General features: G+C 37.5%; 1 protein-coding gene across 2 annotated transcripts; it reads right to left on the minus strand.

Annotated features, from left to right (window-relative positions):
- Positions 1-4,287: 4,287 nt before the first annotated feature.
- anapc1 (anaphase promoting complex subunit 1) lies at positions 4,288-57,257 on the minus strand. 2 transcript variants are annotated; one of them, XM_053502014.1, is made up of 48 exons: positions 57,084-57,257; positions 55,500-55,741; positions 55,071-55,232; positions 52,703-52,745; positions 52,496-52,596; positions 51,862-51,944; positions 51,654-51,727; positions 51,200-51,345; positions 50,813-51,036; positions 50,291-50,500; positions 47,028-47,123; positions 46,803-46,893; positions 45,847-45,912; positions 43,848-43,985; positions 43,168-43,305; positions 40,510-40,570; positions 38,218-38,405; positions 38,013-38,087; positions 37,548-37,813; positions 36,753-36,844; positions 36,427-36,575; positions 35,343-35,421; positions 35,042-35,078; positions 34,812-34,885; positions 34,376-34,554; positions 30,891-31,117; positions 29,451-29,569; positions 28,538-28,809; positions 22,920-23,154; positions 21,390-21,481; positions 20,689-20,823; positions 20,479-20,561; positions 20,224-20,302; positions 19,414-19,488; positions 16,374-16,444; positions 16,071-16,161; positions 15,911-15,970; positions 14,644-14,837; positions 13,437-13,523; positions 13,086-13,203; positions 12,668-12,745; positions 12,267-12,334; positions 12,036-12,174; positions 8,755-8,841; positions 8,299-8,388; positions 6,611-6,815; positions 4,847-4,981; positions 4,288-4,674 (listed from the first exon to the last, which is right to left on the minus strand). In XM_053502014.1, exons 2-48 carry the CDS (start codon positions 55,713-55,715, stop codon positions 4,523-4,525), a joined length of 5,880 nt encoding a protein of 1,959 aa, XP_053357989.1. In that variant the 5' UTR covers positions 55,716-55,741; positions 57,084-57,257; the 3' UTR covers positions 4,288-4,522. The 2 variants fall into 2 exon arrangements, with proteins under 2 accessions (XP_053357989.1, XP_053357988.1); XM_053502013.1 differs by having other exon boundaries at positions 8,299-8,394.
- Between the last annotated feature and the right edge of the window lie 5,527 nt (positions 57,258-62,784).

Below are 62,784 nucleotides of genomic sequence, written 5' to 3' on the forward strand. Positions count from 1 at the left end.
AAGGCCCTCTGTACAGTGTCGTCAAAATTAGAAATCATCAAAAAAATGCATACACGTCTTTCTTGAGTATAATCATTATTACACCAAGTATGTAACATTATGGAGAAAAATAACTATTATAGTGCTTGATAATCCTTTTTCTCTTTCAGTATGATCGATATGTGGCATTTACACTTATTTCTTATCTGTCAGGTTGAGGTGGCGCTGGAAATTACGATCCAATTTACACATTTATGAATGTAGCGCACGCGCCGCTCGATTCTAACCACATGAATGGAGCCGAGAGGAAGTCCCGTAACTCTAATGTATGTTCAATGAAGAGCAAAAAAACAAAATTTCATGACAATATAGACAAATTGCAATAGGGGCCCAATAGGGTCTACTAAATACTGAGATATATTTTCACATGACGGTGCGCTTCGCCCTGGCGCTGATGCGGTGAAGTGAAACCCGCGCTCGAGCACGTCTGTGCCATGAGGCGCTTCTTTTCTACCCGGATACAGAGGCGCGCGTGCTTTCGAAACACACCCACCGAACACGCCCCCCTCATCGGTCGGCTTGGTGACGCAGAGAAATGAAAAGACTACGTGACTCAACACAGTAACCACGCAGCGGATCCCCGTTTATTGCAAACGCACGGCCTAGACATTGATTTGAACAGCGGCTAGAGCAATAAAGGACATTGCGATTTGACCAACAAATAAAATTTGAAGAAACTGTTTGGTGAAAATAATAAACTAGCACAATTTGAAATAAAATCAGCACGCATACGTTCATGGATAGTTTGGCATCATTTGCATTTCCTCTCTAGTTGTATCTTTTGAAATAGAAGGAAGAGGAAGTTAGAGACACTCTCCTGCTTTACCGCACAGTTCCTCTTATCATCGCCCAATGAGAATAAAGTGACCTAGCTCGGCATTTCTGTTCATTATGATCCGTTTTTTCAAATTTTGCATTATTTTTTGCGAATTTTAACTGCAGTGTTTATGTTGTTAATCATAATGGTAAGGTGTGTCTGTGTGTTTATAATTTAATTAAGCAGACTTGCTCAGAGCCTGAGAACTTAGGCACATGTGTAGACACAAACCTGTCTGCAAGATGTACCCTGTAAATTATATAACAGGACTTACTTAATTTAAGAAAATTAGCTTAAATAAAATACACTTTGATTCTGATAATTATTATTTAAAAATTGCATAAGACATTTATGTTTTATTTTTATCCACAGACAGGACAGTATGAGTTTAGTGTACAAATACTTGGTAACTTACCGATTATTCTAGTGTAGTACTGAGCCCTCGGACTGTCACCATCTATCTCCGGTTAGAAAGTTTGACTTCTGACTTAAATTTGAGCTTTGCACAAAATTATTTATGCAATAAATAAATTATCTACCATCTACCTCTTGCTCTTTCTTTGAGTTTGAATTAGTTTCTTTCTCCCTCGGCTCGTCGTGGACTTGACTCATTCATGGAGTGGAGCTGCGCTGAGTCTGTCCGGGCGCGCCTGACCACGCCCACTTCTCCAGAGCGTCAGACTCGCCGCAGATTCAAATCTTCCTGCTTGTGTGAATGGAGTTTAGCCCATAAAGCGGTTAACGCCTTGAGAACTCTCAAACACCACGCCATGTCAATACTACCACTTCTAAAGTAAAATATTTATATACTAGAGAAAGATGAAAAGACGCTTGTTGCTGGAGAAAAGGGGGCAAAAACTGAGTCTTTACTAGCGGCCAGCATTTCTCATGTAGCCAAATGAGTGTTTAGAGGAAACACAAAGCAGCTGCACTCTGTTTTGAGCGGTTCTGGTTTTGGCAAAAGGGAAGGAGGAGAACAAATTGCAACTCGGCTGAATATTAAGTCTGATTTTCCATGGGACGTTTGGGATGGTGAGGTGTGAGAAAAAGAATTGATGCCTATGTAGGAGTTTGCCTTGAGAAAGCCTGTTCACACACGCTCAAAGACAGCAGACAACAGGGCGTGAAAACCAAATACATCAACTGAATGTAACTACAGTCATTCAGTTAGTTCAAACGAAAGCTCACTTCCTTCATCTGAAATAAATGACTACTGTTAACTACTGTCTGTGGAATTAAAACAAGCGCAGTCAGGTCCATGAGTGACAATTTCGGGCTTTAGCAGAGACCAAATCAACAATTGGGCACATTCTCAAACAGAATGCTTGCTCAGCAACACCAAAAGGCCCTGAAGGTCACAGAAGACAGCTGATGCGGTATTTCATAAATATAAATTCAGCTGGTTTACCTCGAGATATAAAACACTGGCTTAGCTGGAAACTAATAGGTCATAAATAGACTTCGTCTTAATCTTCAACTAGTACCAGAATGATAGGAAAAGAAGAATATGGAGAAGGAAAAGCAGGGCTTGTTTTCCAAGGCATACCTCATCATCTGTCAAACATGCTGGAGACAGTTTTATGTCATGAGTGTATATGGCTGCCTGTGGAACTGGGTCACTTGTGTTTACTGGTCATAAACATAGCAGACGAGTTCTGAAATGTAAGCTATACTTTCTGCTCAGATTAAATTAAATGTGGCAAAACTGATAGGATAGCAGATCTTGGCTAGATATGCACTGCGAAAGCAACCAAAGGCAAAGAAATGGAATTTTATTGAAGGGCCAGCTTAGTCACATGACCACAACCCAAGTGTGCATGCTTTTTACTCAAGACAAAACTAAAGGAAGGTGACTACAGTAAATGCAAATCATTGGCTGCAATTATTCTGCATTAATGTTTTAAAAATAATCCTGATTAATAATAATATATGATTATTTTGAGCCCTGTAAAAATTGAATTTCTAAATACTGAATGCAATATTTTTTTCTAAAAAAAACCCTTAAGTTTAAACTGAAAGTATAAACTTCAATCATATCTTGATTGCTTCATTTCAAATCTACTGAGATGGTGCACAGAGGTAAAAATATCAAACGGTTTTCACTGTCCAAATACTTATAGACCTGCTAACATGAAAACTTTGGTTCTCAGCTATTTAAAATACCCAAAATAGAACTTGGTGTAAGAAAGTTTACATTTCCAGTTTACTGACCTTATTTACACCCTTTCCTCATTCACATTCCAGACATCCTTTGGCTGCCTCAAACTAATTTCCTCCTTTACAAGACTGATAATTACACTAAGTGGAGCAGTAGTCGTAAGCCGCCCTATTCTGTTCTGCAAAACAGAAATGGGTATGAGGTTGTGTAGATAAAAGTTTTCATCAGAAATGTAAACAAATATATAAGAAATTGATACTCTTTTTTTCTGCATTAAACCAGGCTGTAGTTGTGTCAAAAATATTTTGGTAGTTTGTTTTAGATGATAATAATATGCTGTATACTATCCTTTCTATTCTAGTACTACTGTGAGCTTTAAAATAACAGTAACAGGACATTTTAAGATTTAAACATGCAACAATTCTGATTAGTTGTGCTGAAATCTAAAAACGGCATACTGCTGTACATGCTTTTTATATACAGCATGCCAGTGGTTACAGAGATCTTGCAGCATGACAAGTTGCTGGAGTGGCAAAGCGAATCACCACAGCTTTGCTCAATTTGACTAATTCACAGGAGACACTAATTATCTCTTTATTTACTAATTATCACATTTCACATTTTACATTACACCACATGTCTGCTTTCTGTAAGCTAAGGTAAGTAATAGTAACTTATAATGGTAACCTTGCCTAAATACTGACAAGTTTTGCTTTTAAGACATAAAGATAATTTTTAAATAGACCCCTGAGATTAATGCCCAGTCATTCTCTTAGTATTGCTACACCACTTGCTGTCATACAGGAAACACTGCTCTGACAGTTTCTATGCTTTTATCAGTGAAGTAATGACAATGCAAAGACCCAAACTAAAGTTATTACAGAACAAATAAAAACACAGTTCTTCTTAAAGTTGCATTCTTACACAAGAACATCAAATAATATTAAGCAAGATTGTGTAAACCAGTTTTAAGCATGAACAGAACTTTCACTTCATCCCACAGTAGAGTAAGACTGGAGGCACAACAACCAGTTATCAGCATTCAAAGCACAGTAAGCTAAGCACTATTTTAATCTGAGAAATGTAGCTATGCAAATAATGTGGAATGCAAGTGGGTGTGTTTGGCAATGTGTTTCCAGGCTGGAAAATGTTTTTCATTTACACAGGAATGCTCTTGTTCATTTACTCGGAAATAACACTTATTTTGATAGTGATGCACACAGCATTGCATCATTTTTTTTTTTGCAGACAGAGAAAGCTGACCCATTAAAAATTCTCATCACAAATCATTTATTGACAGGATTATAACAGGCACAAACATAAATGCTAATTATTTACAATGCACAAACTGCAATGCAGCAGTGATAGCATACAAGTTAAACCAGGCCTTACCATTACACCGCAACCATATTTTAAATATCCCAGAAAGGATTTTATGTTACTTGGGTATTGGAGTCTTCCTATGAAGACATTTGGATAGCCCTGCTGTGATTAAGTAAGGGAGCAGGTTAGGTGCATGACCTCTGGGAGTAAAGCGGAAATGGCTGCGGTACATATGGACCACCACTGCGTAAGAGCAAAGGACTGAGATGCAGTAGGCCTCGAATAGGAACCCCTAATTGACTGAATTTCAACAGCAGCTCAGGGAAAGAGGAGCAACCTGAAAAAGAAAACAGTAACAGATTAACATATGCATAAAAAATGATTGAGGGATTAATACAGACTGACATGCCTCAAAAAAGAGATATCAAAAGTCTTGACCATTTATCCAATATGTTATTATACCTTATGCAAACGTTTAAATATGTATATAACGGATAAATAAATTTTACCGTCAAGGTCAGTTGCAGCAATCTTCCTGAAGCTAGGAATGGAGTAATAGACCAAGAAGCAAGCTAGAATGCTGGAGTCTGTATCATCACTGGTCGGAAGCCTGCTAATGTACTCCTGCAGCACATGTCTGTTGTCTGTGTAAAACGATGAAAAGTCACTCAAAAGGACATTTTTCACAATGCTGCTGACACAAAATATGTTTGCTTCCATTCTTACCGGATGTTACTTCTAAGAAAAGGAAGGTTTCTTTAGCACTTCACACAACAAAAACTGTTATTACACACTGCTAAAAAATGGTCTCTGGGGTACTTGCAGATATCTAAGCTTTCAGGTCCTTTTATATGCGGGCAAAAATATTTTCACTAGGAACTTCACAGTTTAGGACATGTAGTTTTTAGGCTGAGAGTTTGAACAGTGCTTTCTGTTGCACTTCATGATGTAAACAAATACACTGAATTTAACAAAGAATATGAAAACAATCTGAAAATTATAAAATACCAAGCATATCATTATTATGATTTGTTTCAATCAGTGGAAAAATCTTTAGTTTGATTCCATAAAATAAAAAAATAAAAAAATAAGTGTGATTTTTTACATGGCAAAAAGGAGGTAGTACTCTAGTTTATGTATTTTAAAATACACAATGGCACTATAAAAGCTCCTGCCTACTAACCACCAAGCAGGTGCAATCAGGTGTCCTTAAAATACTGAAAAGGCCAACTTCCCCTTGAAGAATCAAATAAAGATCCTGAAACTAGGCAAGCACAGATACTATAATGAGTGTATGAGCATGCCGAGTACATGCTTTATAGTGTTATTTTTTTCTAAATCAGTATTTAATTTAAAGCAATCCTGAAATAAGTAACCCAAGTAGCTTTGATTAATCAGAGGCACCATATTATACATGTTATATGTGTTAATTCTGTGCATATTAATTGTGCAACATGTTAATTATGTGTTTAAAATTCTCCATTTTTTTCATGGTAAGCACTTATGTGAGTTTTCATTTATTTGGATTACTAGGTCCTTTAATGTTATCTAGATAATGTAAAATTAAGTACATTAGCTAGCTATAGGACTAAGTATGGTCTTAGTGAAGAAATGCATCTTTAGCTTCATTTCAGAAAAGAAAAAAAGTAAAATACTTTTTATTGTCTTCGTTATCCCCAACCCCCATAGTGGCTGATCACCAAAAATAATATACTGAGCAAGAGCAGTTATTTTCACTCAGCATTGTGTGTGGACATTTTTTTCTTGCTAGCCAGTGGTTGCAGAAGCTTTGGTGCCTGCAGTGTGCGACTCACAATGAGAGTTATGTTTAATATGGTTTATCAGATGCTGTAGTTCCTCTAAGTGATATTTTCACAGAGCTCACAGTTTTTCAATCTACGTTGCCTTGATTACCATTATTATTAGTGAAATGCACCCAGATTAGGGTATAGGGGTAGCTCAGTGTTTAAGGCATAGGACTATGGTTTGAAAGGTCCCAAGTGTAACCCTCAACTGTAAATCACTCTGGATAAGGGAATTTGCCAAATGTAAAATGTAAACGTATTTCGCATTATATATTTTGTGTAATTTCTCCATCAGTGTGACAGAGTACGCTAGGTGCACTCCTCATAATAATGTGTCTTGGATAAATTTTTATAGTATTATATGGTATTTGATTTATTTATTTTTGTTGTGTGTGTGTGTGCGAGTGTCAGACTGATACCAGTATTTTGAAATGCATTCTGAAACCATTCAGTGTGGCATTTTCTTACCTGAAAGCCAGCGATCTAGGGCCTGGTCAGCCGAGCTCTTCATGACTGGCAGAAACTCTGAACTTAGCAGCAGGCCGCGGCTTTGCCTCCGCGTGTCCCGCAGTCTCTGCTGTAGTATTCCGCTCTCACAGAGTTCCAGCACGAGCTTCATTTGCCACAAAGAGAACGTCTCACTCAGCTCACGCTGCTCCAGAGCCTTAACAACCTTAAAGGTCACACAGACACACAAAGACATGGTTTATTTTAGGATCGAAATCAGCGGTTCTCAACCCTGCCAACCAGTGCACCCAAGTTGCATTATCATAAAACACAATATTGGTTGCAGTGATGCATTGTTGCTTTTTTTTTTTTTTTTTTTTTTTTGAGTATTGCAGTGGAGCAATTTTAAAGCAATTAAAACTTTCCTGTTTTTGTTGTGCAATATAATATCTAATAGTACATGCAACTTCAAAGCACTAAAATATAACACAAGCCAGACAATGGATTAGTCTACTCAATAAATTCCATTGTCACTGGCAAAGACTGATAAGAACACAGTGCAACTGAGTGTCAATATATCAACATGGGTCATTAACAAGATAAGTCAGTCCAAAGTTTTATTAGCGTTCTTATGTCAGCTGACAAACAAAACTGAAAATTGTTAGACAAACTCGTAAACAAGAGGCATTCAAGTCAAACTGGGACTTTTGATTTTGCAGAATAATAGAACACATTTATGTTAACTGTTTACTAGTTAACTTCATTTCTCTATGTAATCCCCTACTACACTAATGCGCATTTATCCTAGTGTTTCGCTATCAAGAAACTAAATTTTCTTAGTACGCTTAAGCCATGTTTGGACTAAAACTGATTTAATCCCCCGAAGATGTGGAAATGGCTTAGGTCAAGGGAATTTAAAACACTCCCAGCTGAGACCCTGTAATGTGCTAGGGGTGTTCATGAATGTATGTGTGTACAGTTCCCCCAGACAGATAAGTCTCTTCCACAAGTTGGCGACAATTGATTGTCAAAAATCACGACTGCAGAGGGCTCCAAGCCACTTCGCCCGGGATCATCATCATTCTTTAAAGCGTTTGCACCATTTAAATCTTAAATTCTTTTGTAAATCAAATTTTTCTGTAAATTGATTTTACTACTTTATTTACAAGAAATTTTATCACAATATACCCTTTAACTTTTTTTTACTTAAACGCCTTTTTGTACTTGGATGACCATAAAAAAATTAAATAACTGTTCAAGAATAATGGGATTTGTTAAATAAATTTACCTTTGTCAAAAGTTATTTAAAAAAAATTCTGCAACCATCTGCCTTAAAAACTCAAAGACCAATATGATGAAAAACCCGAAAGGATCAACTGTGGAACATTTATGTGGTGTTTCCACTTGCCAAAACTGGTTACTGCTTCTTTGTACACTTCACTTATTAGACGCCTGTCAGTCTGGAGGCTTTATTCCTCTTTGCTTCTTCAAGCAGAGGGGGGCTAGGTGTTTAGGAAAAAGCAGCGTCACTGGTCGACAGTTGTAATAAACAGTGAATTTGCTTGGGTGTTTGTGCTTCCCAACAGCACAGTGTAAGCAGCATGTCAAAATACTGCAGTGAACAAATTTTAAATAAAATTGTTTAAAGGAAAATGTATGAAGGACAAACCCCCAGTTTAGTAAATACCATTATGTTATGAAAAGTTTACCTGATCAATCGAGATATGGGTGGGCAGCATCTCCGGATTTTCTTGGGTTACACATTCATACAGAATAGCTGAGTATAAGGCCACAGTCTCCTGTTTCTGTGGAACAGAAAGCCAAGTGAAATAACAAATAGTGAAATACACAAGAAAAATAGAAGGAAAACCACATTAAGAAGAAACAAATACTTCCTGAGCTCAGTGTATAAGGATGGGCGGAGCACAACTTGAAAGCATTTACAAAATCTTATAGTTGGTTAAAATAACTAGGCTGAGAATTTTTGTCAGCCAATATTATTGCTTCAAACCACATTGTCACATTGCTGCTTTCTGGAGGAACTAATTCAGTCAATCCTATATAGTGCAAAGTAGGTACAATACAGCAGTGCTTCAAAGCCAGCTGTAATCTTTTTTTTTTTTTTTTTTTTTAAAACAAAAAACATTATTTTTTACTCAACTCACATTCTTCATGTTTTCAGAGGCTTCACAGAAGTACTTAGCAAAGGAAACCAAGGCAGCATCTGATGTAAATGTAGAAATGGCTTCAGGCTGCAGGGAACAGATGAAAAGAGATAGACAGTGTAAAAACAAAGTACAAAGTAAAAAGGCATTGCAAACCAAAACATACACAATCCAACAAAAATGTTAATTTTAAATCTTACTTACTGTTTTAATAACTTTTTCTTTCTACATATCCCACTAATTTCATTTAAGTGTTCCCTCCTAAGATCATGCCTTGTGTGATTCTATGCTGCATTACTATGTAATTCAAATGCGCTACCACTACAAACATTTTCCTAGCATAAACTTTCTGAAATGTTTGCATTAGTCAGGTAACCAAGCCTTTTTTTCTTTTGCAATTCACAAATTAGCTACTTAACCAAAATCAACAATGGACTTTTAGCCAGTTATAATGTATATGTGACAGCTCAGTGGTTAGCACTGTCGCCTTGCACCTCTAAAAGCTATTACCTCCAGTCCTGTATGCATGCTCACTGTGCTTGGTGGCTTTCCTCCGGTTATGCCGCTTTCTCCCCAGCAGCCTCACAGCTTGTAGCCTGTAGGCCTATTAGCATTTCCAAACTGCTCAAGGTGTATGATTGGGTGTATAAGAGTGCGCACTTGTGCCCTGCAATGGGTTAGCACTGGATCTGGCAATGGGTCAGTATGGACTTATATGGCCATAATTAGTTTGAGCTGTTTCATAATGATATTTTGGAGCAAAAACTGTACAATTCCATAGCATACGTGTATGCACATCCTTATCATGATCTGTGGGGAAAAAACTAAATCGCTAGAATGTTGGTTCCGTTTAGAGCTAACACAATTTCTACAGTCAGGATCATACATTCTAGAACAAAGATTTTTTTGGCATTTGTCCTCTGTACACCACCTCAAACCAGATGTGAGTTGAATCAAGACATTCAGCTTCAATTCAAGGGTGTGACAAAGGTGTAGCATTAACCATTCAGGAATTTCAGCCATTTTTATACACACTCCCATTTTGGGGGGTTCGTAAAAAAAAAAAAAAAAGAACAAATGGCTGACTAGCAGTTGCATGGCCAAGTATGGCCGGTTCTCTCGTTACTCTCTGAGTAAGTAGGCAGAGAAAAGGCATAGAGCTGGCTCTGACTGTTACACTTGCATTTGGTAGCTGTTCACGCGAAAACTCAACTAAAGTTCCAAAAAGTGTCTGCAAGTGAAGCAGTGGGCTGAAAAAAATGATAAAATATGCAGCCTTTAGAGAGAATTTGGGAGTGGCCAGTAGTGATGCGCAGGTCGGGAATTTTTCCAACCCGCGGGTCCTGCTTTTATGAAATTATTTGGCCCGCCTCAGCCCGCCCGCACCACTGTATCTATTTCTGCAGCGTTTGTAATCTAGGCTAAACTATTTTTTATTTTAGATTTGTATAGGGAAGGCCTACAGTTAACAGACTATGCTAAATAACCACTGACATTTTTATCACTGATATTTCCCAAATATTTAATATAGGCTATAGGGAATTGCACGCAACATACATGGATTTTTTTTATTTAATTTTGTTTTTAATGACCCGCCCCAACCCGCCCAGCAAATAAAGTGACAATTTATTTGCCCGCCCCAACCCGATCTGCGGGTTACCAGACATCACTAGTGGCCAGCACAACAGTTAAAAAATTCTTAAATAGAAGGAATTAACCGCTAAGTGTAGCAACAGCAAAACCCCCTTTACATTATTTATGGGCCAGCCATGTTTTATATTTATTTTTTATATTATTGCCCACCCAAATGTACTAGTGATGATTTCCGAATTGTAATAACGATATTAATCTGTTCATTAATCTGATTCTGTTAGTCTTGACAGGCATCATTACGCTATGTTCGCTCCGCGCCTTTGCAGAGCAGCAAAGCGTTTTAACAGAATTTGCTAGGATGGAGAGAAAGCTGTCAGGTGGAGCAGAAAGGGCAAATCCATTTAGGGCTTCAAGAGCAGGGAAATTACTATGAATTACTACAAATTGTAAATTACTATAGTTTCTTTCTTTGCAAGTATTAAAAAGCTAGCAAATATTAGATGTAGCGTCCCTACTATCATCACTTAAAATACTATGTACTAAAATACATTAATATTATTTATTGTAAGTTACATGAGTACTTTAGCAGAGCAAAAAAAAAATCACTTTTTTTATATAGGTAGGAAGGGACAAGGGAAACAAAAGCTATAGTGCAAACAAGAACAAAAATGAGTGATAAAAATATGTAGTTTTCAAAAAATCTTTTGTCATAAATGTAGTCATTATTCTTCTAATTTTTTGATTTTATAAAATTATGTCTACCCATTTTTGAGGTTTAAAACTTCTTTTCCACTTTTTTCAAATGAAGGTAGAGACAGTTAACCAAGCACTAGCTCTGGTGCAGTGATCACACATCAGATTCAGAGACACGTAGAATAATAAGAATAATTTGTTTTAACATATTGGATGAAATGTATTGTTTTGCTAATTTGGGTATCCAAGTCATTTAAAGTTAAATAAATAAACAAATACATATTTTTTTAGATTCTGAACAATCTAAATACAACAAGGTCGTTGTTTTGCACAAAGGTGAAGACAGTTCTTGTTTGTAGCACTAAAGCAGAAGCGACAGGTACAAGACAAATACATTTATTTATAGTTAACTATAATCCATAAATATATTTTAAAGGAAAACCAATAAGACTGTCTGTGGTAGAATTCTACATTTATTTTGGTGTATAGGATGGCCTGGGTTGGTGTAGGATCTCCAAGCATGAAATTGTGTCCCAGTCCGGCCCTGGGTGTGCGTGTGTGTGTATGAAAATGTCTGTAATTCCTGATTGGTTAATGCCACACCCCTTGAATTGTCAAATCCCTTGAATTAAAGATCAAAGATGTAGTTGACTTCATTCCTATCTTCAGTGTTTCTTTTTAAATTCAATGTGGGGTATACAGTGGGTAAATGGTGCAAAAAACAAAATTTATGGAGCTGACCGTATTTCATCTAGAAGGCTGGGTTGGACTTTTTTTTTTAAACCATGAAACAAGCACTACAAACAAGCATACATATAATATGTGTTTGCTTTTATGTAATCTCACAGCTCCATGACATAAATCCTCTCAGCTTCAAATAACCCCAATAAAAACTAACGTGGACTTTAGGCTACAATAAATATTTATGTTTCATTCAATTGAGTTTGTGTTCTGTGCCTTGATCTGCAATTTTTTATCAAAACACACAGACAAACCTTGAAGGTGCGCACTTCAGGGTTTCTGTTGTTGACACTAGGAGCCAGCAGACTTTTCCAACCCCGAGGATCATCCTTATAGGGCAGCTGACCAGCACGCAGCTTCACATAAAGAACGCCATCTCTGGAAAGGATGGACCTGAAGCAGAAAACACAGAACACAGTGTCTGCAGTTATATACAAACACTAGAAATCAAGCTTCTTATGATACAGCCCTCTATTTAGACTTACTGCAGATGCTGTGTTCCTTTTGTCAGATCGATGTTCAGTTCCCAATATCTTGGGCCCTTTACTTGAATCTGTGCATACACAGGTGTTGACAGTTTTTTATTTGGGCATAAAAAAATTTACACTGTCACAAAAATATAATTTTTTGGCAAAATACAAGGAGACCACAAGTTTTTTTTTCCCCCTTACGCCTGTGGTTGACTTAAATTAGGGACATAAGTTGCAGTAGTTTTATAACTAACCTGAAGAAACAAATTATTAGAAACAAACAAACTAAAAAACCCTTTACTAATCAACCTATTTAATTAACTAGTTAGCTGTTGGATGATTACCTGACTAGTTAATAATTTTTCTTTGACTATACCATTAGGCATTTGTTTGAATTTAGTCCTTTTGCCTGTTACCTGTTTGAGAAGATGAAGTTCAGGGAGCATTGTGGGAGCCATCAACTCCACGGTTGTCTCGTCATACCACTGTGTTTCCTATTAAAACACACAACCGTATGCTTAAAATCCAGTACATGTCAGAGTTACTCATCTACAAGACAAAGGTGTGTAATCAGACACAGAGGTGGGAGGCATCTAAGTAATTGTAGATCGCAGTGCCTTTCCAATCTTCAGGTAATTGAAAGTCAACCCCCTCCCCCTGTCTAGCCAGTATGACTAAAATGCAAGAATCTTTTACTCTAGACCACTACCATCTTTACTCTTTACAGAAGTAAACTCACTTTAGTGATACAAATTCAACATTTATAAATTATGTCAATATTTATATCTGACTCCAACTACTTAAAACCCTGCACTATATACACATATGTAGTACCCTGTAGGTGACATCAAGCAAGGCATAGCAAGGTTTCAGTGTGTCCACGTCCACAGGAACAAGCAACCGAGGCTCAGCTGCCAGCACACAGAGATGACGCAAGGCCTGAAGATGATACCTGCAAGAAAAACCCCAGCAAACACACTAGTCTGAATGTTTTAAACATTTCCCACAGCAAATAAACAGCAAATAAAGCACAAGTTGGCCCAAGAGGTATCCATGGTCAACCATATTACATCTATTCTGACAACAATAACAATAAAATATTTAATTATGGAAACAATACCAAAATACCTTTAAGGACATGGCAGTTCAGAGAAAATAGGTGCCAATAGAGAGCAGTGTGTTTACCTATTATCTGTGCTATGAGCTGGGAAGTGAGGATAAAGTGCGCACAGGAGAGCAGCAATGGCAGAGTTGGAGGTGCTGAGTGTGTGCCTGTGAACAAAGCCGCATGAAGCATTATTGTTTCACACCCATGAAACAGTCCCGCATTGTTTAATGAGTAATCAGAGTTTTGTTTTAAAAGCAATTTAAACCCTTTGAATGGCTTTCGGTTAAAAATAACAGCTGCACTGATGAATGTGCTTGAGCAGGTCCAGGAGGGAAAAGAGGCCCTTGTGGTGTGTTCATCCCAGTTAGTGATGATATTTTTTCCCCACTTTTCAAACCTTTACATAAGAGCAACATTTACAGACAACAGCTTATACACCTGCATCAGGTCAGTAAGGTGCAATATGGACAGGAGAAAGACAATATTCTGAGATATTTCTGTCCCAATAATGCTTTTGATCAACTTTGTGTTACACAAGAGACATCATGTGGTCAGATATTTCTCACAGTCTTGCAACAGCAAGTGAGATGAAGAAATACACTAACAGTTAGATTTGTATTGCAGGAAGCTGTACGAATCTTGTTCTTGTAATTACCTCTGAGACGTGTGTCCTAAAAACTTAACTGGAAATGTAACAGAGAAATCTGACATATAAACACAATGTGTAACGTAACAGTACATTTGTTCAAATATACACTACCAGTCAAAGAGCAGTGGACACACCTAATTCCATGGTCTTTTCTGATTTTTGTTTCTTTCGACATTTACAAACAATGCTGATTTCATCCAAAATATTCACTAACTAAACTTCATAATGGCTCTAAATCTGAGATGCTGTTTGTTAATTGGTGACTTTTAACTATTCCAGAACAGCTGACTTTCAGGTCTTAAAATAACAACTGAATGTTGTTGCTGCTGTTACATAACTATCTTATGCCATATGTGTTATTTCATAGTTTTGGCCAAAAAAAAAAATACAGTGTTGCTCTAGAATGTAGAAAATAAACCAGAAAATACAATCATTTAAAGTTTTTTTTACATTAAATTAAAAGGTGTGTTCAAACTTATGACAGGTACTTTATCTATATAAAAAAAGGAAAAAAAGTAGAACCTCTAACAATACTTTATTTAGTTAATACCTAATATCATGTGCCTCTTAAAACAGGAAAGATGTATTTGTATCACAACAAAGGGTACAGTATTATAGGTGAGAAAAACACTGACCTGCCTCCTCCAAGAAAAAGCAGGCCCAAGGCCATGTGGTGAGCCATGTGGAATCCATAATTCATCTCACCAAAAGTACGCTTGTGCAGAAAACGGCAGAGTTGAAGCACCTTTAAATTTCCTGAGCCAGCCATGACCATGGAAGTGGCCAGAAGCACCATGCTCAGACATGTCTGTAGGTTATACTGGCCCAACTGTCAAACACATACCACAAAAAAACATATCAAACAACTCAATAAAACATGAAGTGTAGGGCTGGGCGATAAAACGATAACGATATGTATCGCGATAGACATGTGATCGATATCAATAAAAAATGTTCGATAAAACGTTCGATAATTTTTATTCTTTGTCGGAAGAAAACAGAGGTCGAGAAGCTATTTTGGTTGCTGTCATGCGCACTCGTTCCGTGAAGTAGTACGGTGGTCGCGATTCAGGAAGTATAAAAGGAGACAAAATGGCGCTTCACATTGATCAGTCATTGAGTCTGCCCATGCCGTTTCCGACGCTTCGCCGGATCTACACTCCCGTAAACAGCTGCCGTAAAATCAACCTCTCTCCCGCAACAGCGGGTATAACTGTGTAAACTCTTGCTCTCGGCGTGAGAGAGTTCTTACAATGACTCGCGTGGTTATCCTGCCTGTTCGCACCATTTTAGCGTTTGGATTTACCGTCCACACTACAAGGGCTAACTGCTAGTCTTCTGGTCCGCTTCCGGTTGCCGGTGACAGTTGCATTAACAAAGGCACTCGCTCTCTGGTAACCTAGCAACGTAGGGAGTGATACATTAACGTCAATCATGTAACAGTATCACGTTTGGTTGCGCCATGTCGTTGTCTCATGCTGGTCTGCTGGATTCCTCTTTAAAAGCAAAAAATGCACTTATTTTATTACACTTTATTAAGCATTTCTTACATTTTCTTTCATTTTGCACCGTAAATGTTAAGAGATAATTGTTAAGTGTTCATTGTGACTTTAGACTTATGTTTACATTTTAATTATTTGAGTTTTCCATGGTTATTGACATTTCTGTCTTAATAACTGAGGGGACTATGATCAGAGGAAGGTTAAGTTTAAAATAAAAATGTTTAAATGTAATATATTTTTCTCCTGGTCCTTATTTTAAATGGGTCATAAAAATATCAATAATTATCGATATCGACCGATATGAAACACTGATATCATGATACAGTTTTCAGCCATATCGCCCAGCCCTAATGGAGTGTTTAAATTAATTTGAATTCTCTTTTTTTAGGATCCAACTTACAACTGTGGCTGTAGATGGAGAGCTGGTAAGTGACTTCATGAAATTTCGAGCAAATTTGTACTAAGGAGAAAAAACAGATGACAAAGAAATAATAAGATACAAATTGGCATTTAACTACAACCATTTAACTTAAACTCCAAAGTAGTGTTTTTCCACTTACCAGGCAATCAAAGGCATCAGAATTTGCAGATCCAGCAAATCTAAACCCGACAGCCATGCAGGCCCCAGCAATGATATAATCATGAGCTTGTCTAAGTAGAGGAACATCTGACTTTAAAATGGTTGCTTAAATTCATGCATTTAATAATTGTATATTTGTAATTGAGGTTTAAAAGAGAAAATATATTTTATTCCAACTACAAAACGCTAACTGATGGACCACTTTAAATTACTCAAGGGTGCACTACAATCAATCTCTAACAACCTTCATGACCCACAACCTATTGTGATGACATGAACTTACACCAAGGTTTCCATGTTCAGATCTTCAGATACTAATGATTCCTCCTGCAGTCCAATGTTCTCTTGGATAATCTACCAGCAAACACACTCGCCAACATTAGAGTTCATTATAGATAGTACACTTTAAAACAATACAGTAATTAAAAATTATACAGTAGTGTTTATGTAAGGGCATCTTGAAACTCTCTTACATATTTCAAAACACATACTGTATCAAGACCTTTTTCAGTGCACAGGGGTCAATGAAACAATGAAAGGATCTTGATCAAGATTGTACACTAGACAAAAGAGAGTTAATGGTAATGACCTTCTAAAGTCTCATTACGGGAGATCTGCAACTCCAAACATATAATTGCAATTTAAAGTGTAGATGAGCCCCATGCTTTAAACTTAATTTCAAAGTAAATCTAATACATTCTACAGAATAAGTATGTAATGGCACATGTGTTAGTCTGAGATAATCTTTCACGTAATCCAATTTTGAAATTTTATGCCACTTAGTTTTACAATCTTTATATCACCAAAAGTGAAAACAACATAAATGTATTATACACCACAACTACCTCTATGTTTATAATCTAATATACACATGGAAAAACAATTACTGTAAAATTAGAAAAAAATTATCACTTTACAGTTGGAAAAGCTTATCACTTTAATTCTTACCATAATTTACACTCCTGCCTACCCCGAGTCTTCAAGGTGTACAGTCGTGGCCAATAGTTTTGACTAATATTTGACACAAATATTAGTTTTCACAAAGTTTGCTGCTAAACTGCTTTTAAAACTTTTTTTCAGTTGTTTCTGTGATGTACTGAAATATAACTACAAGAACTTCATACGTTTCAGAGGGTTTTTATCAACAATTATATGACATTTATGCAAAGAGTCAGTATTTGCAGTGTTGGCCCTTCTTTTTCAGAACCTCTGCAATTCGACTGGGCATGCTCTCAATCAACTTCTGGGCCAAATCCTGACTGATAGCAATCTATTCTTTCATAATCACTTCTTGGAGTTTGTCAGAATTAGTGGGTTTTTGTTTGTCCACCGGCCTCTTGAGGATTGACCACAAGTTCTCAATGGGATTAAGATCTGGGGAGTTTCCAGGCCATGGACCCAAAATTTCAACGTTTTGGTCCCCAAGCCACTTAGTTATCACTTTTGCCTTATGGGACGGTGCTCCATCATGCTGGAAAATGCATTGTTCTTTACCAAACTGTTGTGTTGGATTATTGGAAGAAGTTGCTGTTGGAGGGTATTTTGGTACCATTCTTTATTCATTGCTGTCTTTTTGGGGAAAATTGTGAATGAGCCCAATCCCTTGGATGAGAAGCAAACCCACACATGAATGGTCTCAGGATGCTTAACTGTTGGCATGATGCAGGACTGATGGTAGGGCTCACCTTTTCTTCTCCAGACAAGCCTTTTTCCAGATGCCCCAAACAATCGGATAGAGGCTTCATCGGAGAATATGACTTTGCCCCAGTCCTCAGCAGTCCATTCACCATACTTGCAGCGGAAGATCAATCTGTCCCTGATGTTTTTTTTTTTTTTTTTGGAAAGAAGTGGCTTCTTTGCTGCCCTTTCAAAAGTCTTCGCCTCACTGTGCAGATGCGCTCACACCTGCCTGCTGCCATTCCTGAGCAAGCTCTGCATTGGTGACGATCCTGGCGCTTGCTGGACTTTCTTGGACGCCCTGAAGCCTTCTTAACAAGAATTAAACCTCTTTCCTTGAAGTTCTTGATGATCCTATAAATTGTTGATTTAGGTGCAATCTTAGTAGCCACAATATCCTTGCCTGTAAAGCCATTTTTATGCAACGCAATGATGGCTGCATGCGTTTCTTTGCAGGTCACCATGGTTAACAATGGAAGAACAATGATTTCAAGCATCACCCTCCTTTTAACATGTCAAGTCTGCCATTCTAACCCAATCAGCCTAACATAATGATCTCCAGCCTTGTGCTTGTCAACATTCTCACCTGAGTTAACAAGACGATTACTGAAATGATCTCAGCAGGTCCTTTAATGACAGCAATGAAATGCAGTGAAAAGGTTTTTTTGGGATTAAGTTAATTTTTTGGGCAAAAAAGGACTATGTAAATCATCTGATCACTCTTCATAACATTCTGGAGTATATGCAAATTGCTATTATAAAAACTTAAGCAGCAACTTTTTCAATTTCCAATATTTATGTAATTCTCAAAACTTTTGGCCACGACTGTATAATGCATGTAATAAATGTGCATCCTATCCTATCAGTGTCTTATGTGCCTTGTCCAAGTGCCTTAGTGATGTGTACAATTTAAAGATTACAGACACTGATTCGGCTATACAAACAGTTTAAATAAAACTGCATTGATGTTAACCACTCAGCATTCAAATTAATATTGGCAACTTTCTGCAATGTTCATAAGCCTGGTTTCTGCTCGTGGCCAGTCTTTGCTTAGAGGGTGGGGTAACAAGGCAAAGGATTTTAAAATGAAATATTTTAAACAACTGTTTATTTTGGAAATTCTTCTCAGAGCAAAAATACAGTTTATATTAATCTTATTTAGGAAGGTTTTTTAGCAGGCCATACAAACCAAGCACAGAATTGTTTTACGCAAAATTTACACAAAAAATCATACATTGTACAAAGGCAACGCGAGGTAGCTAAATTTATTGCTATTACTGTAATTATCCGATTATATAATCAAACAAAACATCTGGGAAAAATTGGTTTAACAGATGCTGAATGTTTACATCACTGCCTTGCAACACACATGAAAGTAACCTGTTAGTTACATAACAGGCTTTGGCTTCCCAGAACTGCAGGAAAATGGCTTAATACAGTTTTGGGTTGCAAAACTTGCATTGCAAAATATTTTAGTGACCCTACAAACCCAACGAAGTAAGAGGAAGTTAAGCTGAGATGATGAAGTTATCAGGGTTTTTTGTATTTTTTCTCCACACAGAGTCATTTTGAAAATGAATGCAATATTGGGGCAGGATGCACGTTTGTACAAATGTATTAAACTGCACTATATTGTACTATTGTACCTGAGGCACGTTGCCAGTCACCCATTCCTCATTAGGCAGTATCTCGTCCCACATGATGAGGCATCTGGCCAGAGTCTGGAGACACAGGATAAGCATTAAGATTATCTTTTGCAGTCATGTTGCCCCTTCAGGTGTAATTCTATACCCAGGGTATTAAACCTGATACGTGTTTGTTTGATTTCAATTGAAACTTTAAAATATAATGAGGAATGGTTTGAAAAAAAAAACTTAAGTTCAGGCTTAAGTTTACACAGACATTTTATATTACCACACATTTCACAGAGTAAATCAGTTAGGGTATTTATTTAACAACAATAAAGTGTCATTTCACTATTGTGACTAAGAAACAAATTAATTTCAGATTTTACTGTATTTAATACTTAGTTTAACTTGTTCAAAGGTTTAGAAACACGCATGGTGCCAGTTATTTACCGCAGTGCACCAGTATAGCAAAACAACCGCAACATGATGCTGCAATCACCATGCTTTAGAGCTATATAGTGCTCACATATACATAGTAACAGGAAAAATGTGCAGTTGTTTTTTACTCATCATTAACCGAGGTATATGTAACCTTTTGGCTTTAACAGTGGCCACATTTAGCTACATTTATAACCAGTGTTTTCTAACCTATCAGTGTACTTACTATGCAACTGCTAAATAATCTTAGAACATGTGAAGCTGTGATCAGATATGGAAATACATCATAAAATGAAGTCAGACAATTGTAATACATAATAGGAAGTGCTCAAAGGTTACAGTGAACTTTAGAATATAATTTATACATCACTTATTCCCTCTTCCTCTCACCCTCAGCAGCAGAAATTCAGGTTTGATGAAGTCCAGCAGGAACATGGTGTCTGGGGCTTTCAACCAATCAGCTATAGACCTGAAAAAGTAAGAGAGAGAGAGGGGGGGAGGGGGGTAGAGGGGTGTAACATCTCAGTTACTGACTGTGCAATGCTGAGTACACACAGAGACCATGGGAGAAATTGGAAGAATTCTTTTAAGAAAATAACAAGCTAGACAATGAGGGTGAAAAAGAGTAAGAGAGAAAAGACTTGCCTATTGTTGGTTTTTAGATAGATCATGGCAAGAGCCAAAGTGGCACCAGGGCAGGTCACATCCACATTGATCGTGTCTCCTTCCTATAATTGATCATTTTACAGAATATCAGATTTCTCAAAGTTAACCTCAAAAGCAAAACGATTTACTTATGTCCTTAATAACATTTAGTAGTTTATATCTCTCTTGCTCCATTTTCTTTGTTAAGACCTTAATCTGGTAGCTTGGGGATTTGTGCTTCTCTCTGTTAATGCCAGTGTGTGTGCGCCGGTGTCCTCCCACCATGTACTGGTAAAGCTGCTCTGGTACATTCAGGTCTGTCATGCCGATCAGGTTACTGCCATGCTATAGAGAGAAAGGCTTAGTCAGCATGGGAAAAAACACAGCTTTCAGTCTCACCAGCAGACTTCATATATGCATAATATATGCATAATGCTTTTTATTTGTAACGCAATGCTCTGAGAACTTAAAAAGGCACTTTTGTTTGAACTTGTATAATTTAATATAAATATTTGAGAACCACAGTTATGGTTTGAGTTGTACAATTACTAAAAAAAAAAAAAGTTCTAAAATCAAAAATAGTTTATACATGGCAAAACTAATAAGATCCAAAGATATACAAGTTCTGGCTCACAGTGGCATTTATATATGGTTTGATGCTTTTGGAATGTAAAAGGGAGTGCCTCCAGTGCAGAAAGAAAAACTATGAAAGCTATTCTTGAAGTGTGAGAGATTTGGCTGTGTTAGCAGCCTAAACGATAACAAGCAGGAAGAATGTTGTCAGACGACCAGGAGAATTGCTAATACACAAGTGTGCTAATAAACTGGCAAGGCAGGTGACTTTCTAAATAAATGCAATTTGCATGAAAGAAAACATTCTCTGCATAATTTGGCAGCAGTTGAGCACTTACCCCAAGACAAACCATGCCAAGTGCCAGGCCTGCTGCCAAAGAGTAAGACTCTCTATCTGTGCAGTATTCCATTTCAGGGCCAGGAGGACGGCCTATGTAAAGACACAGATACATACACATTTATTAAGCATGCTTACATCCATGAGTGTTGAGCTACTGCTATATAAATTTTTTTCCCCTGCGTATTAAACAATTTGTCTAAAACAGTGGTCTTAAAAAAGAAAGGTAACAAACATTTGAAATTGTAATACCATTACTATTAATAACACTGTTGTGCAAAAAAGTGGCAGATAACAGATTTTTTAAACGAAAAAAATAATTATATAAACCAGATCTCCAATATGTCTGCCATTTTCATTATTGATCTATTGCTCCCTAAAGTGAGGCAAATGAGAAAAGAATTTGGGCAGCATCCCTAAATACTAAAAAAAAAATTATAAAATATATGCAAGATAAATACTGTTCAGAATATTATTAATCAAGTCAAATTTAAATTAATGAACTCAAAACATTTCCCACCAACATTGACCATGAAAGTTCTAATATTTATTAAAAAAAAATTTTAGACCAAAAGCCTTGTGCAACATTACAACATTTCTTTCTGTCTAGAGACACATATACTTTTGGCTGAGATCTTTAAGGCGTATTGGCCAGTTCATGGGTGAAAATAGCTCTTAATTCTCCCAGAATCTTCTTTCATAGCTTGAGCCTGATATATCTTGTAATTGTTATCCTGGAATATGCTCATGTCATCAGGAAGGAAGAAAATATATTGATGGCAAGCACTTCCTTTTTTACCCTAATGTACCCATTACTCTGGAAATAGGGTCAATCTGGGCTCTTTAGACCATATGATGTTTTTCCATTGCTCCAAAATCTGTCTACAAAACTAAAGCCTTCAATTAGCCTCACTAACAAGTAGTTTTTCTTATGACCACACAGTTGTTCAGTCCCAATCCGAGTTCTTATTGTAAAAAAACAGAACATTTTATTATTATTATATTAAACAAAGCTGTGATTTCTACTGTCATTTTTTTTTACGGTGCAAAAATCCTGAATAACCAAGATCAGAGGTCTCATTTAAATTCTTAAATGAGACCTCTGATCTTGGTTATTCAGGATTTTTTTCCTGACCACATTTCTTCCATGAAGTTGATGGTTTACCATTGTTCCAGGTTTTGATAATGTGTTGGACAGTTCTTAACCCGATTCCAATAATCTTAGCAATGTCCCTAGTATCGCTTGATGCAGGCCAATACTTTTATCGTTATAAAACTCAGTAATATGTTTTCCACGATCACAGGATATTTTTTCCGGTATGGAAGTTTAATATATGAGAAGCTCACAGCACCAGTTAGGGTTAAAATATTTGCTGCCAGCTGAAGTATTTTAATCACTGCAGTAACTATCCAAACTAACTGAACACCAACATAAAAATATCTATGGACTTTTGCTTTTCAACCAGGGCCAAACTCTGACCACCATCACCAACCCACACATTCACACATACAGATCGCATCTCGTACTGACCTATCTCTGCAAGCAGCACCTCTGCATTGTGCCGGTGTCCAGTACCCTGGTATACAAGGCCGATGCCAACAACTGCAGCCACTTGCACACTGTGCGGCACATCTAGCTCGGTAGAAGTGGGTGGGAGCAGGGCAGGCACATGGATGCTCAGTAGACGAGTAACAGACATGTCCATGGTGCCCAGCTTAGCTGCTGAAACACCCAACAAGAGCCCAATGCTCGTCATCTCATGGCCCTGAGAAATAAAGTAAAAATTATCAACTTCAACAGAAACAATGGTAATTATTTGTTAATTGTGACGTACTGTAAAACATTATTTAAACATTTACAATCATTCTTTAAATACAAAAATTTGTTCTGTACAATTTTTTTGTGCAAATCTGTAGTCACTGTTAAATAAAATAGCAACTGATATACCCCTGCTCATTCACATAATTATCCAATCAGCCAGGCATGTGACAGCAGTGCACTGCGTCAAATCATGCAAATGAAAAACTTCAAAATGTGAATAAATCACAAACAACCTTGCCATGCCAAAAGGGACACAAATTCCCCTCAGTCAGATGTTTGACATGAACATTAACGTAGTCTCTAGGCATGATGGGTGCATCACTTTACCTGCCTTTTTTCATAACCTGATGTACTCTGGAACAGGAAGAATCTAAACTCATCAGCAAATATAACTTTGTTCACAATGCTCCATAGTCAATTCTTTATGCTCCCTAGAAGATTGAAGCCATGATAAGCCTCACTGATAAGTGGTTTTCTTAAAGCTACACTGCTGTTTAGTCCCAGTCCTTTTACCTCTTTGCATTGTGCATGTAAATGCTTTCACTTTCAGTATTATCTATGAAATTTCACTATTAAACATAGCAGGGAGTTCTACTGTAATTTTATTCATGCTATTTGATTTTACTAAGCAGTTAAGTTATCTCCCATCATGCTCATTTAGGATGTCTTTTTGACCTTCTCTTCCTTAAAGATGTTGGTTCACCACTATCCTTACAGGTTTTTAATAATGCATTGGACATTTCATAACCCAATCTTAGTAGTTTAAAAATTTCCTTAGTTGTGTTCTTTGCTTGATACAGGGCAGTAATTTGACCCTTCTGAAACAAAGTAACATCTTTGCCACAACCACAAGGATATGTCTTCTGACATTGTTGATTAAAAAATGAGAAACTACTTAAAGCATCTGTGGGGGGTTAAATAACATCTTGCCAGCTGAAACATATTACCCACTGCAGTAATTATCTAATCAATGGCTCTTACCTATTTGCTTTGTTAAATCTAGATGGTGACATTTTTTGGTCGGGCAAGGAGAGACAAGCTGATGTGTGATTTACGAAACGCAAATTTCAAAGTTTAACAGACGACGACAAAAACAGGCGGTTCTTCTTTCATTCATTCACTTTTCAAATGAATGTGTGTAAGCAGGATGTTTTTCGCTGGCTTCTCGTAATTGAGTACTATGATATTCTAGAAAGCCCAGGTTGCCATTCTCAATGTGGTAAAGGGCCAGTGAAAATACGCAGTGTAAAGATGAAGCCATAGATTGTATATGTGCATTGTAACCACTGAAAGTAGTGATAGAGCCTGGCCTGACTGGAAATGAGAAAGCTATGCAGCGTCATAGTGAAACTGTGCTTTAAGTTCGTCTTTCATGTGAGAAAAACAACAGGATGAGAGCAGAAGTCAGAAAAAGACAATTAGAATGTGTAACTCCAAAACTGGAGTGAATTACACTGAGATTAATGAAAGACAGAATTAAATGTCAAATCATAAAAGCAATACAGCGAGCATAGCATGAAACCAAAAGGGGCCAGCTACTTCCATTTCAAGCTGAACTACTCCTTTTAACAAGGAAGCGTTCCCTCATCTCCTGTTTGGTACACTTTGGCTCATACAGGATACTTTAAATGTCTTTTACAATAGCTGTTAAATCAAAGCGTAAATCTGAAAAGAAAGGACTGAAATTAGTCATTCTACATGACTACAGCATTTTTTTTTTACTATATATTTTGTGTCTATGATTCAAATGGGTTGAACTTATTTATTTGTCTGCAATAAAAGATAATAATAAGAACAATTAGGATTGCTGTCTTGCAGTTATATGTATAACCAATGAAGTTGGAGTTTTTGTACACGTGGATCCAGAGTCAAATTCTTTACTACTTATATGTAGTGATGAATAAAAGATTTTATAAAGTGTATTTTTGGATAATGTGGAAGTTATTGCTTCGGTATATAGACATGACTCTAGTGAAGGAGTGGTCTGTCATACTGCATGCTGAAAATCAACTGGAGCTCAATAAAACAATGAGGTTGTGGTGCACTATGAGAGTGAAACGAGGCCCCTCGTCCTGTCATCCAGTGAGAGGAAGTGAGGAGGGTTGGCTTGTATAGGTACCTTGGGGTTAAAATCAATGACAAACTAAACTAAGGTCACAACACTCAAGTACTCTTCAGGAAGTGACAGAGTACTGCTGATAACGGGAACTGTTGGGACTGTTGATAACGTCTGTGTCTTTACTGGTTATTAGCCCTTGTGTAGTTCCTATTTTACTTTTAGTTCATCCCGTGTGCCAATTTAGACTAAATTCCTGAAATATCTCTTTTATCTGCTTCCTTTGGGCAACAAAGCCGTAAGCATGGTATTAGTTTTCACTGTTATGCTGACGACACACAGTTATATGTCTCGGCAAAACCTGATGAGATAAACCAGCTTACTAAAGTTGAGCAATGTGTGCAGGACATAAGAAATTGGATGCTAATTAACTTCCTTCTGCTTAATCCAGATAAGACGGAAGTTCTAGTCATAGGACCGCATACAGTTAGAAGTAAGATTCTAGATCACTCTGTAACTTTAAATGGCCTTTCCATCAAGTGCAACGGTGTGATTATAGATTCCAGCCTTTCATTTGAAGCTCATGTGGATAATATTACCAGGATAGCATTCTTTCACCTCAGAAATATTGCCAAGATAAGAAATATATTGTCGCTAACTGATGCAGAAAAACTAGTTCACGCTTTTATCACCTCTAGGTTGGATTATTGTAATGCCCTACTGTCTGGTTGTTCAACTAGGTGCATGAACAAGCTTCAGCTAGTCCAGAATGCAGCAGCGAAAGTCCTCACTAGAAACAGAAGATACGAGCACAGTACACCTGTCTTATCTTCACTTCATTGGCTCAGTGCGAAATTTCACATTGATTTTAAAATACTACTTTTGACATATAAAGCATTAAATGGTCTCGCAACGTCAGTATCTGAATGAACTGCTAGTGTATTATGATCCGCCACGCCTACTTCGATCAAAGGATGCAGGCTGCTTATCAGTATCTGGTATTATGAAAACTACAGCTAGGGGCAGAGCTTTTTCTTACAAAGCCCCAAAATTATGGAATAGTCTTCCAAATAGTGTTTAAGACTCAGACACAGTCTCAGTGTTTAAGTCCAGGCTAAAAACCTTTTTAATTAATCAAGCATTTTTATAAATAGATTTGCCTTAGGTAAAGGAGCAGATCTGGCAGACTCATGGACGTAGAGTATTATGGTAAACTGGTATGTTTAGATGCTGTCCTTCCCACTCTCATTGATCAATCAGGTTTGACAGTGAGGTGATTGGTTGCTTTACATCTCAGGGAGCCCTCATGTCTGTTTCCTTCTGGCTCTCCCTTTTAGTTATGCTGTTATAGTTAGTCCTGCCGAAGTCTCTGCTTACACTCTACAGTAAATATACATTTACATTATACATTATATAACTGTGACCGTACCTAACTGTTATCTCTCCTCTTCTTCTCTCTCTCCCGCTCTTTCCCTTCCCTCTCTCCCCCTCTCTCTCCCGAGCTACACACGTGGTTCCTGAGCTGCCAGTGATCCAGACTCCCTCTGCCCCTTCGGACCTGTCTGACCCATTCCGGTGCCCCGCTTCTGGTTGGAGATCTCGTCACATGGATGCCCCGTGTGTCTCTTTGGGATGCGTCTCGTGCCTGGGGATAGTTCTCCAGAAGACGGTTCTGGCCTCAGCTGGTGTTGGCAGATGTTTCTCTGAGGACTTGACCATTCGATAGTTCAGGACTGGAACTCCATACATGTCTACCTGAGTTTTCAATAACTAACTGGACTCCATATTAACATCAAGACACAGTATGAATGCAGATCAATTTCTGCTCTGTGTTTCTCCCAAATGAGGATGGGTTCTCTGTTGAGTCTGGTTCCTCTCAAGGTTTCTTCCTATTACCATCTCAGGGAGTTTTTCCTTGCCACTGTTGCCCTCGGCTTGCTCACCAGGGACTATCTGACCATTTTGATTCATACACATTCAAATTCCATACAAACTTAAATAATTCTTTTGATTGTGTAAAGCTGCTTTGGGACAATGCCAACTGTTAAAAGCGCTATACAAATAAAATTGAAATGAATTTTACGAGATTTGGACAAATGAACGCAGGCTCAGAGTAAACCTAATCTTTGACCAGCGAACTTTGTACTCAAGTCAAAGTAGATGTCTGTAGCAAATTTGAAGAAATACTCATTCCCCTAATATTGTGTTTACAAAGAGACAAATGTGATGTGACAGTGATGTTGGCCTTTGACCACTAATTAGTCAATCTTTGAGTCCAAGTGGACATTCGTGCCAATTCTGAAGAAATTATATATAGGACACTTTCCACAGTTTCCTATGATACAGGGCTAGACAAGTCACTAGTGGAGGCACTCGGGTTAATCGGACTACATATCCAAGCTATTCCATTTTTATTTACTGTTTGCCTGGCAGAACAAAAAAAAATAATGCACTGCTTATAACTGATATTTTGTCCACACCATTTTATCAAGTGTAAAAATACAATGATTCATCTTCATCAATATTATCATTACACAGACTTTGGCTGTATAAAGTCATCCCTCACAGTTATTCAAGAACTGGTTTACTTTATAGTCCATATTAATAGCTCATCACATGTTTGAATTAAATTATATTAGCCTACTTCACCTTTTACTAGGTACTGTAGGTAATGAAAATTTTATGTGTGTTTTTTTTATTTATTTTAATCTGTCAATTTGTTACCTCCATTCAACCTCATCTATCGATAGAAAGGATAACCAAACAACCACCAGGTTATATTTCAGTTGTGGCCCATTCATAGCTATTGACACTAACACAGTATAAAGCAGTAGATTTGCATATGTACCATGCCAGTACAATGGCTGGAGTGCAAATGGTGAGATTCCAAATAATCACTGGTTAGCAGTAGTTACTACAACAGGGCCATCATTGATGGACTGAGTAAAGCTAGAAATTCAGTGCAGTCAGACATTACCCTCTAGTAAAAAATATAACTTTTGCAATGTTTTTTCTGTCAAATAAGCAACAACATAATGTGTTCAAATGCTAGATCATGCATCAGCCATGTCATAATGGGCCACCTAATCATGATCATACAAACCATGATTTGAGCATAACTTTTGACTAACATTGGTTATAATGATCATAGTATCAAAGTCATCAGAATGCTTAAATATTAAAAAATACTGGTTAATACTGGTATTCTAAGAGTAAGACCTGCTTTAGAGACATGTCTCTTAAAATGAAAAGCATAAAAAGGTCTGTATACCTTAGTTAGATAGTCGTGGATGTTAAGCGTGGCAAGTTTGGTGAGGTGACCATTAAGGCCAAGTGCCATAAGAAAGCCAGCATATTCATTGGCTAGCTCTGTGCTCTTGGGCTTGTTGTAGGCGATCCAAGCCGATTCAACACGTGACGCTGGCGCAATCTTCAAGCCAGCTGCTACACCGTTGTGAAAGCTAGGCCAGCTTGCCATGTTGGGTGGCACATCAACATTGCCACTGTTTAGGTCCACGGTGGTGTTCCTGGGTGGAGCTCGCCCTGCCAGAGGACATAAAGGGGTCGATGTTCTTTAACCTTTTACAAAACTCTTTCCAAATGAACAAAGTGATAGTAATTCAAAAATAAACTCCCAACAATAGTATAAACAATTAAGCATGCACATTTTTTCCTCAACTGTAAATAATAAACAATCAGCACAGCCCTAAAGGATGCATCTTTTAATTTAAAAATTCTCCTTTTCTTCATACTTAAAATGGAAAAAAATCAACTGAAAATTGAATTATTTTTTTTTTCCAATACGTAATTCAAGAACTACCTTTTTCGACATACTTTGTTTAACCAGAAAATAAGACCAGATGCCTGGTCTTGGAAAACTGTTTTCTAATTGTGTGGCTCTGTTGAACCACATGACAGAGGAAGAGGTTATTATCTTGAACATCAAAAAGCAGAAAGTATGCCTGCTTTTGCAAAAAGTTTGTGAGAAAGCATGAGAGTGCCCAGAATACATTTAATATAGTTTTTCTTATCCCCTATGGTCAAAGCTACATAGAAAATACTGGAAAATGTGTTTTTTCAGTGCTAGGCATTTAACGGACTACTTCACACATTCTTTCCATATACTAATCATGCATGATGTAAGATTATATGGAGAAAACTTGTTGGTTTGTGCTCAGGCATACCAGTCAGGTTTAGCTTTGGCACAGGCAGGGGCTCAGTTGGTACTGGATGATATGAAAAGAGTGTGAAGAGGCCTCGACCCACAGGGAGAGCCATGGTGCGCTGACACAGCTGGAGAAGCCTGGCAACACAGTGGCAAAGCAAAACAGTGGAATACTTTATAACTGCACATTTGGCAAGTTTAAATGGAAAGTGAAAATTGAAAGAGAGAGAGATAGGTAAAAAGTTGCTTATTTTTATATGCTTACTAGTTAAACAGCACTCGAAGTAATAATTAGGAATATGATTGTGATCGTACATTAATTTTAACTGTGACAGTTACTTTATCTGTTAAGATTCTTACTTGCAGATTAGCAGCATAAACTGCTTTACCAATGAGGCCATGTGAAGATACAGTCTGACATTTCAGTCATATTTTTACTTAGTATTGAACTTTTGCAGATGACATCATGATGTCTGTCCACCATGGTTCTGCCAACTTTTGGATGGTTATTCATAACCCACGGAATAACCCACGTTGAAAAACCATTTGTGGAAGTACTTTTACCAAGAAAATGCACCTGCTAACATTTTGACTTCTTGAGCCACAGTTTCCGAATTGCCTCTGAACTGTGTGTTGTGTTGCGCTTCTAACACGAGGCTGAATACCGAATCCCAAATCGCTCTCCTACCCCTCAACAAGGGACCAAGGTCACTACTCTGTATGTAAAAATAAATTCAACATCCTACATAGTGGACTACATCACCATGTTAGCTTATTTGGGATTCAACCCCAGAACAGTTACATTTAGGCATTTGGCAGACCCCCTTGTCCAGAGCGACATTTTTTTGGTGGCTGTGAGATTTGAACCTGGGATCTTCCAAACTGTAGTCTAATGCCGTAACCAGGGTCTGGTTTTGCAACAGAAGCACTGAATGATCTAATGCTATTGCTTGCAAACACGTCTGGGGTGACCATGTTTATATTAACAAATCAAACTTAATATACCAAATCAATTTAACAAGCATATTAATAGCCTTATTACCTTGATCCATTTTCACATGCTTCTTTACCTTTTAAATAAGGTCCGATAACATGCTACATATAAAAATAACTAGCAGACCAGAAGCAATCAATTGCAAAGTTACTCTTGTATCAGTGTGACAAAGCATTAGTTAATCCTGTAGTTAATATTAATGTTTGTTAAGCTTAAAGATTTTTTGTCTCTGAAATACATCTGGAATGTAATTATCAAAGAAAATACATAGTAGCCTAATGTTAGTTAATTGTACTTCTGCCTTCCATTGTTGTAACTGACATTATGGCAGTCACATGTCTGAAAGAGGTCAATACTAGGGGTGTCTCCTGTTATATCCCTTAACTATTAAAGTTACCTTTTTTTAATTGTATAATGAGATAAAATCATTTCTCATATAAATCATGAAAAGGTGAGTTCTCTTACTTGTTCTCCTTCTCCTCAATATACTCATGATCGCTGACCTCTGGCAAATGGGGGACATTGACCCGTACAGGTCTGGAGCTTTGGAGCAGACGTCGAACCTCCTGAACACGCAGGTCACGGCTCCAGATCAGTCCCGTCACCTCCGGATGAAGATCTGTCATACCATCCTCCTCCTCATCTGCCTCGCTCGTGATTGGGGATTCTAGTGGCTCATTCAGTGCAACCATCTTACACACACACACACACACACACACACACACACGAAAGCGCAAACAAATGACCATCTTTCGCTCTCTCTTCCCCATCTATCTACTTATCTATCTACTTATCTATCTGCCTTTCTGGTTAAATAGATAACCAGATTGGTATTATTATATACTCTACACTGGGTAGAGAACTAGCAATAATGTGTGATTTAAACATTTGTGATTTAAACATTTGTGCTTTAAGCACTTGTTTCTATAGCACATCTGAAGCCCCTTAAAAATGAGTAAGAAAAACAGTTATCCTTTATTACAGAAAAGTAGAAGATATAACTAGAACTGACAGTTTCTAAAATGGCACTCCAGGTTGTGAGGTTTTGTTTACTGCCAAACAATAGAAGCCATCATTAATTCAGCTACTGAAACACTGGTCACGGCACAGATTATTCACAGATGTATTATTGATCTGGTCCAAAGACAATAGTGAAGCATGAACAAAATATTTGTTTCCTTTTATAAAGGATTTGGTTTCTTTACTGTTTATAGCTGCTTACATCATCTGCAACTGAACCACATTTCTTCAGTACTGTTTCTAAAACATATTTAGTTTACCAGATTTAAGATTAACCAGTAATGTCACAATCTGAGAGTCATATCATGTTAGCTAACATTAATTGGGCTAGAGATGAATATAATGAATATGTTTTACATGAAGTACGCGTGTTCATTTTCTCAGTGGCATTACTGCTTATTCCTACAAATTAAATAAATTTTAGAAATAGCAAGTACACGGAAACTGCATGCTCTTCGGCCCTGAAATGAACCACACCCAACAAAAGAGGCAGAATGGGACGTGTGGGAGGAGATGAGTGCAGAAAGCGGGAAAAAAACAGTCAGTAAAAAAGGACAATGAAAATAAAATAAAAAAGGACAGATTAGCTCGGCAGTATGGCCATTTTTGTGCTCTGACAGAGTGGTAAATTGTGTAAGAGAGTAGCTCAGACCAAAACCGGGAATACAACAAACTAATTTTACAGTTCACTTATAAAACTGTATTTACTTATATACTAAAAGTTAAAGAGTTTATATTTCTAATATTTGTCCTAGTGATGTTAGGTCAATATAGCAGTTTATACTTGCTTTCTTTATACTTGCTTTCTTTTTTAACATGACACAAGATAAGATCATGTCTTCATATTTATTTTCATTTAAGGCGAGTACCTGTCCATCATTATTTGCCTTGATGATTGTGCCTCCTGCTGTTAAGTGAGTCTTAAGTACAGCTACTTATTACGCCATTGACTTCCAGTGGATGATGAGCAATTCTCACCCTTGCTATTGTGGCAGTGGGGTTGCCATATGAGCGCTGTTAATACAAACATATGAGTTACGAATTTTCGCAGATGGACCACAATCCAATCGTATCTGCTTCCATTTCGCGGAAGTAGCTTAAGTGTATTGTATTGTACAATGGACAATGCAGTGCACGAGATACCAATACCAATATGTACAATTGTATACAATATTTTCGGTTGTCTAAGAGAATGTGTAAAATGTCGAAAGTCTGGTATATTGTATTATATAGTCTTCACCAAATTTAATGAATCAGTCCGGAAACACAATGATAAAAATTAGCTGTTCTGTAAAGCTGTCCCGATGTTGAATAATCCTAATTTTGGAAAATTCTGTCCAGGAAAGTGAAAAACAGCTGAGAGAATGGCATCTGGGATTCCCCTCATGATTTTAAGGCACAGAGATAACACTGTTGTTACATTTCACATACCAGTAAATCCTTGCATTGCGAGTAACTTAGTTTGAAGTCTAAGTCAACAATCAGTGTGTGTGCACGTGTGTGTGTGTGTGTGTGTGTGTGTGTGTGTGTGTGTGTGTGAAAGTCATCCTACACAATAACCTCCCCTCCTCCTCCTTTCCTGTCGGGGTGATTCTTTTTAAAGGTAAAATGCAAGTTAGTTAGTTTTATTTTTACTTTACATTTTTAATTCATAATTTTTACTTAATTAAAAACTTAATTTGAAAAGGGCTCATTTGCTAAAAATATTTATATCTTCAGCCTTCCATCATATGACTCCTCATCTTCATACACTTTTTTTTAAGCACATATTAGAAACCTCTTTAAGAGTGACACATTTCAAGAATCAGATAAAAAAAAAATTAACTGTTTCTGAATCATTTTTAGATTCGGGTCTGACTTGCAACATATGCAGCAGGAAAATGCCAACGTTAACATTTTAATCTCTGAGCAGACCATAGTCTACAGATCTGGCGTGAATACTAGACAGTGTGACATTTAGGGTAAATAAATTTTTTTTCAAAACAAAACAAGGCAATAGATCAACCTGTGCAACCCTGTCATTATGGAGAAAGTTGTCTTGAGTCGAAATGTAATCAAAATACATTGGTTAAAAGGTATTTTAAACAAAATGGCTAAAACAGAGGCCTGGTAAACCTTTTATAAAACACATTCAAACAGCACTAAAATGTTTGTAAGTTTAGTGGTAGTATTTTTATTTTATTTTTTGGATTTTTCCCAGATTTTCTTCCTAATTTAGTCGCGTCTAATTCCTCCACAATAAGGCTACTACAACCACTCAGTCAGGAGGGCCGAAGACAATAACGTGTTTCCTCCAGCCAATCGCATCTTTTCGAACTCGGAGGACGACTTCTCCAGTAGAGCCGTAATTAATGTGAGAGTAGTAAGTACCTCTTATTCCTCCCCTCTGTGCTAGCATTTTCTCATTTAGCCTAATATCTAGAGGAATTATATGTTGGTTTTTATACTTTTAGAATAAATAAGCGTTATTTTGTTACACACAGCATGTACAGTTCCTGATATTTCACAGGTGCCAGCCAGTTAGTGCTCCCACCCAAAAAATAACATCTACTTCCAAAAGATTATTTCCACTTTGCCATTTATCGCAACAAAGTCAAAGTTGAAAACAAGGGCAGGACGAATAAAGGCATACAAATTGTTTTACCGTTGGAATGGCCAAATTATTTAATACCTGTATAAACCTGAGTCACAGTGTTCACGGCAGTGCTTTACCTAGAAATAATATTGCAGGTTTTCACTTATGTGCAATACAACACCTACAGCTAACACTTTGAGTGTTAACAACAAGCATGACTAAAGACTTGACTCAGACTTGAAGCATAGAGACTTGAGACTTGACTTGGCAAAACTGACTTCTGCTCATTTCTGGTGTATACTGTGGTGCACCCTACTTATTCATTAAGGAAATAGAGCTATTATGGATTACTTACCGGTTTTCCTTTAGCCAAAGAAACCTTGTGAGCCTGCTTGGTTAAGTCCTGTCGTCCAATCAGAGCACAAACCTCTTCAGACCAATCGGAGCAGGGGTGTTCTCTGCACTGGATTATGGCATCTCGGATTGGCAGTGCCACACCAAAAGGTACCGACTCCAGATCCTTCAACATAAAGCCTGAAAAGAAAAGAAAAACTTAAATAATCAAATAAATAAGTCCTTTTTTTATTACTTTCTTACTCATCACCACAACTTATCTCAGTTTTACTGTACTGATAAACAGTATGTAAACAAATTGAAGCTAGTAGGAGGAAACAAATTAAACGTAATTATATATACCTATAAAATTCCAATGCACCACCCTTTACTATTCCGGTTTACATAATCACAGTATGACAGCATGGTGTGGGGCTAACAGTGAATGTCCAACATACCTTCAGAGGTCAACCACACTACCAGTTTCTCTGCGAGACAGCCTGTTGGAGTGCTTTGCTTTACACTGCTCTGCCTGCAAAAGCACACAAACACACACACACACACACACACACACGGAACACATAGCCTGAAAATTAAAGGGCTTCTGATGCCAATTGCAGACATCTGTACAATTATAGTTGTTATGTTGTTTGCACATTCTGCCCTTTTAGAGAGATCTGACGATTACCTTCTAAGAGCAGGTTCACTAAATCCTTTCTTTTGCCCTAAAACAAACAAACAAACAAAAACAGAAAGGATCAAAATCTTATATGTGTAAAGCTTATCTCATTCTGCACAGAGATGTGATCAGTTCTCTTTTGTTACTTCTGTCTCAAACATACAGTACAACTTCTAATTTTTGGCTTAAATGCGAAGGAGAAATTTGCATTAAAAAAATAGGGAAACACACACACACACACACACACACACACACACACACACACACACACACACACACACACACACACGTCAGAAGAGTGACAGCTCACCTGCAGAGAGCCTGGACAGGTACTTTGAAACATTAGATGAAGCAGCTTTTTCATCTCCCACAACATATAGTGCATAGCTCTGCAAGACAGAGAGAGACAGAAAAGGGAGACAGATGAACAGAGAGAATTTTAAAAAATGAGCAAATGTACAAATGACTGTCATTAACAGTGGGACAGCACCCGTGTGGTTTCGGTTTGCAGCTGCAATGACATTAAAAGTCATTCTGGTCGTGTTAGCGAGAAATAGCATATATGCACTGCTTCTAACCAAGACTGGAGTCATTAACCACATTACTGTACATACTAACCACAGAATAGAAGGGAATGCTACCTCTGAATGTCATATCGATTTAAAGAAAACAAGAAACTCTGTTTAAAATGAAGCACAACAATTCCACTGGAACATCAGAACACGTGTTTGTTGTTTTTAATTATAAAAAAAAAAAAATAGTGATTGAGTCAAACACTGACAAGACATAGGGTTAAAATGGAGTGTGCAAAGAGAAATATTGAGGTAAACACACTCCATAATTGCATGGTGGCTTGTCAGCGCCTCTCTGCGGTTGTGCGTCATTTCACTCGCCCTGATGGGTAGAGATGCCCACCCCCACCCCAGTGATTCAGCCCTCCGTTTCCATGGCATAAATTACAGCAGAAAAACTTTCACAATGCAAACATACACAGGCATTGCTCTCTCTTCTAAGAAAAACAAAAAAACTTGTTGACACATACACAGTATATGCCATACACTCACACACATAATAGGAGCATGTCAGTGTTGGGTCAGGAAGGAAGTAGTATAAGTAAAATATCATTATGATTAGCTAGGTTCATTGTATCACCTGAATTCTTGCTTTTTCCTCAAAACATGGTGTTTAAATTTAGAAGCATGAATAAAGTTCTGTCAGAGCTTACACTGAAGATATAGACCCTAGATATGTTCCATCACAGCTCTGTACACGTATCTCCTAAAAATATTTGGATTTCCTTCCATACTATGAGAACTGTAGAAATAGTAAAATATAAATAAGAATACATATTTGTTAAGGGGGAATTTGTAAAACTTAAAACCAATTAAATTTACCAAGACAATCAGTTTGGTCCTTTCACAAATGCCAGGAATGTAGGGGAATGGTGGCACTTCCTGTCCCCTCAGATAGCTGCTGAGCCACGCAAATACACAGGGCACTTCTCCAGTCAGGTACACTGGCCAGCTCATCAACTCTATCTGAGCTTTAGACAAACAGACAAACACAGCCTTCATTTAAACACTAATGACTGCATAACGGTCCATGCCTTGATTCTGCAACACCAAAAGCAACTCAAATTACTGTGTGATTCATTGTCAACTGAACAGAGATGTCTTCGGCTGCTAATGAGGAGACCCCAAGCAATTGATTAGGTACTTACCCTGATCTATCTTGCAGGTTTCCTTGAAGGTTTTGATGAATGAGGGGTAATCACGCCAGTATAGATCAATGTATTCCTCCTGCTGCAGGTCCCTAATGAGATGAGGAGGGCATAGGGATTAGTCTGATCAAAATGCTCGTGCAGGTCAGATGATCAATCTGCAGACTGATCATGAAACTAGTCAGTTGGAGCACGTAGTAGGATTTCTTAAAGCGAATATTCCTTTGTGCCAGGATTATAGAGCATAATGATGAAGAATCATTATGTTATCTAATGTTATCACTGTTGGAATTATTCATTAGCTTAAATGCATATTTTCTTATGCTTATAATTATTATGCCTTTTATTAATTCTACACATTTTAACAACAGATGAGTATTACAGCATTAAGCAAGTGATTACTTTATCACTTTACTTTACTTTATCATTTAATCCTTTAACATGCACACTGAAAAACATCCTTGACAAAGCAGGGGTTCTTGGGACAAAAGCAGAAAATGGGTGGCGGGGGGAGGGGGGGGGAAATGGGGCTTCCAGCCCACACACAGTTGCACACTAGAACTTACAATAGAACCCACTCAAGCTTGTGTTTATGTTCTCCACAAAAGCAAATCAAGCTCTTGACATTTTTTCCTAACAATTGAGCAAGATCGCTCATCTGACCATGCTCCCTGAAATGCCAAAACTGAAATGGCAAAGCATTTCATTGACCTCGTCATTTTATTTTATTACCTTCTCTTACTGTTATGAAAAGTATGGAATATTCAGTATTTACTGCAATGGAAGTTACTGTACCTGGCCATTTGTTGCAGGAGGCCAACAAGGGCACGGGCGCCACTACGCTGGAGCTCATCCAGTTTTAAGTCCTCATAGAGCAGATGGAGCACATAGAAAAGTGCTGGGATGTGAGTGAAGAGCAGAGCTGAGGGCTCCAGCCCGGCTGTTGGCCCACTCTCATCCATAATACCAGCAGACACTTCTGCATCCAGACCAGCCATGCCTGGGGCTGGATACACCGAAACCTGGCAGTGGTAGTCTGAAGTACAGAGGTACGCCCAGTCCTTGATTAAGCCAAAAATATATATGTTTAAATGTTATAGACATATGGTAAAAATCTTAAAGTGTGTAACATGATTTTTATCACTTGCTCAAGTAGCCTATCACTCAAAACAAACTACTGTTTTAAACTAACATTTTCTCAAACCAAGTGTTTCAAAAAAATTTGATCTAGTTTGGTTTAAATCTAGCATAAACACTTACTTCATCAGAGCCTGTATCAGCCGGACGTGCCTTCTTAGGAGCAATTACTGGTGAGAGGGGCACTTCAAAACGGAGCTGTGGAGAAAGACGCTCATGGGTCAACATCAATGATAAAAGATGCCATTTAATCCTTGCAGCACAAAACACACATCACAATTCTGATAATAATAGCCATCTCATACATTACATCACAGGCACAACTAACATTTCGTGTCCATGATAGTCGTTCTGTGTTGTAGCCCATTAATGTCATCAAGCAAGTGACAAACAGATTCCACTCCTGATGCATGCTAGGACCTCCAGGAGCATTGTAGATATTGTACCACTTCACCAGCACCTTCATAGCTGTGTCTTTGGGCAAAATGAACCGAATGGCTTGCAGGCATCGTTTCACTAAAAACACAACAAACAGTAGTAATTTAATAAACCTACTATACTGAGAGATTAGTCACTTCATAATTTCTGAACACATACGTCAAACAAGGTGTATATCAAACATACTTAGTATGGTATTATAATTAATATATTAATACTTAATAGCAAATAACATCTTTCCAAGCCATGCTGTTCAGAACATGCAAAGCAACCTTCAATTCTAAATAACACGAGAGGGTGAAATATTTAAGAAGAGCAGGTTCCAATCAGGCAATGGAGCAGATTGGAAAAAAAGCAGTTTAATTAAAATAATAAAAGGACCATGCTGTGCTAGATTTCAGTGGGAGGAGAAAATAGATAAGAGAATGGTGATGAAAATATATTTATTTATTTTTTTTTGGGGGGGGGTGTGCAAGATGGAGGGTCTGTGCAAGATGTATTTTTTTAGGGACTGTTTGGTGAACACAACAGGCAATGAGGAGCATGACAAGGGGCCCATTTTATTCATGCTGAAGGTAGATGTGCAATGGATTGAATGTAACAGCAGGAACTATTGGAAATGTATCACTGGTCAAATTTAAAATATGAAACTCTGCATTGTATATTTCGGTGTATACAAATTTAAAGCAAAAAGGATGAAGAAATCATTAAAGGCTAAACAAAAGGTTGGATAATGCTGAAAGTAAAGTGGACTAAAACCAACGCACATATTCATTATTTAGTGGTCTATATAAAAAAAAAAATTAACATTCAAACACCTATACACAAGAGGCAATTAGGCTTCTAATGAATCTGCCAGTATCTTAATTGGCAAACAAACTTCAAAAGGTCAAAACACAGCTGGTGAAAATGTCAATTTATTAAAAGTAGGGAGTGCTTTCTTCTAAACCAATTCCCCTAATTGAAAGGCAGACAGGTCATAATATGCCATCATTTTAAGAAGAAAAATATTAAGAGATCAGGTCATATTAACAAAACGCAAATTAGTAAAGGCCTGTACAAGACACGTGCACACTGTGCTACACGAGACGCCTGTCCCCATGTTACACTATAGAGCAAAAAATCCAGAGAGTTTTCTAATCTTGTAGGAATTATACACTCTGCAACCAGGGCATCAGCACAACAGAATTTTGAAAATAATCCTTCCAGAGCCATGATATATATCTAAAATATACAGTACATGTGAAGGCAGCAGTGATGTGATGGAGGACAAAATGCAGAACCATGTATACACCCACTTACTTTCCACACCGCTTATGCTTGACACGGTTGTGGGAGAAGGATGGTACACCCTGGACGGGGCACCAAACCATCACAGGGTGCACACACACGCGCACGCACACAATTTGGAAACGCCAGTTCCAGAAAAATGTATTACCAGGAGGAAACCCACCAGGAGACCATCAAACTCTGCGCACGCAGAATCAAAGTGATAAACGAACCACCAAGTTGAGAGGCCACAGTGCTCAACACTACCATATACAGTACCGTTCAAAAGTTTAGGGTCACTTGCAAATTTCTTTGTTTTTGTTTTAGTGAGATTTATTTTCTACATTCTACAACAACACTAGGGATTTCAAAACTATAAGATAACACATATGAAATTAGGTAATTACGTAACAACAACAAAAACAACAGTGAGTTGTTATTTTAAGACACAGAGGTCAGCCTTTCTGTAGTAGTTCTTGCAAGAGTGGTATTGTCAAGTGCATTTGCAAAATCCATCAAGCACCATAAAGAAACTGGCTCTCATGAAGTCCATCCCAGGAGGGTGAGACCAAACCTACCTTTGCCGCAGGCAGGAATTTCATTTAGAGTTATCAGCCTGAAAAATTACCAATTAACAGCACCTCAGATTAAAGGCGTTATGAAGTCTTTACAGAGCATAAGTAGCAGATACATCTCACCTATAAACTGTTCAAAGGAGATTAATGCATTTTTGTATGCCTTCAGCATTTCTTTACAATGTAGAAATAAATAAAAATCAGGAACGATCATGGAGTTAGAAAGTGACCCCAAACTTTTAAACGGTAGTCTATACAATAAAATCTTATATATACTATACTTATATATACTATATTAAAAGTGCCTATGACAAGCATGTGTACGTGTGCATTCTAACCCAGCTCCGATGTAGCCACTTCAGGAACAGTGATCCTCAGCATTGAGCCATTGCTCAGTTCCTTAAAAGATAAAAAGGCAAAAAAGGACAAATTATTAATTATGTAGAAAAAGAGAGGACAGACAACTCTATATTACCAATCTAGCAACCTAAAGGAATTGCAGTTAAGGTAAAAGAGCTTTTATAAAACACATTCAAATGGCATGTCAACCAAAATCCATTAAAGATTGTTGTGACAGGTTTAAAAGTAAAATACTCATGGCAGTGAAACATGCTACAGCAACCCTGACAAATCAGGCCCTGAAGACAGAACATGACATTAAACTGAATTATGTCAACATTGTGACAGATTCCTGGGGCTCCAGGATGAGCATGCACACATTTGCGCAACATAGCTTCTATCATGTCAGCTTGACTGATATGAAACACACAAATAGATAACCTGTTTGACGAAGAATATTATTTTTGGAACACAATGGGGCAAAAATCTCCTGACAATGCCCTGGGCTGGGAAACATGGCATTCTGTTCAAGCACGCAATGGCAGTGCATGATCAGCGGTTGCCTGAAAGGAAATATCTGGTACTCACTGGCCTTAAACATGATCAGACAAGTCATTAAATTAGAGTATTAAAAAAATACATCATGCTTTACTATGCTTAAAGTAGCTTTGACCCTCTGAAACAGCAACTAGCAACTACTTTAATCATCAGGCTCCAGTTACTCGTATGTGATGGTTTACAAAAGTTATATTCCTAAAATATCCCAAGTAAGTGCAATGTGTACTTTATACGTCCATCAGATATGAAAAAACTGTGTATAACTTATAAACTAAGCTTTATTTTTTATTAGAGAATTAATATTATTAACAAACACTATTGTTATTGAATTAAGGTGAGAAGCACAAATCTTATATACTGTAGTAAAGTACAGTATGGACGGGAATCACCAGTCACGTCCTGATACAATATTATCACGATACCTTGGTGCCGATTCAGAAAAAAAATAAAGATCTACAAATATCACAATTTTATAAATATCCCGATCTGATACAACATTTCCCAACCGATCTTGTTACAATGTTAAACGAAAATTATTTGTTTTAAATTCTAAATCATTAAGGTTAAAAATTAAATGTAGCCCATTCCTTAAAATATTAGTTTTCTTACTTAAAAAACAAGGGCAGCATTTAAACAATACAAACTAACTTCAATAACAAGAGTTCAATTACAAGAGAACATTTAACTAAGCAGCACTGCACTGTCATCCAGCATAATTATTATTTTTAAACAAACTTAGCAAATTATTCATTATTACCACACAGGATGAAAATGTGTTAATAGTTTGGAGGTAACAACTTGTAGAATTATAAAAAAACTGTGACGTTTTACGATCACGGAAAATGGCCAATTAAACTGAAACCAGCCGATTCTGGTCACAGGCCAATCAACTAGTTCATCTTAAACATAAAGGTATAGTGCATCCGGAAAGTATTCACAGCGCATCACTTTTTTCACATTTTGCCTTATCCTAAAATGGATTAAATTAAAAAAAATTTCCTCAGAATTTCGAGACAGGATTGTCTCGATGCACAAATCTGGTACAGTAGGCACCACTCTACCATACAGTATAGGCCTGATTGGTGGATTGCTGCAGAGATGGTTGTCCTTCTAAAAGATTCTCCTCTCTTCACAGAGGACCTCAGGAGCTCTGACAAAGTGACCATTGGGTTCTTGGTCACCTCCCTGACTAAGTCCTGGTGGTTTCGAACTTCTTCCAGATGATGGAGGCCACTGTGCTTATTGGGACCTTCAAAGCGGCAGAGGTCTGAGGTCTACAGACAATTCCTTTGACTTTATGCTTGGTTTGTGCTCTGACATGAACGGTCAACTGTGGGACCTTATATAGACAGGTGTGTGTCTTTCCAAATCATGTCCAATCAACTAAATTTACCACAAGTGGACTCCAATTAAGCTGCAGAAACATCTCAAGTGAGATCAGGGCAAACAGGCTGCGCCTGAGCTCAATTTTGCAAATGCTGTGAATACTTATGTACATGTGCTTTCTCAATTTTTTTATTTTCAATAAATTTGCAAAAATCTCAAGTAAACTTTTTTCATGTTGTCATTATGGGGTGTTGTGTGTAGAATTATGAGAAAAAAAATAATTTAATCCATTTTAGAATAAGGCTGTGACATAATGTGGGAAAAGTGATGTGCTGTGAATACTTTCCGGATGCACTGTACATTTTAGGCATTGGTGCTCTAAATTTTCTGTAAAAAATCTAAATTTAGAAGTTCAAATTACTGAACCATTTTTCTACATTTGAGTCTTTTACAAGACACTAACCCTAAATGTGGAAAAAGTGATGCACTGTAAATACTTTCCAGATGCACTGTATATAAAGTCCTATTCGTCTGCTTTAATGCATCACTTGTTAGGGCAAGAAGTTTAGATTTATCGCTTCTGTTTTGTACTGTTTGATATTGTACAAAATTTTTGTACCTAATTTTTATTGCAGTACACTGAAAGGGAGGGGATATAAATTAATGACTCACACATCTAACAATGTAAATGCTTTAAAATCTGGTCCCCTGACATAACACTGGTCCTACATCTTTAAAATAGAAGAGTGTGTGAATACTAATTGCTGACTGACCAGTGTGAGACGGTTGCTGACTGGGTCTCGCAGGGCCTGGATATGTGGTGTGGCCTGCTGGAACGGAGAATCTTCTATCCATGATGACTCATGATGCTGCATTGTTCTTATCTCTGACACCGGGGAAGGCATGTCAGACTAAAGGAAAGAGGTGGAAAGAGATGGTTGTGGGAACAGTTATAAGGCATCGAATACAGCTGTGACAGTGTTACAGAAATGGAAAAGCATAGTCGGGAAAAAAACCACAGTGAATGTAATTAACATAAGGTAAAGTTATCCTTCATATCTTTCAAGTAGTAGAATAATTCAATTTTCTCTAAAGCTCATTTCCTGTCAGCTTATACTCCTTTTTTTTTTAACTTGCTATATTTATCAATCAAACATAATCTCTGACTTTACCTAGGTTAAGGATAAAGCAAGGCTGTTTGATTTAATTGTTTAGACAGCCTTTTTGATTAACGAAGGTGCATTTTTTTTTTAAAGTACCTCTAAATTAAATCAGACTTTTATTTTATTGATCAAAACCTCAGACCCATGGAGTAGACTGTTTTTTCATCATTTTGCTATTAACTATCTGCATGTCAGGATCGTTCATGCTTATTTCTTTCAATCCAGTTCATACATATTGCTCTTATTAATGTTAATAAGATTGCTTCCCTCAAAAGGTTGCTGGTGTTTACCTCCTCAAGTCTGCTCATATGCTGGACGGTTGCTTTTGCCGGAGTGCTCACGTTCTCCAGGGGGGTGTTTAAGTGTGGCAAGGGGGTTGGCAAACTGAATGTTGGTGACAGAAGGCCAGGCACAAATACTTTGCTCACCTATAACAAAAAAGAGACACCTTTATGTGAGCTTCATCTACAACCAGGCTGCAGAACAACAGGTCTGCAATAGAAGCCTGTCATTTTCGATAGAAGTCGTAAGAGGATAGACGGTATAGCATTGTTTGCCTTTGTATATGATGCTTACACAGCCATAACTGTAAAACTTAAGACATCAGGAACTTGCCTATTCTAGCTATAAAAAAAAACAACACTGAATTATTTAATGCCAGTTGTAAAACGGCAGAAGAAAAATCTTCTAAATAACAGAGAACCTTAAAAACTGTATGCAGAGATAAAAAAAAATTTAACACGATCTATAAAAGATGTATATTTTTGACAATATGTATTAGGCTTCTAAATTAAAAATATAACTTAGTACATTTAAGAAATTAATAAAGCAAAACAAAAATATAATTTTAACATTTTCAATTCAATTTTGTTTGTATAGCGCTTTTAACAATTGTCATTGTCGCAAATCAGCTTTACACAATCAAACGAATTTTTTAACTCTGTATGGAATGTGAATGTGTATGAATCAAAATGGTCAGATAGTCCCTGGTAAGCAAGCCGAGGGCGACAGTGGCAAGTAAAAACTCCCTGAGATGGTAATAGGAAGAAAGCTTAAGAGGAACCGGACTCAACAGGGAACCTCATTTGGGTGAAACAGAAAGCAGGAATTGATCTGCATTCATACTGTGTGTTGGATGGCAGGCAGTACAGCTATAACAGTTAATGTTAATTGATGTTAATATGGAGTCCAGGTAGTTATTGGACACTTAGGTAGACTTGTAGGAAATTCCAGTCTTGAACTATCGAGCAACTGCGGCCGCGTCAAATCCTCAGAGAAACAGATGTCAACACCATCACTACCGTCTTCGAGGTAGAGTGAAACCGTCATCCATGTGACGAGATAATTTTTTTTTTTTGTCTTTTAAAAGCCCCATAAGCCATTAATGAATAATTGTTTTTATCCTGACACTTTATTACATTTAATCTTAGGGTATGTTTAATGTATTATGAGGATGTAAAATTATTGGATATATATAATATAATCTGAGTCAATGTCACTCAACATCATGATGCTATAAGATGCTATACTGCACAAGCCTATAAAGTATAAGACCAGCTCAACATGAATAATAAGATAAAAATATGATAGGGTTATTGTTATATAAACAATAAATGCAAATTTGCAAATAAACTAGACCAGCACTGCAAAGAAATAAATTATAGAGCTGAACCATATTGGCCTCCAATGGTTTAGGACGTTGTGTAAGTTGTGGTCACATTAAAAGCTAAATCTAATGTTTGCAGCACTGACGGAGTATCCACCCATTTTTTTATCTTGCAAAACTAAGTTAGCTAATTACTGCACATGTGCATCCTCCGAGAAAATGGCCCTTTGTATGGTTGTGGCGTGTTTCTATGGAGATTGTGATAAGGGCGTAGCATCACTGTGAATGAAAGTAGTATTTATGTAGTCAGCTTTCTTGTTGAAAAATGTATTTGCTGCGTTTCATTTGTGGTGGTGTTTAAATAAAGATTACTTAGCAGTTTCTGTACCAGTAATCAGGGACTGTTACCTAGCTTTGACAACTACAGCTATGACTATGACACATTTACACACTTTACTCAGTTCTATTTGGAGGACACTGCTATATTCAAATAAGCAACAATGCCAAATGCCATATTAAAAGAGCTGGTTTAATGACTTAACTCTCACTTCTGAACTGATTATCTTCACAGATAAAGAAAACATTATAATTTCAAACTTCTGTGAAGGAGATGCTATTTACAATTTTTTTAAATTCATTTATTTACTTACTTTACTTATATTAAGATAGAAATATATGCTTACCCTTGTGACTCCTGTGTATAACACCAAGCTGCCATTGGTTTCCAGCACCAGCAAAGCATCTATGTCCTATAAAACGAAGAATGAAAGTACTCACATAGAAACTAAGGCCTGAGTAGAGGCTATAACAGAAATAGCAATATATTTTAATCAAGGTTTTAATATTACAGAAGATGTTATATTTATATTTGTTGATAAAATTCCAGATTATTTTATTATTAAAACAATGTATATTAATTTTATTATATATTAATAAAAAACAAGCTTAATATAGTTTTTCAAAATATTAAACATTATATGGCTACACTGGCCAGACTTATTGCCATGAAAAGCTGTGCAGCTTAGATATACATAGATTACGGCTGTAAAATATCTGATTTAAAAAGCCACATAATATGTTTTGAGCACTGACCATATTAGGCAAGTCATTAGCTCCCAATTTCTTTTTATTTTGTCTCCCAAGATACAGAATTTCTTGTATATTTTAATGTAGTCTTGAGGAATAATTCTCCAAGCTTCCTGAAGGACTTTTAAGCTCTTACTGATGGCAAGTTTTTGGCTCTCATTTTCAGTCCAGTCCCTGTACCCGGCCAGTTTCAGAGGAATATGTTTTGTTTGCTAAAATACACAGTGACCTGTGAATAAAATGAGCTCAAACATCTAACCTAAGCTATGATACAGGGAAAACCAGGTGCATATGACAGACAGACAATCAGGCCGGTGATTAGCGTACTGGAGAAGCTTAATGCTGAGTAGTGAAACAGTCGAGAGGGGAAATGAGGTTGCTGCTGAGGTTGTTACATAAACATCTAAGCATCCTTAGGTACTTTTCAGCATCAAAATAAAACATTTGTTTAATTTATAAAAATTACATAAGGAAGAATTAATTTCAACACTTTGGTGTTGAATTTTGTCTAGAATCAGTGTCCTTTTTCAGTACCTTGGGCTTATTCTCTTACCTCCAATGGTGCAGCATCTTTAGCTGGAATGGAAGTAACTGATGCAAATATGAGTTGAGAAGTTTCATTGCTTTCAAGAAACTTAACACATCTGAAAAAAACACACAAGTGTAACAAGAAAGGTGGAAAAAAGATAAGAACCATAATACACACTAAATGGAAATCACATCCTTGATAACAAAAGCAAAAATAGGAAGGCATTTTTTAACTGCCAAGAATGCCCACCTGAGTTGCTGGTGGGATTCAACCAGGAAGCAAAGATATTTGTTTTCACACAGGTCAGAAGTAATGAACACTTTGGATGCCTGGCCACTCTTCTCCCTAAGCAACACATAAATAGATTTTAAAGACTTTTAAAAAATAAATATATTTAAATAGTTTTTTTTTTTTTGTTTTTTTTTAGGGGCAGTGGTAGTTTAGAGGGCTAAAGCACTAAGTTACTGATCGGAAGGTCAGCAGTTCCAGCCCCAGCTCCACCAGGTTGCTATTGTTGGGGGCTTGAGCAAGGCCCTTAACCCTGTCTGCTCCATGGGCGCTGTATCATGGCTGACCCTGCGCTCTGACCCCAGCTGGGATATGCGAAGAAAGAATTTCATTGTGCAGTAATGTATACGTGACAAATAAAGGCTAAAAACTAAACTACTAACTAAAAATAATAAAAAATAAAAAACAGTGTTCAAAGTTGGACAAGTTGGAATTCCATAAGTGGTAATATAGAGCATAACAGTATTAGAACGTTTAACTTTATGTATAACTCTAGGTCACAGGTGTTCTAATAACCGTTAATTAACTGCCATCCGCCAGCATGGGTCAAAGTAGGTCTGTACGCCCAGGTATACTGACGGCTGCCCAAGTATACAAGTATATTTGGCCATCCTTTTTAAAAATCTGTCCGGGAGAACTAACCATCTGCAATCTTTTATTTAGTAGCGGACATTACACCACTCTCCCTCCACCCCTCATGTACCCGTTTATTCTGCTAGCAAAAGACCAATGTACTGTCCGCTACTAATAAATTCATCACAGATGGCAAAAAGAATAAGAAGGGTGTACTAACAGTTGCGCATGCGCTGCAGAGAAACACAGTTTTACACAGTGAACGGGCTCTTCTTTATAAAACCCATGAAAATGAATAAAACTCCAGCAGCATAGATCCTTGCAGCAACACAGCACTGGCCAATGTTCGACTGAAAATAAATAAATAAATAAATAAATAAATCCACTTATACGGAAAGTCCTGTTGGTGTGTGTTAACGGAAGATGCTTCATACATCACATTGAGCGCTTGGGTGTTCTGATAGGTCAGGGAGAACCAAAGTTATCATTACCTAAAAAACCATGTTCATTTTACTGCTACCGGATTATGGGAATGATGTTACAAAAATGCAGAACTCACAAAATGAATGAAATTGATTGAAATATCAAATAAAAATAATGTGTTAAAGGCCACATTTATTTATTGTTTGTTGTATGTGGTAAACAATACTTTTTGTGCTGACAGGTAATGCCAGCCCGTTCCACCGGCTACCACATCAAGTCACATTTTAGACCTGTGGGAAACACTAAAATCATAATGAATTAATAATAAATAGTGTCTGTGGAACTGTTGTATAAAAGCAATATCACACACACGATATCACATCACGAGGTTGTGCTGTTGTACTGATTATTAGTACAGCTATGATATTCGTGTGATGACTTTACTTATATAGAGGATTTCAAACAAAGGTGCTTTAAAAGAATCTTGATAGAATCCTCTAATAAATTTTCAATTTTTTCAAAAATTTTAATAAGGAAGATAATACCAAGACTTTGAGGAAAATCATTTCCAAGGTTGAAAGAAGATGTAATGAATATTAAAAAGCAACAGGTAAACAGGGCAAAAAGAAAGGCAGATGAATGGTTTGGACTAGAGTTGCAAATTTTGCACATTTTTCTTAACTGATAGTCAAACAAATTAACAATCAATAATCCATTAATCATGTTTAATAATTTTGACATCATAAAGGGTCAGGCACTGATAGGAATCACCAGGGACCACCTGAAACGATATTCTGACCATAACTAGGTGCCAATTCGATATGTACTCAGATTTTCTTAGTATCATGATTTATAAATATGTTTTTTAATTTTGTTACCACTCTAAACAAACTTGGCACCTAATTTGCCGCAGGCAGCACAGGATACTGCGCTGCCTGCCAATGTGTGATTAGTTTAGAGTGTGCCACCTGGAGGAGTATGGAGGAACAGCAACATTTTACCACTCAAATTCAAACATATATAAGCTAAAAAAAAAAAATATGTATTAACTCAGTTTTGGAGTCAATTTAGTGATGCATGAAATGCCACACACAAAAAAAATGCTATATGAAACTGAGTTGAACTATAACTGAGTTTGAATCTATAAATATATTATCTATTAAAATTGATATTTATTAATAACCAAATATAGGTTTCCCTCTCAGTTAAATTTAATTTAAACAGGTTAAGCAGCACAATACAATGTTTCCCCACACACTGATTTGTTTGTGACGGGCCACCAATGTATCATCATTGCCCTCCACATATGAATTAAATACACTGTATTTTACTGCATGCAGAGTATTGATGCGCTCAGCTTGCCTCTCTCTCACACACACACAAGAACACACATATATGCCTAGGAATAGCCCAGCCACGCATATTCACACATCTACTATGCACGTGACATACTATAGTGATATACTATGAAGCGAACCCAAACATAGAACAGTCCATCCTGTTGAACGGTTGATTAACCAAAAGCATTTTTAGAACAGCAGCGATCAGTTTTATGACACAGCTCTCAGTGAAAGTAATGATGGTAAAAGTAAAACTGAGGACAAAGAAAGAGGTTTTAGAAGTAGAACTGATGTAGCTCATACAAACATAATCATGTAACCGAGTAACAGAATATGAAAAATGAAGAGAAACCAAGAACTGATCCCTGGAAAACCTTTACCTTAGCCTGTAGATTTGTTAGTTAAGTTTCTCATCACATGTTTAATAATTTTGACATCATAAAGGCTCAGGCTTGATCCTGTTTTGTGAGACCATTCAGGTCAAATGATATTTGACCCAGAGGTAAAAACTCTGCGACTCTTTGTCCAGAGAGGTAAAAACACTTGCCATTACTATAAGCATTTCACTACATTTCGTACTGTGTATGACTGTGTATGTGACAAATAAAATTTTAATTTGAATTTGAATACTTTGGATGGTTTGGTCAAAGAATTTCTAACACCTAATTTTGCCTGTCCACACTAAAAACGGGGTTCCTAACTATTTTCATCATGTTAGGCGTTTTTCAAAAAGGTCTGTTTTCACCGACCTAAAACAAGATCCTGAAAAGCCAAAATGCACACAAAAGCCTGTAGAAATTCACATGTACATGTAGACAAGGTCCAAGCTATCCTCTTAATATTGGTACAATCTGGCAGTCTTTGTATATTTGTAAGGTTTTGACTAACCTGTAGGAACAAGTGGTCTCTGTCCACAGCTGTTCAATACAAAGGTCAGGTAAGATGGGCTCCATCTCTGGCATTAGGGCTGTTTCATTCAGGGTACTGTTGGGGGACGCCAGAAGGCTGTGTCCACGCGTCGACGGTGAATGGCATGACATGTTGAAGCGCTGTGCTCCAGTAAAAGAAGGTGCTGCCATGCCAGGAGAGTGGGCACGGCTAATTATTTACACAAACACAGAAGAAAAAAAAAGACTCCTTTTGATGCCACAAGCAAAATAAGCCTGCCTTCCTGTTAGATGCATAGATCACATATTTAGCATATATTATTACCTATACATTAATAACATCCTGCTATTACAATTATAATGGTCTTCGAAACTTGAGTGTGGGTTTTAGTTAGTAAAAGCATGTCAGTATTGAGCATCTTCACAAAAGTGAAATTAAGAAAATGTAGAACTATTTAAATAGCTGTCAAGAGGTGTTATAAATGAGCTGCAAGATGTCTGCTGAGCGCAGAGCCTGTCTGACCTGAGAGCTGCCATGTTGGAGATATTGGGAGAGTGTGCCCGGGAGTGCAATGCGGGTGAGGCAGGCACACGGCTCTGATTATGCAGAGCATGGCAGTGCAGTGGCGAGCTGGGGGAGTCTAACCGGCTCACAGTCCGTAGGTGTGTGCCAAGGAAAGAGGGTACGGCTGTGGAGGTCTGAGCCAGTCCATCCTGACTGGGACACTTCAAAACTGTGGACTGCTCCTACAAAGTAAAACTCAGTCGTAATTTATATACATAGTCATTGTTTACATAGGATTGTTAAAAGGGTCTCTGAAGGATAAGTATTTTACTGCATTAGCCTAGAATACACATTCTGTTTGTCTGAAAAATTTAACACAACTGTCTATGAAAGTGGGACTCTTGCCTCTTTTGTGACTTTGCGCAGAGCCCAGATTGTATGGCTGCACTGTAGCGTGTCATAGGTCATGATGATGGAGGGGTCACCACATGAGAACACCACTCGGAGTGTGCTGTCAGATACATACTGTAGACGTTGTGTCTCAAACAGCCCTGCCACAGCCAAACAAACTAGTTAAAGTCTAGTTAACACTGCCTCCGCAAAACAATTTAAAAAAAAAAAAAAGAAAAAAAAAAGAAAAGTCAAGGTTTTTATATTTTTTAGCTATAAACTAAACACATTCTGGTTTGAGATCAAAAGGTAATATGAGACAATAGCTCAGAATTACGTATGTTAAACAATTTAGAACTACAGAACTACATGTGTTAAACAACCTAGAATATGGAACATTTGGTGGCTATCGGAGCAGTAGCTGCGATAACGATGTTTGTAGCTATGGTTGGCAGTAACTCTGTCTCACCAGTAGACTTGCAGACAACAGGGGCTACTTCATCCAGAGGGTGGAGCATACTAAAGAGGGTGGGAAGAGGTTCCCTGACAAGGAAAAAAAAAATGTAAATCTACAGATATGAACAACATCTTAACTAAATGCGTTGAAGTTAAATAAAATAACAGGACAGCACCACTACACAATAATAAGGAGAAACAATTAAACTAGAAATGAGTACCTTGTGGGGTTTACTGGAGCATCAGATGTAATATTTTTGCGTTCTAAAAGCAACCCAAACTTAGTTGGCCACACAGAAGAGACCTAAGTGGTAAATATAAAGGCATATGAAGGCAGGTACACTGTACATTTCAGTAAAATGGTAACATTTATACATGTAGAGTTGTCTTGTGAACTCCTTATATATAAGAAGTTTACAATATATAAAATATATAAACAATATTTTAAAAATAGTTAAATTGCTGTATTGTATTTGTCAAGGATTTCTAAAAAAAAAAAAAAAAAAAAAAAAATTATAAACCAATAACAGCAACATTAACAAACAGAAGACTAATTTTTCAAGAATGATGGCATTAAACTGACATTTACAGAAAACTTCAAGCACAGTACATGGATAAGACTTTTAGCCGGAGGAAAAGAAATATTCGAATGGTGATAAGTGCATCAGTACAGCAGGGGATTTTATAGTGAAATAAAGTAGGTTTTACTCTCATGACTGTATTCTGTCATTCTGCATAATTAAAAGTCCTGGTTTGACTTAAACATCACTTTTAATTTCAAATGGTTGTAAATTATTTGGTATGCAATACTAATATAGCATAAGTATGATGTACAATTCCCCTAAAACAACTTACCTGAAAAGGCAGTGGGGAAATAAAGTCTTTCCCACTCACAGAGTGTACATTTACACACGTGCTTTGGATGATACAGACACTCTGTTCAACTGCACCCTTTTCTGAAGTGCAAATATACAAAATGGCTCAATTATAGCAACATTTTAAAAAAAAGACATTTTGAGAGAATACATAGTCACTCTACTCAACAATGTAAAAGGGGCTTACCCTCCTTCCGGGATCGGGGAACAATGAAATTACACCACAGGGCCTAAATGAGATGTGGTAAAATACAAGAAATTTGATTTTACATAAGGCCGTATTTTACACAAGGCATTTAAATCCCCTGAAGAGGAAATCTAGTAGTCTATTCTGCCTCTGCCATGTACATATGGTGGGGAGGATGGGGAGAAGCTTCATTCTGATGTGTATTTGGGCCATTTTCACAATTCAAAATACTCAGACAAAATAAAGGAGGTAATTAATTCCAGAGAGCTGAGAATTACTCTATAAAGGATCTTGTCCCTGTGCCATTAACAAAGCATAATGTCAGACACTCTTCAACAGTTTTATAAGAGCAGCTGGGTGTTTTCCCTCACATCTTTGTTTTAACTTTACATGCTTTCAAATGCATTGTAAAAAAAGGAGATTTTAAAAGCTCATTAAAAAAATCTAAAACAGGCAACACTTTAATACTCATCTTAAACTTGATTAGGGAAAATTGCTTGCCACACAGCGAGATTATATCGTTGAGCTAATAAACTCTATTTGGTCATATACAGTTGTAATGCATGTCATACACATTTCAATAATTTTCTTTTGATTCCGTCAAGCTGCTTTAAATATTTTTTTTTATGAATCTGACCATTCATACAAACAATTTGCACAATATATTCAGATAATAATTGTTAAGAAAGCACAATAAAAAATACATTTAAAAAAACATTTGGATTTAAATATGCAAATGCTTAAAACCCTTTGATTGGATAATTCAAGCAGTGATTTATATGTTTCAACTGGCAACAATTATTTTAACTCAAAGTGATGCAATTAGAAGCTTTCGTTTTTTTTGTTTTTTTTTTTTACAAAAATGTCGTATCTTGTTGTTTTGGAAAAGCTGTTAATTTTTAAGAAGGGTTAAATTATTGGCCTACATGAAGCAAGGAAAACAACTACGAAGATGGTTTTATTTGGTTTAAAAATTGTCCAATGAAATAGTAAAACCTAGTGATGCCATCAACTTCATATGAAGAAATGTGGAGGGAAATATCAAAACTGACCATGACAGCTAAACAGCTGTTTGGCCAGGGGAAAAACATTCCAGAATGATGGGTGCACCAGGGTAAGAAAGGAAGAGCATTAAGTGATGTTACTGTGTAACTCTCTGGAGGCTGTGTTATGATCTGGACATGGACATATTCCAGGGTGACAATAACTGTGTTCACATGAACCCTGATATTCCTTCAATAACCAGAATAACAGCCCAATGAAAATGATAACGTCATCCACTAATCACCCCAATCGGAACTAATTTGATGATCAGAAGAAATAACAAGGGTCATGTACGCGTTTAATGACGCGTAAATTAGAAGTAAAATATAAGCCATATAAACATTTGATCCAATTGTTTTTCTCCTGTTGGAATAAACATATTATGTCTGCATGTTTGCCCTATGTAGGACTTATATGTGAAAAAAAAAGTTTAGTATTCTTAATGAGTTATAAAGGTCTTCTTGTACTAGACTAATGTTTAAAAACTCTAGAGGCATTATGGCAATTATACCGTATATATAAACACACACTTAAAGCAGCAGAGATAAGTTTTGGTCTTGCTTTTATCTTAAAATCTTAATAAAGAACTAGAAGAAAATATGTCAGGGAGGCCATCAAGATAAAGGAACTGCAAACATTAAAGGAGAAAAAAATTGTGTCCTGGACTGGTCATTTCTTGCATGTGAAAATCTCTTATCCTTTACAAACATAAACAATGGGGTAGACGCAGTTTCTTTTAGCCTACATTTAGTTGCACCCTTTGGTAAAATATATCAAAAGCATATGTTTGTTGCAAAAACAAGGCAGCTCAGGGAAATTATTTTCTTCACATAGCATTCCCTACAAGCCTAAAAAGGTTGGCTTAATGGACATTAAAGGCAGAGAAAGATCTGACATGATTATCTTGTTTTAAGTGTTTTCTTTTATTTCTCATTTATAGCCTACCTGCTCTAAAAATACTTTTATTTAATGAATTGTTTTTATTAGCACAAATGTGTGGAAATGTATAACATGGCTCTGTGCTGATGTCACGGTCCTTATCTCATTTTAAAAAAACATTAGCAACAGAATATTAAATGCAAAAACATCATGTTTTTGTGATCTTTTCCATCATTCGCTGGAGTTTCTTCTTGTTTTTTCTAAAATTCATAGCTTAAAATTTACATTGTGGCATATTTCTAGTTTTTTTAAAAAAAAATCTTTAAAACTCTTTAAAACCTTTTTAATTATGTTAAAATGTCCATGGTAATATCTGACACACTTTACATGAAAGATGTGATTATATGTTTACTATTTTTCCCCACACATCCCATCCTCCTGATACCTGCTGAACTGGGCTGTCCACAGTGAAAGCCTTGTACACATATGAAGCTTGACTTTTTGTCCCACGGCTCCAGATGACCATGTGCCCTGCAACATACAGCTCCTCTTCATACTCAGCTTCATCGGTCAACACAGCTGAGCCTTTCTTTAGCTGCCAGGACTCCTGCCAGGCAAAAGTCAAGTTACACTGTGGTCATTTTTTACAAAGCTTTTGTCTGTCTGCCCTGTCCAATACATTTTTGCACTTCTTTCCCGCTGTTAGTGAAAAATGCACAAGTAACAACACTATTTATCCTTTTGTTGCCACACACTTTAAAACAAAGTTCATGACAACAGCACACAGAGCTAATCCAGGTCAGAAAAGCCAAGATGAATAAGGTGTGTGAGAGCAGACACATCAGTGTTGAAACACAGGTAGAGGGTCACCTACTTTTTCTCTCTCTTGGAGGCTGACCTCCTGCAAAGAGCCCACCAGTCCTGCAGCTCCATCAGAGCACCAGAGCTCGGGTGCAGGCTGCAGCTGGCGCAGCTGAAGGTTCACGGCGCTTGGGTGGCGTTGGCAGTGCTCACGGCCGAACGGGACAAACGGCTGCAGTTCCCCAGCGGCTATCATCATGGCAGCTCTCTCTTCATGCACGTTCGACATGAGTCCCCAATATCAGCATTTTATTTCTGATCGAGAGAATGCAATAGTGTAAGTGTAAATACTTTAAAAGAAAGTAAAAAAAAAAAATTTCTTTAAATATTTTAAGGCGTCAATATGCGTCATGACATCATGATAAATATTGACAAATTTAAGGGTTTTTGTGAAAAAACAGCATCTGATTCTCAAAAATATATTTGGGGAATATATTACCAAAAAGATTATTTCCAAATTTAAAAAACATAACAATAAAATACAGTGTACATGTGGTCTATCAGTCATAAAGCACAAGATGGATGTCCATAATCATTACAAACAAACTTATAATAAAGAGCTATAAGAGAAATACCAAGATCTTTGTTTTTATTACATACATTGTGTGTGTTTTTGTGTGTAGTACTGTGCAAATGTTTTAAGCAGGTGAGAAGAAATGCTAGAATGTTTTAAAAATATATATTTTCCTGCAAATTTCAAAATGCAAAGTGAGCAAACAGAAAAAAAATCTAAATAATATGAATTATTGTGACTATTCTTTGACTTCAGTATCAATTTTATACTCTTGCACAAAGACTGAGCACAACAACAAGACGCATGGTAGTTTGACATCATCAGCAAGGTCTCTTTCAGGCAATGATTTTAGACCAGCCTGGGATTTCCAGATATGTTGTTCAAGTTATTTTTTTAAGAAGCACAAAAAAGGGCAATTTTGAGGACCGTAGACACAGTGGTTGGACAAGAAAACTTAATACAGCAGATAAAAGACACATCATCTTCGCTTCCCTTCAACATCGGATGATGTCCAGGAGCGCCATCTGCACAGAACTGGTGGAAACCAGTGAGACTCAGATATACCAATTTACTGTCCGGAGAATCTGGCCAGAAGTGATCGTTATGGAAGAACTGCTTCTTGACTTGACTTGAACACCACTCGTACAAGCGTAATTACTATTAGCATTTATTTTGACAGTCAAGTTACCAAGAGCGGGTCTAATACTGGACTTGTCTAGAGAGGATGCTTTGAGTTTTGCCATTACCTCGTTTGTTTTGACAGGCTGAACTGGCAACCAGCCGGAGGCGCATTTTAAAAGTAAGGTTGAGTAAATAAGGTCTCGTGCTTTAGTGGACTAATGAACAAACGCAGTTTCCCCAATACAGTGCCATGTTGATACTTAGCTTGCTAGCTAGTGAATGAGCTGGAAAGCGTAGCTGTTATTTACGGGTCGTTTTTTAAAGATATATATTGTGTATTGTTTACCTGCATTGACAGAAATCTGTACACTACCTGTCTGTTCTCACTTTAGAGACACACCGGCACCGTTAGCTAGTCACGCTAGCGACTATTAGCGGATAAGCTATGCACCTGTAACAAACCTGGTGATAAGGAATAGCCTGGCTCTTGTCGTGGAGTCCGGTGCTTATATTTCACTGGATGTCGTGAGAATGCACTTTCAGTTTCAGAATAATTTAACCTACATAAAACTAATGCTGAAAATAAAGTTAAAAAACACTTTCAAATGAACGCGGACATCTTTGAAATCCCGTGAGTCCCTGCGCCTAGAGCAGCCAATCACAACCAGAGCTGAGCGCACGCAGGACTACGCAGCGTCACTGTGCAGAGGACAGCGCGTGAACTGCGCATCGTCCAATCAGCATGCAGACTGTGAACCTCGAGCCATAATGCGGTGCTAATTAGTTCAAGTTCAAGTAGGCTTTATTGTCACTTCAACCATATACAGTTAGTACAGAGTGAAACCAAACAACGTTCCTCCAGGACCAAGGTGCTACATGCAACATAAACTTACAACATAAATTAACAGAGAAGCTAAACTAGCTAACTAAGAGGCTTAGTTAGCTGGCTAGCAGAGACAAGACAGATAGTCCTAACGTAAATTACAACATAAATTGACAATAACTAACTAACTAAGGAAGACTATCTACAGGTTTTACAGACAACATAAAGTGCACGTGCAAATGTGCAAACGAGCAACAACAGAGTGACAGTGCGACAACGACATATCAGAACATAATAATATGGTTTAGAGGTAGTAAACAAAGCAGAAAGAATTGAGGAATTAGAGCAAAAAGTAATGAATATTCTGCAAAAGAGATAAACAGTAAAGCATTTACAGATTTATGTGTACGATAGTTTGGTGGTGTAGGTCAGTGTGTCTGCGCTTGTGTTGATTAGTCAATTCAGTCTCTGTTTTGATGTAGTTGAGTTAAGCTGAGTGATTATGTGTGTGTGTGTGTGTGTGTGTGTGTGTGTATGTGTATCAGTTCAGTCCCTTTTTGTTGAGGAGACGGATGGCTTGTGGAAAAAAGCTGTTGCACAGTCTGGATGTGTGTGCCCGAATGCTTCGGTACCTTTTTCCAGATGGCAGGAGTGTGAAGTGTGTGTGAGAGGGGTGTGTCCGATCAGCCACAATTCTGGGGGCTTTGCGGATGCAGTGTGTGGTGTAGATGTCTTCAATAGAGGGAAGAGAGATCCCGATGATCTTCTTCGCTGTCCTCACTATCCGCTGTAGGGTTTTGCGGCTCAGGATGCTCTCGATAGTCCCTCTATAGAAGGTGGTCAGGATCGGTGGTGGAAGCTGGGCCTTTCTCAGTCTTTTCAGAAAGAGTTTTATACAATTTTTATGTCAGCTTATCATGTTAAGCCCTTTTTTCCACAATGCACCCATGTTCCTTTGGCTGTCAGAAGGATAGATAGATCAATACTTTACTGATACCGAAAGGAAATTCCAACTATCCAACAGCAATAGAGACAGTTACACAAAGACGGGTTCTAGAAGTAATTGCACACTGTATATCTTTTTATGTGTGGCAAACAAACAACAATGCGAACACAACTAATTGTGCAAAGAACAGCATAAACATGACAATGAAACTAAGACTGTGCACAATAGGGTAATATGTAGTAGTGAGTAACTGAGCAGACCATGAGCTAACAGATGGGAGAGCTATGCATGTAGCACCGTGATGTATATAGCAGAAGAGCCATAAGCTTAGATCTTTTGGTCCTCATGCTTTTGTAGAGCGGTGTTGAAAAGCAGAAAGTGTCTGGTGACAAAGATGTCCTGAGTAGTCAGATACAGTATAATCAATCAATATAAACTAATTAATTATTTTATCATCACAAGTCAGTTATAATATTAGTCAGAATTTCTGTGTATAGAGTTTCATGACTCATTGATACTAGAGTATCACTTCTCACAGAGATCGCACTATTAATCTGATAATAAAAAAAGACCCATGTAAATATGGCATGTTCACTCATGTTTAGTAATTCAGACAGCACCAACCAATCAGGTATGCTTCTTAGGCATATGCAATCATTCTGGACTCAGAAGAGGATGATGAGTAACACAACAGTATCTGTGTCTAGTGTGACAAGAAATATAGCACAGAACTTTGGGCCATAAACATAAGTAGTCTCATTGCTCCACCCCCTCACCCCCCATCTTACTGTACTTAATCCGTATAGGACACTTTTCATTCCAGGCTTGCAAAGGTCCTCCTGTCATTGGGGCCATGGATAATCAGTCCCACTTTCAACTAATCGCCCCCATGTCCCTTAGTATGACAGATAACATACGCATTGGAAAACACTGTGCATCCCATTGCTTTCAGAACAATAAGGGTTTGTAAAATGAGTGTTGAGATGTTTTTGATAGCCATACACATGTTGTTATATGGCAGTTAATTATGTCTCTGGTAAGGAGCAAAGGGAGTTCCTTGACCTTGCGGTCCAAACAACTTACTGCCATTTCTGACTGTTATACTGGTTGAATTTAGTTCCTGTATGGTACCTGTTTTTTAAGTATCTTGTTCGCAAGTCATATACATGTCCGAACATTACATGCCCATTTCCTGATGCTGGCTATCCCTTTTAGACAGATCTTGTTTCACCTCTCTCTGCTGCCAGGATTAAAGTGCAACAAGGAATGATCACTCCACTCCATCTCAGTGCCTTTCACTGTGTAAAAGGGTGTAAGCCCCCTGCTGGACAAAAAAGATCACCTTTCTCTACCTTGGTACACCTTGGCAAAGCAAAGCCTTTTTCTTATATTAAAGACCCATATGTAATTGTCATATTAAAAATATATCATTTAAATATTCTGGTCTAGGTAAAAAATTTAATAGAAAATTTATAAAATGAAAAAACAAGAAATATGAAGATGTTTTTAAGGTCCAGAGTGTCTATTTACATGAGCCCTTAACAGCTACTGTGTAATGTGACACTGCAAAAAAAAAAAGAAGAAAAAAAACAGAGCACAAAAAACAATATTCCTTTTTTGGCCTCTGGTAAAACACACCAAGTTAATGGTCAATAAGACCTTGACATCAAACATGAGAATGAGGTCTCTGTGATTTGTTGGTGCCAGACAGGATGTTTTGCATATTTTAGAAAACTCGGCTCTCCAGAAATTTTACAGTTTAATACAACAGTCTTTAGAGTGAGAAAAAATATCCAAGAGGCAGGTCTGTAGGTGGAAACCCATTGTTGATGAGATGTCAGAGATTACCTCCTCAGCAGAGTTTTTAGATTGATAACACTTTGTTTGTGACCTAATGAGCCAGAATCAGGATGTACACTGGGAGGAGCCGAATGCAACCAGGACTTTTGATTGTGCAGATTACAGAGCTCATACTAATACTCATGCACTTATCCCAGTGTTTCACTAGTGCTTGGATACCATCAAGTAGCAAGTTTTCTCAATACACCAGCCAGCTTCATGTAGAAAATTCTAGCCAATCAGAAACTTTTTTAAATAGCCCAAACATGAGAACATGACTTGGAGCAAGGTCAGGACTGTACAGGGATTGTGGCAATAACTCCCAGCCAAGTTCCTGTTATGTGCAAGTGCTGCCTATAATTGTGTGTATAAGGAAGTGGCGTTATACTCCACGTTGCGCAGTGGTAAAGTGCTCGTTCTATCATCCAGAGATCGCTTGTTCGGTTCCTGGGTGATGCTGTAACCTCTTGCAGCCGGATGTGTAGAGAGAGCTGATTAGCCGAGCTCTCTCAGAGGTGTGGGATGAGTCAATCAGGGGCGTTTGTGAGCTCAAGCAAGCGGAAGATGCGGTTAGCGCTGTCCTCCGTGTGTGTTACGCCGCCCCAGTTTGAAAAGCGAGCAGTTTTAAAAATTGCGGTCGGCTGGCGTAACATTGTTCGGAGGAAACATGTGATAGTCTTCGGCCCTCCTGACTGGCAGTAGTAGCCTTAATGTGGGGAAAAAAATCCCGCCCAAAAAAATAAAAATAAAAAATAATTGTGTGTATTATTCCCACTGGCATGTGTGTCTCTTTCACAAGTTGGCGACAAGTTATCCATCACTTTTCAAGAATCAGCAGTTTCACTTGTTAAATGTTTATGGGAATAATGGGCTTTGAGCCACCTCAGCCAGTGAAAGGTAAGAAATATGGGTTGTAGTAAGAGATGAGGTGCAGGGCAGAATTTGGCCAGTTTCCATTACTGATAAAAATAACAAAAAAGGCCAACCTAATTTTGGAAACACCTAACAGGGTGAGCCACCTTCATACCACTATGTGTGAGTGGACAGCTTCAAATACCTCGGTGTTCACATCACCCTGTCATGGTCCTGTCACATCAACACCATGGTAAAAAAGGACCGACAGCGTCTCTACCACCTCAGACGCTTGAGAGACTTCCGACTGCCCCCCAAGGTGCTCAGGAACCATCTCAGGGAAATATCTCAACCTGGTTCGGGAACAGCACCATGCAGGACAGACGAGCTCTACAGCGGATGGTGCGATCAGCAGAGCGATAAATCCGCACCGAGCTCCCTGACCTGCACTCAATCTACAGCAAGCGGTGCTGGACCAAGGCCAGGATGATCGTGAAGGACCTCAGCCATCCCAAAAATGGACTGTTCTCTCTGTTTAGGTCAGGAAAGCGATTCCGCTCCCTGAAGGCCAACACAGAGAGACTGAGGAGGAGCTTCTTCCCGCAGGGGATACGGTCTCTCAATCACCACACAGTACTGACCCACACATATGGTTTTTACACACACACCGGACATTCTGGACATTCGTTTACACTAGTGGCAACTGCACAACTACACTTCATGGTCATCAAATCACTCTATCACAAGTCACTTTAATTAAAACACTTTTAAGCATATTTGCACTGCACAAGACACTTTAAATATAATAAATATTCTAACTCCATTCCACACAAAAATTACATAAATATATACCTACTCATACAGCTGCTCTTATTGTTCTATATTTCTTCATATATTCTTCATATATTTTCTATATTGTGTATTTTTGTTGTACAGTTATTTTATTTTTGACTTTAATTTTTATATTTTATGTCATTCTTTCCTGGTTAAATTTACTCTTTATTTTAATTTTCATATTTATTTCCTATTCCTTTTCATAGTCTTTTATTTTTAGGTCACGAGCAGTTGTCTAAGCATTTCACTGCATATTGTACTGTGTATGTGACAAATAAAATTTGAATTTGAATTTTGAATTTATAAACTCCAAGAGTTTAGTAAAGACATCCAGCTAATCCTAAATCACTGCTCCACAACACGATTGTCAAACACTAATACATCACCATCACATAATAACACCATAAAGACTCAGGAACAAAAAAAAATTTGGAAACACAATTAGAAAAAACAAACTGCACACTATTTGAGCTATTAGGAAACCCAAACTAAACTGCAAGTAAAGTAAGATGCAGTGTTATCTGGCCCTGAACAGGCAGTACAGTGTGGCAGATTATCTGAACACAGTGACTGATCCACTGCTGGAAAACACCCTAACTAAGTATAGACGTAGTGAGCACCATCTGGCCGTAGAGACAGGCGACATAGACAGTCCTGATCCCCCGAGAGAAGGGACTGTGCCAGTGGTGCACACACACAATAAAATAAATAAAGAGCTGTGCTTTTTAATTAAATACCCTAAATATCACTGCTTTCAAATTTAATTCTTTACCAAATTCAACAAACCCATCCCCTAAATTACATGCCTTCCAGGATGACAACCTGCCCCGCCTGGAGAGGGAACAGAAAGCTGCTCACTAGCAGCACAA

The sequence above is a fragment of the Clarias gariepinus genome, chromosome 8 (genome assembly GCF_024256425.1).
Source record: "Clarias gariepinus isolate MV-2021 ecotype Netherlands chromosome 8, CGAR_prim_01v2, whole genome shotgun sequence".
Taxonomy (NCBI): domain Eukaryota; kingdom Metazoa; phylum Chordata; class Actinopteri; order Siluriformes; family Clariidae; genus Clarias; species Clarias gariepinus.

Bases quoted from the DNA above. Each gene is read 5' to 3' on its own strand.
- anapc1 (XM_053502013.1), bottom strand. From the start codon at position 55,715: ATGTCGAACGTGCATGAAGAGAGAGCTGCCATGATGATAGCCGCTGGG. The intron at 43,986-45,846 runs GTAAGCATATAT...TTTTTGTTATAG, and splicing joins TATACACAGGAGTCACAAGG to GTGAGCAAAGTATTTGTGCC. The intron at 12,335-12,667 runs GTAACAGGCAAA...GTGTATGCACAG, and splicing joins AACTTCATCTTCTCAAACAG to ATTCAAGTAAAGGGCCCAAG.